The 71,509-nt window shown below is 48.7% G+C and overlaps 1 protein-coding gene and 2 pseudogenes across 1 annotated transcript; 1 reads left to right on the top strand and 2 right to left on the bottom strand.

Annotated features, from left to right (window-relative positions):
* The first annotated feature begins 23,322 nt into the window (after nt 1–23,322).
* Nucleotides 23,323–36,682, top strand: LOC130609902 (cadherin-15-like; annotated as a pseudogene).
* A 414-nt stretch (nt 36,683–37,096) lies between these two features.
* On the bottom strand, nt 37,097–38,756 carry LOC130609903 (putative solute carrier family 22 member 31; annotated as a pseudogene).
* Nucleotides 38,757–41,762: 3,006 nt separating this feature from the next.
* LOC130609901 (ankyrin repeat domain-containing protein 11-like) lies at nt 41,763–61,490 on the bottom strand. Its single transcript, XM_057429335.1, has 6 exons — nt 61,294–61,490; nt 45,800–52,506; nt 44,429–44,527; nt 44,179–44,322; nt 42,917–43,009; nt 41,763–42,090 (listed from the first exon to the last, which is right to left on the bottom strand). Exons 1-6 carry the CDS (start codon nt 61,349–61,351, stop codon nt 41,905–41,907), a joined length of 7,287 nt encoding a protein of 2,428 aa, XP_057285318.1. The 5' UTR covers nt 61,352–61,490; the 3' UTR covers nt 41,763–41,904.
* Nucleotides 61,491–71,509: the final 10,019 nt, after the last annotated feature.

The raw sequence follows: 71,509 nt of genomic DNA, 5'->3' as shown, positions 1-71,509 counted from the left end.
CAGGCTAGCCAGAAGCATTCCCTTGCAGGATAAATAATGCAAAACAAGTGACTAAACCATTATTTAACGAGATAATACCTCTTTTTGTAGTACCAGAGGCTATTTCTTCCGACTGAAGCTCGCACTTTCGTGCAGAATTGTTACAAGTTTTCTCCGAATCACCCGCTTCCTCTTAGGAGGCAGGTGAGCATGTCCTCACCTCCCTCATCAACCCACCACACCGGTCTTGGATGCATTATGAGGTCTGGGCAAAGCCTGAAGCTCCCATGCTTTCTCCAGGTCAGGGAGGCTGAGCTGCTGGATGCTGTGTTAGAGCAAGGCTTTGATGTATTGCATCACCCTCCAGGCCACCGAAATCTTAAAGGGGTTTGTGGTCTCGTGAGGGAGAAGTAGCGTGCCTGGAATCGCTGGTGACAGGCTAGCTTCAGCAGCAGTTGGGTGGTAAGAATGGCAGGGCATCCCTGCTCCACAGCTTGACCCTGGGGTGCAGAGTGGGATGTGGGGCCATTCTTCAGGCTTCATTGTATTATTTTTGATGCTCTGGTATTTTTAAAACAAACAGAAAAAAGTTACTACTCTGTGAGAGCTTCTAAAAGAGGTCCATCACTTCCATAAACCTCACACATATAAATTATTGTCTTGTATTAGTCACTTAAAAGGATAGGTTGCTTAGTTATTTTGATCACAGTAATCACTTATTTACAAGGTAGGGAAAAATGACAAGCACTTCCAAGCTGTGGCAGAGGAGGTAGGGCTGCAGAAGCATTTCCTTCCTCCCCACAAATGCAAATGCTTTTTAATTTCCTAGTTGCATCAGTGGTGGTGCCCAGCCCATGCACACCCCAGGATCTTCTTTCCTGCTCTGGCAGCAGTGGTGTGATGGAAGCTGAGCTGCTGGGAGCCCAAGGTGGCGGAAGCTGTAGGAGTGGGGGTGGCTGAAGGGAACTGGTTCTTCATGGAACAAGGACTGCAGAGGAGTTGGGCTGTGGCTGGGTAGGAGGGTGGAACATGGAGTGGGGACCCAGGGATAGAAACGTAAGTAGGGAAGAGTAAAAGGAAAATGGTATGAGATCTGCAGGGGACACCCCTCACACTGCCCTCCTTCCTGCTCTGCTTCACCTCATTCAGACAAATTGCTCTTCTGCAGATGTGCTGCCTCACACTTCTGGGGTGCAGGAGTTGCGAGGTCCCTTTTATGGTTCCTCCTGAGAAAAGGTGCTGTGATCCACAGCCTTTGGGACTCACGCAGGAAAGAGGCTCAGATGATTATTTTTCGGAGGGTAGGGGGAAGAAGGGGTCTGGTAGAAGTTAAATGCATTGCCCTGAAACGTGTTGCAACCTGAGGAAGGTGTTTGTTTTTTTTTCTTAAAAGCTTGTCTGTCTTCCTCCCAGTTCTATCATCCCAATAACAAGGTATTACCTCCCCTCACAGCTTCACCTTCCAGCTTTCACCCTGTGTTTTCCACATGCTTCTGCTTAGGAATCTGCCGTGCCTCCCCTGCTTCCCATCAAAAGATATGGTGCTCGGAGCCTACCTCCATAAAAGCCCCTAATTCCATTAAAGTCCATTACAAGCTCCTCTCCTGCAGTTCCCAGAGGAGTGTGGGGCAGCATCTATCAGAGACCACAAGAAAAAAAAATGGCCACTTTGAACAAATCCCAGGGCCCCTTGACAAGCAGAGATTCCCAGCTGTTTACAAACCGTCCTCGCTTCCTCCTAAGAGAGAGGTAAAATGGAAGCAGGGTAAATACGCATTTTAGAATCACCCAGATTTAGTCCTTCAAAGGATTTATTACAACCTTTTATTTTCATGTGTGGAAAGTGGAATCTTATCTAGTATGCCGTCTGGTCCAGCAGGGACCTTCAGGGCACGCTGTGCCTGGGTGTTAAAAATTGATCGAATGCATTAAAGCAGTTGAAATGGAAAGGAGGGTATCTGGGCAATTAACAATCTGATGCTTTCAGCAGCTGCTTGCAACATGGATCCAGTGTATCAGCAACAGGTGCCACTGAAATTTGCTGGAGAAAGGAAACAAGTACACTAGCCATGCTGCTGCCACCAAAATCCCAATATCAAAGCGAGCTAGCAGCCACTTAGCTTGGTGTATGTGGGATTTTAGTAGGGATCAGATGCAAGGGGTTGTAGGAGATAAATGCCTTGAATTTTAATTTATGCTGTTTGCAAGAAGCAGAAGCTGCTGGTGCCAGGGTGGTTTGTGTCCCCTCTGCTATGCTGGGGAGCTGTGCCAGTGACATTCAGAGTACAGCAAGCAAAATCATATTAAGATAACATCACAGCCTTTCTGGTTTACTGTTTGCAAGACAGCCATAAGATCATTAAATTGCAGAACAGGGAGGTTCCTGCTGCCAAGGAACTCTGCTCAAGATAAGATGTGGGTTGAATTGCCACCAAAATTTGAGTTGATATGACAAGAAATTTGGAGCCGATTCAAGGCTTGATTCACACAAAACATTGCAGCATGCAGGTAAACACTGGGCAGGATTGGTTCCCGGGGCAGTTCGGCTGCTCCAAGCCAGGGCCTAGTGTGGGTTGCGCAGGCTGACACCATGCAGTGCCTGTGCAAGGCTGGGCTGGGGCTGAAGACATTTGTAGTACCCAAATTTACACCCATTCTTGTGTACAGTACCAACAAGGAGAGGACAAAATCTGGCAGGTTCTGTAGATGAAGGTCAGGCAACTGTTCACAGGTCCTCCCTGTCCTTACCTCCATCACCCCCTCCCCAGCCCTTTTGGGGGAGGTGGAAGCAGCCTGGCAGCTAAAGGGACTGACTTTGGAGGCTTACAGTAGTAATAAAAACACCTGTAATGTGAGGGCAGTTTTGCTAGTCGGTTGTCTCTAGCTGAGATGGGGCAGATGGGATCTGGTGGGTTTGCAGGGAGGTGAGTGAGGTGGAATTTCCCTTAAGAGCAGAGGTGTTGCTGTCTGGGTTACCCAATGGTCAAAATTGGAACTGAGAGCACCTGGGGCACTGGGTTACTCAGGAAAGTTGCTTGTTTTGTGATGCCATGGCTGGACAAGCAGGAAAAGGAGTGAGAAGAAAGAGCTGCATCGTTAAAACTACATGCAGCCTCTGTAACAGCACTGCAACCTTGCTTTGATGGTTCCTCTGTGTCACCCACCATGTCCCTGCCACACAGCCTTTGTGCCTCCTGCCCTTTGGCTGCTGCAGGTACTGAGGCTCCAGACCTGGAGCTCAGGTTTCTCTGTGCTGTCCTGATTGTGGATAGTCTGATCTTCAGGCTCCCTCTTTCAGATCCCCTGGGGAGAATTCCTCACCTTGCCATTGCTCAGCAAAACTGCCATCCGCAATAACAACCTTTTTCTCCTGCAGCGTCTTCCAGGCAGTGGAAGTGATGCACTCCCAGGACTCTGGGTGCTCAGCCCAGCCTGTGGCACACGGAGGCATTTAGGCAATTCTGCAGAAGCACCTGAAGGCAGGACATCAGGAAGAAATTACTTAAAAATTGTGCCTTAAAAAGCAGCTAAGCATTTTCCAATTGAGGAGCTTTGTTTCCATCAAAGGCTGCACAGAGACACAAAGCCTGCCCTGCTGGGATTCTGCCTGGCACTCCAGTTCTGCTATTACCACTTTCCCTCATTCAGTGTTTCTGGCACTGCTGACTTTTGGGCCATGTTGCACCAGAGCAAGTACAAAGTGGCTCAGAGTTCCCGTTACCGGAATGTTCTCTGCAAAAGGATGGAGCAATGTGTAAAAACATCTCACTGTGACCTGCCATCCCAGCAGTGGCTTTGCACATCTTTCCTGCAAAAGGACTTTAGGTTAGCACAGTTCCACAAGCAGTGTGACATTTGTGCCTCTCTGGTGCCTCATCTCTTAGCCTGCCTGCATTCTTATGATTACAAAGTGCTGTATGTGCAGGGGAGATGAGATACCATAACATATCCAGAGCCATTTGGTTTTGTAATACCACTTTAGGCAGGTCGTGTATTAGTGGATCTGTCGATTGTTCCTGCAAAAAGGATGCAGAACACCATAATCAGGGATCCAAAGTCTGCACCATTCTGTCATTCCCAGGAATGTCTGGAGCTCCTTGACGGTTGACAGCTGTGGAGTCTGGCAAACGGCTTCTTTTCTGGCAGTTCCAAGTTCTCTCTGTCCTCCTGTTATTTCATATCCTAGGTAGGAAACTCAGGTTTGGATTAGTTGGGCCTTTTGTCTGGATACCCAATAACCATTCAGTCCCAGAAAATTTAATAATTCCACTGTCCACTGGATACATTCTTCCTTTGTTTCTGTAGCATTTAACAGGTCATCCACATATTGTAACAGAGTCCCCGTCTGAGCAGGTGGCTTTCATGATTCTAGTTCTCGTGCTAACTGAATTCCAAAAATTGCTGGACTGGTTTTAAACCCCTGTGGTAATACTGTCCAAGTTAATTGAGTTTTTCTTCCTGTGTCAGGATTTTCCCATTCGAAAGCAAATAATTTTGGCTTTCTTTGGCCAATGGTAAGCAAAAGAAAGCGTCCTTTAAATCCAGGACGGCAAACCATTTCTGATTATTATTCAGTTTAGTCAATAAGTCATATGAATTAGCTACTACTGGACAAATATCCTCTGCAATTTTGTTGATTACCCTGAGATCGCAAACCAATCTGCAACTTTTCCCATCATATTTCTTTACTGTCTTTACTGTCCAGATAGAAGTATTATATTCCAATTCACATTCAGTTAATAATCTATATTTTAAAATTTATCAATGATTTTTTGATTCCTTTTGATATTCTAATTTTAAGGGATACTCTTTTATTCTAATTGGGCAGGCCCCCCTATTTTATTTCCACTTTAACAGGCAAAGCATTTTTCGTCTTACCTGGAACTTCAGATGCCCATACTCCCAGATAAACCTGATTAAGGATTTCTTCTATTTCAGGGAGGTCCTCCTTTTGCTTGTCTGTTGAATTAAAGATAAACTCAAAACTGCAATTAATTGATTGTTTTTAACTCTAAATTCCATTTTGCCCCCCCCCCCCCCCCCCCCCCCCCCGCGCTTTTCCTTTGCGGCCAGTAGCTACCACATCTGTAAAGAATTCTTTTCTCTCCTATTTAACACCAAATATGTTGCTCCTGTATGCACTAAAATTCCACTTTATTTCCTCTAGTCCCTCGTTTTAACTTAACCAGTGGATCTGCTAGGGTAGATTACCCAGGTCCCTGTCAGTCTAGTTCCAATTCAGTCACCGGAGCCACCCCATGGCACTGCCCCCCCGCCCCCCAGGGCGGTCTCACTTCCAACGCCCAAACTCCCCATAGCACGCACACCTATCCGGTTCCACAGAAGAGCCCACTCCCCCACCTCCGCCTGACATCCCGCCCCCCACGCTCAAACACAGGAGCTGCACGAGCTCCCCCACTTTTCCCCTTGGTTTTCCTTTTTTTTTTTTTTTCTCACAGCTGCTCACCCTGCCCGCAGGGGCTGCAGATGCCTGCCTCTGCAACAGCACTTCTGGTTTAACCCCTTCTTAACTCTGAATGTGAATATGCTGCTTGTTGCCAGTGACAGCAATCTCCTCCTCCTTATCTATATCTGATAGGACAGATGCAGAGGGTGATCCTCTCGGAGGTACCTGTGATACATGATTTTCCAACCTATCTTCCTGATTACTGTTTTTTTAACTTTAAACATCTTTCCCCAATATCACAGGCTGAACATCTCCAGCTTAACTTTCAGTTTTTCCCTGTCCTTTTCCAAAGAAAAATTAAGGGATCTGGCAGAGCTATATTAATTTTGCATTCAGTCTGTCACTCCACATGATTTCTTAAAGTGAAAAACATCTGCATACATTACCTCATCCCATTTTCCTTGCCCCCACAAAACAACATTAATTGTAACAATGTATTATAGTTCAGAGTTCCATCTTTAGGCCATTTTTCCTGATCTTCCAAAGTATACAAAGGCCACCATCGGTTACAATATTTTACCAATGTTTTCTTATTTACCGAGCCTCCAGGAGACCCTCCAAGTTCTTTCCAGTGTGCCAAAATGCACCCGTAATAGCAGAATATTTGTTGTGTTTCCATAGAAGACCTGCTTGTGCAGGTTTTCAGGGTCCCGTGTTGTCACTACAGCTGTTGCCTTCCAGTGGGCCTGAAAGGAGCCGTGTGTCCCCAAGAACAAATCACATGGTGTTTCCTGCCACCTCCTCAGGAAATAAAGAAGTGTTAGACTGACAGTTTTGGAAGGCGAGGTTTTCTATCAACAGAGCAGACAGCAGCATATCACAGTCACAGGAGCGTGTCAGCCCCTGCCTCATAGTGGCTGCCCTCCTGGCTGCATCATCTGGCTGTGGAGGGCAGGAGAAGGAGAATGGTCCTTATCCCTGAGGACACTGCAAATCTCATATGCCTAGGGTAAGTGGTAGTGGTGCCTTCATCACCAGACCAGGATCTGATCTCTCAGCTGCTGTGGGACAGTGAGCTGTGCTTCCCTTCCCTGGAATTCTTTCCTGGGAGAGAACCTGACCCTGGCAGAGGCTGGTGGGTGTTTTGGTGGGAGCAGGGTGCAGAGAACTCTTGTGAAGCTGGTCTTCATCAGGCCATCCAGGGATCAGAAAGGACCATACCTTTCCCAAGAGCATTTCCTGACCCTTTTCTAAGAGTATTTCCTGCATGTTTGCATGAGACCTCTGTCAGCAGCTGGAAGGCATCAGCCTGTCTGGACTGTGGTTCCGGGATGGAAGTTCTTGTTTTCATATAATACAGATGTATATTTTCAGTGCTTTTGGATGTCAACGGCACTTAGGTGAGCCCTTCACCTGAGAAAAAAGATCCTGTAGGTGGGCAGGCTGTGTTTGAGGTTGGGAAAGGCTGAAAGGACATGTGGTGTGGGTTCTGCTTGTCCCCACCGCACTGCTTAGCAAGGTGGTGGAGCCAATGTGGCTGCAGGGACAACTGCTCACTGCTGCTCCCCGGGATGCATTCACTGTGTGCTTGTAGTAGGTGACACCGGGTCTGGAGGCACAAGAAGGGGAGCTGCTCGTGTAAGGACCTTCCATCTTCTGCAAGTACTGGAACAGACCCAGAGAAACAGCAGTTGCCTTCACACCTGATGTCTGGTTCAAAACAAGTACCACAGTGTCTCCTCTGTGGTGTCTGGCAAATCCCGCCTCCCACACTCAAACACAGGAGCTGCACGAGCTCCCCCACTTTCCCCCTTGGTTTTCCTTTTTTTTTTTTTCTCACAGCTGCTCACCCTGCCCACTCACACTCTGAAGACACTTGCTGGGATTTTTCCTCATACAGTTTGGCTTTCAATCCATTAGTAGTTTCTGACAAATGACATTCCCTTGAAAGGCTCCCTTACAGTCCCAGCTCACCCCCAGCAGGCTGTGCCCCCCATCTCCAAACCCCCCAGCAGCCAGGGAACCCCAGGGGTTGATCCATAGCTGCTGCTTCCTCCTCCCTTTGCTGCTGTTTGCCAGACACCACAGAGTGTCTGGCCGCAAAGGAAAAGCGCGGGGGGGGGGGAAGGCATTCTTTCTGAAACCTTTAAAGTACAAATTGGGAAAAGAAATAGGAATGCATAAATTTTTATGCATGCCAAACTCTCCAAAATCTTTATTAGGGCGAGAAGCAACATTTAAAGAAGGCAAAATGGAATTTAGAGTTAAAAACAATCAATTAATTGCAGTTTTGAGTTTATCTTTAATTCAACAGACAAGCAAAAAGGAGGACCTCCCTGAAATAGAAGAAATCCTTAATCAGGTTTATCTGGGAGTATGGGCATCTGAAGTTCCAGGTAAGACGAAAAATGCTTTGCCTGTTAAAGTGGAAATAAAATAGGGGGGCCTGCCCAATTAGAATAAAAGAGTATCCCTTAAAATTAGAATATCAAAAGGAATCAAAAAATCATTGATAAATTTTAAAATATAGATTATTAACTGAATGTGAATTGGAATATAATACTTCTATCTGGACAGTAAAGACAGTAAAGAAATATGATGGGAAAAGTTGCAGATTGGTTTGCGATCTCAGGGTAATCAACAAAATTGCAGAGGATATTTGTCCAGTAGTAGCTAATTCATATGACTTATTGACTAAACTGAATAATAATCAGAAATGGTTTGCCGTCCTGGATTTAAAGGACGCTTTCTTTTGCTTACCATTGGCCAAAGAAAGCCAAAATTATTTGCTTTCGAATGGGAAAATCCTGACACAGGAAGAAAAACTCAATTAACTTGGACAGTATTACCACAGGGGTTTAAAACCAGTCCAGCAATTTTTGGAATTCAGTTAGCACGAGAACTAGAATCATGAAAGCCACCTGCTCAGACGGGGACTCTGTTACAATATGTGGATGACCTGTTAAATGCTACAGAAACAAAGGAAGAATGTATCCAGTGGACAGTGGAATTATTAAATTTTCTGGGACTGAATGGTTATTGGGTATCCAGACAAAAGGCCCAACTAATCCAAACCTGAGTTTCCTACCTAGGATATGAAATAACAGGAGGACAGAGAGAACTTGGAACTGCCAGAAAAGAAGCCGTTTGCCAGACTCCACAGCTGTCAACCGTCAAGGAGCTCCAGACATTCCTGGGAATGACAGAATGGTGCAGACTTTGGATCCCTGATTATGGTGTTCTGCATCCTTTTTGCAGGAACAATCGACAGATCCACTAATACACGACCTGCCTAAAGTGGTATTACAAAACCAAATGGCTCTGGATATGTTATGGTATCTCATCTCCCCTGCACATACAGCACTTTGTAATCATAAGAATGCAGGCAGGCTAAGAGATGAGGCACCAGAGAGGCACAAATGTCACACTGCTTGTGGAACTGTGCTAACCTAAAGTCCTTTTGCAGGAAAGATGTGCAAAGCCACTGCTGGGATGGCAGGTCACAGTGAGATGTTTTTACACATTGCTCCATCCTTTTGCAGAGAACATTCCGGTAACGGGAACTCTGAGCCACTTTGTACTTGCTCTGGTGCAACATGGCCCAAAAGTCAGCAGTGCCAGAAACACTGAATGAGGGAAAGTGGTAATAGCAGAACTGGAGTGCCAGGCAGAATCCCAGCAGGGCAGGCTTTGTGTCTCTGTGCAGCCTTTGATGGAAACAAAGCTCCTCAATTGGAAAATGCTTAGCTGCTTTTTAAGGCACAATTTTTAAGTAATTTCTTCCTGATGTCCTGCCTTCAGGTGCTTCTGCAGAATTGCCTAAATGCCTCCGTGTGCCACAGGCTGGGCTGAGCACCCAGAGTCCTGGGAGTGCATCACTTCCACTGCCTGGAAGACGCTGCAGGAGAAAAAGGTTGTTATTGCGGATGGCAGTTTTGCTGAGCAATGGCAAGGTGAGGAATTCTCCCCAGGGGATCTGAAAGAGGGAGCCTGAAGATCAGACTATCCACAATCAGGACAGCACAGAGAAACCTGAGCTCCAGGTCTGGAGCCTCAGTACCTGCAGCAGCCAAAGGGCAGGAGGCACAAAGGCTGTGTGGCAGGGACATGGTGGGTGACACAGAGGAACCATCAAAGCAAGGTTGCAGTGCTGTTACAGAGGCTGCATGTAGTTTTAACGATGCAGCTCTTTCTTCTCACTCCTTTTCCTGCTTGTCCAGCCATGGCATCACAAAACAAGCAACTTTCCTGAGTAACCCAGTGCCCCAGGTGCTCTCAGTTCCAATTTTGACCATTGGGTAACCCAGACAGCAACACCTCTGCTCTTAAGGGAAATTCCACCTCACTCACCTCCCTGCAAACCCACCAGATCCCATCTGCCCCATCTCAGCTAGAGACAACCGACTAGCAAAACTGCCCTCACATTACAGGTGTTTTTATTACTACTGTAAGCCTCCAAAGTCAGTCCCTTTAGCTGCCAGGCTGCTTCCACCTCCCCCAAAAGGGCTGGGGAGGGGGTGATGGAGGTAAGGACAGGGAGGACCTGTGAACAGTTGCCTGACCTTCATCTACAGAACCTGCCAGATTTTGTCCTCTCCTTGTTGGTACTGTACACAAGAATGGGTGTAAATTTGGGTACTACAAATGTCTTCAGCCCCAGCCCAGCCTTGCACAGGCACTGCATGGTGTCAGCCTGCGCAACCCACACGAGGCCCTGGCTTGGAGCAGCCGAACTGCCCCGGGAACCAATCCTGCCCAGTGTTTACCTGCATGCTGCAATGTTTTGTGTGAATCAAGCCTTGAATCGGCTCCAAATTTCTTGTCATATCAACTCAAATTTTGGTGGCAATTCAACCCACATCTTATCTTGAGCAGAGTTCCTTGGCAGCAGGAACCTCCCTGTTCTGCAATTTAATGATCTTATGGCTGTCTTGCAAACAGTAAACCAGAAAGGCTGTGATGTTATCTTAATATGATTTTGCTTGCTGTACTCTGAATGTCACTGGCACAGCTCCCCAGCATAGCAGAGGGGACACAAACCACCCTGGCACCAGCAGCTTCTGCTTCTTGCAAACAGCATAAATTAAAATTCAAGGCATTTATCTCCTACAACCCCTTGCATCTGATCCCTACTAAAATCCCACATACACCAAGCTAAGTGGCTGCTAGCTCGCTTTGATATTGGGATTTTGGTGGCAGCAGCATGGCTAGTGTACTTGTTTCCTTTCTCCAGCAAATTTCAGTGGCACCTGTTGCTGATACACTGGATCCATGTTGCAAGCAGCTGCTGAAAGCATCAGATTGTTAATTGCCCAGATACCCTCCTTTCCATTTCAACTGCTTTAATGCATTCGATCAATTTTTAACACCCAGGCACAGCGTGCCCCTGAAGGTCCCTGCTGGACCAGACGGCATACTAGATAAGATTCCACTTTCCACACATGAAAATAAAAGGTTGTAATAAATCCTTTGAAGGACTAAATCTGGGTGATTCTAAAATGCGTATTTACCCTGCTTCCATTTTACCTCTCTCTTAGGAGGAAGCGAGGACGGTTTGTAAACAGCTGGGAATCTCTGCTTGTCAAGGGGCCCTGGGATTTGTTCAAAGTGGCCATTTTTTTTTCTTGTGGTCTCTGATAGATGCTGCCCCACACTCCTCTGGGAACTGCAGGAGAGGAGCTTGTAATGGACTTTAATGGAATTAGGGGCTTTTATGGAGGTAGGCTCCGAGCACCATATCTTTTGATGGGAAGCAGGGGAGGCACGGCAGATTCCTAAGCAGAAGCATGTGGAAAACACAGGGTGAAAGCTGGAAGGTGAAGCTGTGAGGGGAGGTAATACCTTGTTATTGGGATGATAGAACTGGGAGGAAGACAGACAAGCTTTTAAGAAAAAAAAACAAACACCTTCCTCAGGTTGCAACACGTTTCAGGGCAATGCATTTAACTTCTACCAGACCCCTTCTTCCCCCTACCCTCCGAAAAATAATCATCTGAGCCTCTTTCCTGCGTGAGTCCCAAAGGCTGTGGATCACAGCACCTTTTCTCAGGAGGAACCATAAAAGGGACCTCGCAACTCCTGCACCCCAGAAGTGTGAGGCAGCACATCTGCAGAAGAGCAATTTGTCTGAATGAGGTGAAGCAGAGCAGGAAGGAGGGCAGTGTGAGGGGTGTCCCCTGCAGATCTCATACCATTTTCCTTTTACTCTTCCCTACTTACGTTTCTATCCCTGGGTCCCCACTCCATGTTCCACCCTCCTACCCAGCCACAGCCCAACTCCTCTGCAGTCCTTGTTCCATGAAGAACCAGTTCCCTTCAGCCACCCCCACTCCTACAGCTTCCGCCACCTTGGGCTCCCAGCAGCTCAGCTTCCATCACACCACTGCTGCCAGAGCAGGAAAGAAGATCCTGGGGTGTGCATGGGCTGGGCACCACCACTGATGCAACTAGGAAATTAAAAAGCATTTGCATTTGTGGGGAGGAAGGAAATGCTTCTGCAGCCCTACCTCCTCTGCCACAGCTTGGAAGTGCTTGTCATTTTTCCCTACCTTGTAAATAAGTGATTACTGTGATCAAAATAACTAAGCAACCTATCCTTTTAAGTGACTAATACAAGACAATAATTTATATGTGTGAGGTTTATGGAAGTGATGGACCTCTTTTAGAAGCTCTCACAGAGTAGTAACTTTTTTCTGTTTGTTTTAAAAATACCAGAGCATCAAAAATAATACAATGAAGCCTGAAGAATGGCCCCACATCCCACTCTGCACCCCAGGGTCAAGCTGTGGAGCAGGGATGCCCTGCCATTCTTACCACCCAACTGCTGCTGAAGCTAGCCTGTCACCAGCGATTCCAGGCACGCTACTTCTCCCTCACGAGACCACAAACCCCTTTAAGATTTCGGTGGCCTGGAGGGTGATGCAATACATCAAAGCCTTGCTCTAACACAGCATCCAGCAGCTCAGCCTCCCTGACCTGGAGAAAGCATGGGAGCTTCAGGCTTTGCCCAGACCTCATAATGCATCCAAGACCGGTGTGGTGGGTTGATGAGGGAGGTGAGGACATGCTCACCTGCCTCCTAAGAGGAAGCGGGTGATTCGGAGAAAACTTGTAACAATTCTGCACGAAAGTGCGAGCTTCAGTCGGAAGAAATAGCCTCTGGTACTACAAAAAGAGGTATTATCTCGTTAAATAATGGTTTAGTCACTTGTTTTGCATTATTTATCCTGCAAGGGAATGCTTCTGGCTAGCCTGAAAAAGTATCTGTTAACACCAACAAATATCAATAACCTCCTTTTCTCGGTAGTTCAGAAAAATCTATTTGCCACTGCTGTCCCAGATAACTTCCTCTCCCAATTGTCCCAATTTGATTTCTATGTTCAGTTTTAGGATTATTCTTGAGACAGAGCTGACATTGTCACTAATTGAACTATGGCATATAGATTCGTTCCTACAATTTGCTTGTCTAAGTATTTATACAAGGAGTTACTACCCCAATGAGTTTTATTATGTTCCTCCTGAACTAACTTCCAGAGTTGGTTATAGGGAGTTAGTATTTGCCCATCAGGTATCTGAACCCAACCCTTTGTTTTCCTGTCCTTTCAGATCTTCAATCAACTTTTTATCCTCTTTTGAATATCTAGGTTTAGATTTCCCAATTGTTATTTTGCCATCAGGGATTAAGGACATGATTTTAGATTGTTCAGCTGCTCGTTTGGCTTCAAAATTGGCCAAATTATTTCCAATTTCCTGATCAGAGTCACCATGTTGATGCCCTCGACAATACATAATAGCTACTTTCTCAGGTAGTGTCCTGGGTTCAGCAGTAGCTGTCATTTTTCTCCTTCTTGGTAGCTGGTGCAGAGCTGTGTTTTGACTTTTGGCCTGGGAACAGAGCTGATAACACTGATGTTTTGGTCTGGCCAAGGACTTTGTGAGCCTCATGCTCTGCCAGGGAGGAGGGGTAAGCCGGGAGGAAGCAGAGACAGGACACCTGACCTAAACTGAACAAAGAAGTATTCCATACCACAGCATGTCATGCCCAGGATGCAACTGAGAGTTACCCGGAAGGGCTGGTAGACTGCGGGGTTGGAGGAGGTATCGGTCGGTGCTTGGTCGGGCTGGGGGGGGGGGGGCAAGTTATTGGTCGGCTGGTGGTGAGGTGTTGTATTCTCTTCCCTTGCTATTTCCTTTATCATTATTATTATTGGTGGCAGCAGTAGTGATTTGTGTTATACCTTAGTTACTAAACTGTTCTTATCTCAACCCGTGGGAGTTGCATTCTTTTGATTCTCCTCTCTGTCCCTCCGGGAGTAGGGGGAGGGAAAGAAGGGGAGGAGTGAGTGAACGAGCTGTCTGGCTGGGTTTAAACCTCGACAGGTAGCTGAACAGCTTCCAGTAGTCGCACAATTTCTGTGGCATGTTTAGTCTGTTTCCCTTGTGTGTTCAAAAGTGTGTTCTTTCCAGATGGCACCATGTGCATGGACCACACCAAATGCGTATTTAGAATCAGTCCAAATATTTATCCTTTTGTCTTTAGCCAATTACAGGGCTCTCGCTCAGCATCTTCCAGAGGTTTTTCTTTCAAGTCTGGTCGGCTCAAATATACAGTCTCTACAGTGGCCAAGCAGTCGTGTGTTAGTAGTTCTGTTGGTTGTTCCTGCAAAAAGGATGCTGGATTCACAACATTAGTGACTACAATTTCCATATCATCGTGTTCCACAAGGGTGGCCTGGTATTTTAAAAAACGTGAAGGAGATAACCAGTGGGCTCCTTTCTGCTCCAGCACTGCTGATACAACATGGGACACCAGCACAGTAATCTTTTGTCCCAAGGTGAATTTGCGAGCCTCTTCAGTATTCATGACAACTACCACCACAGCTCTTAGGCATCTTGGCCATCCTTTGCTCGCTTCATGCAGCTGTTTTGGAAAATATGCCACTACCCTTTTATGGGGTTCTAGTTTCTGAGCGAGGCCCCCCCAAAGCTATTCCCTGTTCTTGATAGGAATATAGCCAAAAGGATTTAGTCACATCCGGAAGTCACAGAGCTGCAGCTCTCATTAGCTCTGTTTTTAAATTTCTAAAAGCCCCCCTCTGCTGAATCAGTCCATTCTAAAGAGGATTTCCTTTCAGCAGTTCATATAGTGGTCTTACCAGAACACCATAATCATGCATCCAAAGTCAGCATCATCCAGTCATTCCCAGGAATGTCTGGAGCTCCTTGATGGTCGACGGTCATGAAGTTTGACAAACAGCTTCTTTTCTAGCGGTTCCAAGTTCTCTCTGTCCTCCTGTTATTTCATATCCTAGGTAGGAAACTCAGGTTTGAATTTGTTGGGCCTTTTGTCTGGATCCCCGATAACCATTCAGTCCCAGAAAATTCAATAATCCCACCATTCACTGGACACATTCTTCCTTTGTTTCTGTGGCAGTTAATAGGTCATCCACATATTGTAACAGAGTCCCCGACTGAGTGGGTGGTTTCCATGATTCTAGTCCCAGTGCTAACTGATTTTTAAAAAATCGTTGGACTGGTTTTAAACCGTTGAGGTAATACCGTCCAGGTTATTTGGGTTTTCCTTCCTGTGTCAAGATTTTCCCATTCAAAAGCAAATAAATTCTCGTTTTCTTTGGCCAATGGTAAGCAAAAGAAAGCGTCCTTTAAATCCAAGAGGGCAAACCAATTCTGATTATTATTCAATTTAGTCAATAAGGTATACGTATTAGCTATTACTGGACAAATATACTCTGCAAATTTGTTGATTGCTCTGAGATCTTGGACCAATCCGCAACTTTATTTCTTAGATGGCAGGATAGGAGTATTATATTCCAATTCACATTCCATTAATAATCTATATTTTAAAATTTATCAATGATTTTTTTTAATTCCCTTTGATCCTCCAATTTTAAGGGATATTGCTTTATTCTAATTGGGCAGGCCCCCCTTTTTTATTTCTACTTTAACAGGCAAAGCATTTTTCGCCTTACCTGGAACTTCAGAAGCCCATACTCCCAGATATACCTGATTAAGGATTCCTTCTATTTCAGGGAGGTCCTCCTGTTTGCTTTACTGTAGAATTAAAGATAAACTCAAAAAAGTTTTTTTAATTCTAAATTCCATTTTGCCTTCTTTAAATGTTGCTTCTCACCCTAATAAAGATTTTGGAGAATTTGGCATGCATAAAAATTTATGCATTCCTATTTGTTTTCCCAATTTGTACTTTAAGGGTTTCAGAAAGATTGCCTCTTCTTTTTTTTCTTTTTTTTTTCCCCTTTTTTTATCTTTTTTTTTTTTTTGCTTGCTGGCCAGTAGCTCCCACATCTGTAACAAATTCTTTTCCCTCTGATTTAACGCTGAATAAGTTGCTCCTGTATCCACTAAAAATTCCGTTGCCCCTGTATCCACTAAATTTCCACTTTATTTCCTCTAGTGATACAAGGGGTGCACAAAATTACAAAATGGAATATATAAACCTTTAGAATATGTTTTAAGTAATGTCAAATTTGATGGCTTTGTAACAGTAGCAATGGAAAATTACTGAGGTGCATGATGCACAGAAAAAAAAAAAAAGTTGAGTACAACTAGAGAATATACTGAGAATTCTTGTACAAGATAAACCATTGTAGTTGACGTAGTTTTAGGCCCTATGACCTTAGTACAAAATGAATGTAAGAAAAACAGTCTAGAAGAACAGGATGCACGGATAAGAAATATCTGAGAATGGCAGGTGTCCAGGATGGGCTGCAGTTAAACTAACTGATAAGTAGAAGGACAGGAGGATTGTTGTGTCTGTGGTGTTAACGAACTAATTAAGCTGGTATAAGCATCTACTGTGCGTGCTTCAACAGCTGCCAGAAGTGATGAAGATTGTTGGAAGAAGGAAACGACCCTCAGAGACCACCACTACTATTTTGTAAGCATGCGGGGAACTTTCTGGAAAATAATGTAATCCATACGTAGCCTCATGAATATGTGTATATGCCCAGGGACTATATAAGGAAGGCTTGTGTAGCAATACAGGGTCACACGTTAGGAGGAGCTATCCCCTGTGCCTCCTGGCGCCACAATAAAGAATACCTCTTGTCCTTGTCCTCTTGAAAACTTTGTTGGCAAGTTTGTTCCTGGAGTTTTCTCCAAATCACTCGTCCCTAGTTTTAATTTAACCAGTGGATCTGCTAGGGTAGATTCCCCAGTCTAGTTCCAATTCAGTCACTGGAGCCACCCCATGGCACTTCCCCCAGGGCAGTCTCACTTCCAACATCCAAACTCCCCACAGCACCCACACCGATTGGGTCCCACAGGAGAAGAATCCACTTCCCCACCTCTGCCCAACATCCCCCCACCTCTGCCTCCCCAGCACTCATACATGCTCAAACACAGGAGCTGCGCAAGCTCCCCTCCTTTCTCCCTTGGTTTTCCTTAACTTCAAAAATCTTTCGCCAGTATCACAGTCTGAACAACATCTCTCCAGCTTAGCTTTCAGTTTTTTCCTGTCCTTTTACAAAGCCAAATTAAGGGATCTGGAGGAGCTATATTAATTTTGCATTCTGTCTGTCACTCCGGGTGGTTTCTTAAAGTGAAAAACATATCTGCATACAATACTTCATCCCATTTTCCTTGCCACCTCAAAACCAACGTTAACTGTAAAAATGTATCATAGTTCAAAGTTCCATTTTTAGGCCATTTTTCCTGATCTTCCAAAGTATACAAAGGCCACCATTGGTTACAATATTTTATCAACGTTTTCTCATTTACCGAGCCCCCAGGAAACCCTCCCAGTTCTTTCCAATGTGCCAAAATGCACCCTTAAAGGACTCTTTTTCATGATCTCTTCACTCTGTCGATTTCCCATTATCAGTCTCACGTTCACACACACACACACACACGGGATCCCACAGACACACTCCACACAGTTGCAACACTTGAGAGAGAGACTAAAAATCTGTCAAACAAACAATTGATAACACAGTTATACCAGCCTGTCAGCAGTACCAAAATCACATGACCAAAATCATCACTATAACAAGCCACGACATAAGTCAAATACCAATAAAATCCAAAACTGTTTCTACAAGACCCCCACTGCATCTTGTAGGACTCAAACCACAAGATGCCCCCTGCTTCTTGAGGGTGTATACCAAACAGATGCTACCAGCTAGGTATACGCCTTTACCTACGAGATTTCCTATCTTGATTTATGGAAGGCTTCCAAACCTTGTGTACGCTTACCAAAATAATTTAGTCTTTATGTAATATGCCCCCTGCACCTTACAGACTATACAAAAGAAAATAATACCTTTTATGAAGATGGTCCTTGTCTGCTCCCACAGTAATCCAAATGAGTCGAGAGCTCCCCTCCGGGAAAAGTTCCCGATGGCCCTAGGGAGCCCTGTCCTCAGCGGGTCTTGCAGCTGAGCAAAGAGTGTCCCATCTGGGGTGTCAAATTGGTTTGGAGAAAACTCCAGGAACAAACTCGCCAACAAAGTTTGCAAGTTGACAAGCAGGTATTCTTTATTGCAGCACCAGGAGACACAGGGGATAGCTCCTCCTAACGTGTATCCCCCTATTGTCACACAAGCTGTCCTTATACAGTCTCTGGGCATACATACATATTCATGAGGCTACACATGAATTACATCATTTTCCAGAAAGTTTCCCACATGCATACAAAAACGTTATGGTGGTCTCTGAGGGTCGTTTCCTTCTCCCAACAATCTTCATTACTTCTGGCAGTCTTTGAAGCACCAGCTTAATTAACATTACAGACATAGCAATCATCCTGGCCTTCTACTTATCAGTTAGTTTAACTGCTTCCATCCTGGACATCTGCTGGTCCAGGATACTCCCCAGTAGATGTTTGCACCAGCTTAATGTGTTCATTAACACCACAAACATATCAATCATCCTGCCCTTCTACTTATCAGTTAGTTTAACTGTGCCCATCCTGAACATAGAATCATAGAATCATAGATTAATTAGGGTTGGAAAGGACCTTAAGATCATCTAGTTCCAACCCCCCTGACGTGGGCAGGGACACCTTACCCTAAATCATATCACCCAAGGCCTCGTCCAACCTGGTCTTGAACACTGCCAGGGATGGAGCATTCACAGCCTCCCTGGGCAACCTATTCCAGTGCCTCACCACCCTAACAGGAAAGAATTTCCTCCTTATATCCAATCTAAACTTCCTCTGTTTAAGTTTTAACCCGTTACCCCTTGTCCTATCACTACAGTGTCTAATGAAGAGTCCCTGTCCAGCATCCCTATAGGCCCCCTTCAGATACTGGAAGGCTGCTATGAGGTCTCCACGCAGCCTTCTCTTCTCCAGGCTGAACAGCCCCAGCTTCCTCAGCCTATCTTCATACAGGAGGTACTCCAGTCCCCTGATCATCCTCATGGCCCTACCCATCTATCTATCTATATAGATTCCTTCCTACAATTTGTTTGTCTAAGTATTTATACAAGGAGTTACTACCCTAATGAGTTTTATCATGTTCCTCCTGAACTAGCTTCCAGAGTTGATTATAGGGAGTTACAATTCTCCCATCAGGTATCTGAACCACACCCTCTTTGTTTTCCTGTCCTTTGAGAAATTCAATCAGTTTTCTGTCCTCCTTTGAATATCTAGGTTTAGATTTCTCAAGTGTTAGTTTGCCATCAGGGATTAATGGAATGATTTTAGATTGTTCAGCTTATCGTTTGGCTTCAGAATCGGCCTAATTATTTCCAGTTTCCTGATGAAAGTCTCCTTGTTGATGCCCTCGACAGTACATAATAGCTACTTCCTCAGGTAGCTGAACAGCTTCCAGTAGTCGTAGAATTTCTGTTGCATGTTTAATCTGTTTTAGGTCCTTAGGACCTTAGTACAAAAAGTGTAAGAAAAGCAGAATAGAAAAACAGGACTTGGGGATGGGTAGTATCTGGGACTAGCAGATGTCCAGAAGTTATGATTGATAAGCGAATAGACTCCACAGCTAGTTAAAGTTGTAAAGTAGGTATGCTTTACTCAGCACTGAGGCACATGGGGGATGGCTCCTCCAAAAGCATGCGCACCTCAGCGTCGTTTCCCCTTTACATTTACCCTCTAAAGTTATACATATGCATGAGGTTGTATAACACGCCTATACATATTCATGTCCTATCCTCGCGTCGTATTATAATGAGCTAAAAGGTCCTTTACGCTTGCGCAGTGCCTCCTGGTGGTCGTGGGTGAGGGTCTCAAGATGAAGTAAACGAGTCTTCCTCGAGCCTGAACTTTTCAACCCTAGTCCTTACGCATGCTCCCTGGAGGCTTGGTTATTGTCCAAACTGCAGAGCCAATTTCAGCCGGCCTGGACGTCCAAAGGACGTGAACCAAGTCACGGTCCCTACCTCTTAACAATAGCTATGTCCTTATATCTTGTTCTAGCACACACGGCGAGTGCGATAAGCATGAATGAGCAGTAACATTGTTAGGGAAGTGGCTTAACAGTAACCCCCCTGTACATTGGTTAACCCTTTGCATCATGAAGATTCTTGGGAGAAGTAAACAACCCTCAAAGACCACCATCACATTTTTGTATTCATGCGGGAAACTTTCAGGAAAATTATGTAATTCACGTGTAGCCTCATGAATATGTATGTATGCCCAGGGACTATATAAGGATGGCTTAAGTAGCAATTCGGGGATGCATGTTAGGAGGAGCTAACCCCCGTGTCTCCCAGTTCCACAATAAAGAATACCTGCTTGTCAACTTGAAACTTTGTTGGCGAGTTTGTTCCTGGAGTTTTCTCCAAATCAATTTATAATTAAAATTTCCCTGCTAAATTGAATGGTTTTGTAAAAGCATTATCGTTCCTCTGGGCTCCATGTCCTGCAGCATTCTGCAAAAGGGTAGCAGGAGGAAATTTTGACACAGAACAATTTTCCTCCTGCTGGAAAAAGGCAGATTTCTGCTCCTCGGGGACACAGCAGAGAGAGAATAAAAATAAAACCCAACCAAAACAAAACCCAAGCCCCAGCTGTAATCTACAAGGCCACATTTCACATCTCTTTTTGCAATGTTAAATTTTATAAAAGAGATGTGGATAACACAATCAAATTACTTTTATTTTTGGAGGGTTATAAATTTAAAAGTAAGGCTGGTGCACAATGGAGCTGGAACACTGAAACTTAGTTTCAAAAAACCCAACCTGCTACTTACTTACAGCAAATGTTGCTCCACTGAAAAAAAAAAAAAAAAAAAGAGCGTGGATATTTTTAGGCAGTTCTGAGTTTTGAAAGTTACCAGAATGATTAACTCCAGATGGTCCCAAAAGAACCACAGAAAAGAAAACCCACCAAGTTTGGGAAAGGTCAGTCCTCCCCACAGTTGTTCCACAGACCCAGAAATTCTTGATCTATATTAACACCATAAATTAGATGGGTAACTCTATTCCAGTGATGCGAGGAACAGTAACGGACTAAGGAAAGGGTTAAGAGTTTTCTTCAAACTATGTATTGATTGTCTTAACTTAGTAGAGGGAACAGGTATGTTCTTGTTAGTCTTGTAGTTAAACTATAACCCTAAATAGAACAGGCAACTGAAACACATTTAAAATCAGGGACCCTTTTCCCTCAAGAAGATGAATGTCTGACAGGAACCTGTTTCAACTAGTCTCTAAAAGACTTGAGGTTGCCAGCTGGGGAAACTGTGCCAAGGGTGAAAAGTGCACAGCGAGGAAGACTGCTTACTTCATCCAGAAGACCCTGGCCCAAGACCACCAGATGGCAGTGCACAGGCGCAGAGGGGAGGGCAATGGTATTAATGAGTTCTTGGAACTAATTGTAATAATCTCCTCCTATGCTTGTGAAATCTGATGAATACGTATGTTTGTGTGTAATAAATATCCAGCTTGTTGAGCTCTCGGTGTGCGAGTTAGAAGGAGCAATCCCCCTTGCACCCGGCGCCGCAATAAACATAGCTGCTTTATAACTCTTTGTGAGTTATGAAAATCACCAGAAACTCCAACAACTCTCCATGCTGCTGTTCATACCCTCTTGTTTGCAGGCTTCAGAAGATAATAAACGAGCCAAGATGTCAGCATATCTTCCCACTCCCTCAGGTCTCTGTGAGAGACTGATCTGAAATCAGACTCCACTGTTCATTGTCTCAAAGAATGGTATGAGAAGCTGAGATGGAATTCCACCAATCCATTGTCTCAGAGATGGGTAGGAGGAGTTAAGACTCCAATGTCCATTGCCTCAGAGAAGGGTGTGAGGAGCTGGAATGGGACTCCACCGTCCATTGCCTGGGGGATACTGTCCTGGGTTCAGCAGTAGGAGTCATTTTTCTCCTTCTTAGTAGCTGGTGCAGCGCTGTGGTTTTGACTTTCGGCCTGGGAACAGAGCTGATAACACCAATGTTTTTAGTTACTGCTCAAATGTTTAGTTTGACCAAGGACTTTCTGAGCCTCATGCTCTGCCAGGGAGGAGGGAAAGCCGGGAGGAAGCAGAGACAGGACACCTGACCCAAACTGACCAAAGAAGTATTCCATACCACCGCACGTCATGCCCAGGATGTAACTGGGAGTTACCCGGAAGGGCACTCACTGCTCGGTCGGGCTCATTTCGGCAGGTGGTATCATATTCTCTTCCCTTGTTATTTCCCTTATCATTATTATTATTGGTGGTAGCAGTAGTGATTTGTGTTATACCTTAGTTGTTATCTCAACCCATGGGAGTTACATTCTTTCGATTCTCCTCCGGGAGGGGGGGAGGGGGGGAAGGGAAGAAAAGGGGGGGAGTGAGAGAGTGACTGCGACAGATGCGCGGGAAAGAGCTGAGGTCAGACTCTTCCACCCATTACCTCGAGGACTGGTGTGAGGAATTGCTGCCCATTATCCCAAGAATTGCTGCAGACATGCACAGTTAAAGAGGTGGCTGCAAGACCAGGGAAACTGGTCTACCAGGAACGTGTAATATGTGACATGAAGAACAGAGGTACTTCCCCCAACTCATTATAAAAGGGGAAAAAGGTAATCATGAAAGGGGGCCATTCCATGAGGATGACTCCAGAAGGACACCTCCGTGAGGACACTCTCTAACAATGATTACTATGGACCCTGAGGGACATCCCCCATGAGACATCGCCATGAGGGCAACTTCATCAGGACACCTCCAAGGGTACCTTCAAGGGGACAGGTCCAGAAGGACACCTTTGGGAGGACACCCACCTCCGACAACTACTATGGACTCTTGTGGGACACTCTGCTCGGATACCGACTATGAACCCTGAAGGACTCCCACCACCTCCGACAATGATGACAGATCCCAGGACACCACTGGATCCACAGTGGTGACTCTCTCTCTCTCTGCACCCTGAATTCTTGTTTAATTTTCATCCTTTTATCCAATCTGTCCTATTGCTATTCCCTTTATTACAATAATTTCCCTTATTTATAGAAATTGTCTTTTGTCAATAAACCAACTGATCGATTACGGTACTTGACCTCTTTTGCATCTTAATTTCACTCTTGGGATCAAGAACAAAACAGGATCTGACACTTGGGTTTTCTCCAATCAGGCCTTGACGGTCTCTTCATTAGAGAAAGGCTCCTGACATGCCCTCACAATGCCTGTTCTGATTTGGTGCTCGGGGGCAGGCAGAGAACCAGTCAAGGATTCAATTAGTGGCCCACCTTCAGTTTGTTTTTCATAAGCCTCACTTGAAAATCAAGGTCAGCAAGGCTGTGATGTGCTGTGACTACAAATGTTCATGCTGCCCAAGAATCTCTAATTGCTTCCTTGTGCTAAGCACAAGGCAGCTGGTGCCTCCTCCCTTTGTCTGGAAGCACTCTGGGGCAGACTCCCTTTATCTTCTGGCCTCTGTGCTTCAGCATCTCCCCACCATGTCTAGGGCCCTTTGGCAAACATCTCCAAGACATACTACAGCAGCAACAGCCTCTGCGACCCAATGGAGGTCCAACAAGCATATCATGGGAGGAGGGAGGTTGAAAACATGCAGGTTGAACCCGCAGCTCAGAAGGACTCAGGTGTGAAGTTGCAAAAATCAAGTAGAAACAAGGACTGTGCTGGCAGGAGAGTAGCTTTCACCCATGCCTCACAACAGCAAACATGAACACCCTGGTCTCCCAGGTTCTCCTGGCACAGGCAAGGATACAGAAAAAGGTTGAACACCAAGACCAGCCATGATGGGACCAGAGAGGAATCCACTCACTCCTTGTCCCTCATACTGGGAGAACTAAGACTGCCAGCCTGGTGAAGGGGACAAAGGATACACTTTTCACACCTAGTCGTTACGCATGCTCCCTGGAGGCTTGGTTATTGTCCAAACCGCAGAGCCAATTTCAGCCGGCCTGGGCGCCCAAAGGACGTGAACCAAGTCACGGTTCTGATGAAATCCATCCATGTGTCCTGAAGGAGCTGGCAAATGAAGTTGATGAGCCACTGTCCATCATATTTGAAAAAGCATGGCAGTCAGGTGAAGTTCCCGATGACTGGAAAAAGGGAAATATAACCCCCATTTTCAAGAAGGGGAAAATGGATGACCCAGGGAATTACAGACCAGTCAGTCTCACCTCTGGGCCTGGCAAAATCTTGGAGCAGATTCTCCTGGAAGGCATGCTAAGGCACATGAAAAACAACAAGGTGCTTGGTGACAGCCAGCATGGCTTCACTAAGGGAAAGTCCTGCCTGACCCATTTGGTGGCCTTCTATGATGGGCTACAGAACTGATGGACAGGGGTAGAGCAGTTGATGTCATCTACCTGGACTTGTGTAAAGCATTTGACACTGTCCCACACAACATCCTTGTCTCTAAATTGGAGAGACATCAATTCGATGGATGGACCACTCCGTGGGTAAAGAACTGCCTGGATGGCCGCACACAAAGAGTTGTGGTCAATGGCTCAATGTCTGGCTGGAGACCAGTAACGAATGGTATCCCTCGGCGATTGGTGTTGGTACAGGTCTTGTTCAACATCTTCGTCGCTGACATGGACAGTGGGATTGAGTGCGCCCTCAGCAAGTTTGCCGATGACACCAAGCTGTGTGGATCGGTTGATATGCTGGAGGGAAGGAATGCCATCCAGAGGGACCTCGACACACTTTTGAGGGGGGCTGATGCCAACCTTATGAAGTTTAACCATAACAAGTGCAAGGTCCTACACTTGGGTCAGAGCAATCCCAGGCACAGCTACAGGTTGGGCAGAGAAGAGATTCAGAGAAGCCCTGCGGAGAAGGACTTGGGGGTGTAAGGGTGGTGAGTCACTGGAATGGGTTGCCCAAGGAAGTGGTGAATGCTCCATCACCAGAGGTGTTCAAGGCCAGGTTGGTCAGAGGCTTGGGTGACATGGTTTAGTGTGAGGTGTCCCTGTCCATGGCAGGGGGTTGGAACTAGATGATCTTAAGGTCTTTTCCAACACTAACTATTCTATGATTCTAAGTTCCACGGTGTCATCAGCAGGCAGCAATCCAAGGCTGCACACTCTCTCTCCTGCTCTGAAAGACTGTTACAGGAGATGGAGCCTGACATCATGGACCAGATGGACTCAGCAGCTTTATAGGGATTGGTCCATGCACTAAGGAATGATATCTCTTTCTTTGTGCATGTGTGGATTTATATATATATATATATATATATATATATATGAGGCAAGAGTGATGGTATATTGGAAAATGTGGGATCTGAGCATGACGTGAATGGTATGGAATAAGGGGTGGATACTCTCCTGGGTTCAGCAGTAGCAGTTATTTTTCTCCTTCTTAGTAGCTGGTGCAGTGCTGTGGTTTTGACATTCATCCTGGGAACAGCGCTGATAACGCCAATGTTTTTCGTTGTTGCTAAGTAATGTTTACTCCTATCGAGAACTTTCTGAGTCTCATGCTCTGCCAGGGAGGAGTGGAAGCCGGGAGGGAGCAGAAACAGGACGCCTGACCCAAACTAACCAAAGAGGTATTCCATACCACAGCACGTCATGCCCAGTATGGGAGCAGTTACCCGGAAGGGCTAGATCGCTTCTCAGGTCGGGCTGGGTATCGGTCGGCAGGTGGTGAGTGGTTGTATTCTCTTCCCTTGTTATTTCCCTTAGCATCATTATTATTGGTGGTAGCTGTAGTGGTTTTGTGTTATACCTAAGTTACTGGACTGTTCTTACCTCAACCCGTGGGAGTTACATTCTTTCGATTCTCCACCCCATCCCTCCGGGAGCGGGGGAAAGAAGAAGGGGGGGGGGAGTGAGCGAACGTTTGCGTGGCTCTGAGTTCCCGGCTGGGCTTAAACCACGGCTGTTGGGGTACCATATGTCTGCCAGAGAGTTATGAAATCTAACCATAAAAGGAGACAAATAAATACTAGGAAGGGGCGTACAAAATCGAGTAGGGGGTGATATAACCAGAGGTGGGACAGTTAGCGTGTAGGTTATATGCGTCAGATAGGCTGCAGACCTTTGAGTACCCAACCAATGGGAAAACAAGGGAGGGAACATGGAGGTGGGATAGGAGACAGAAATCAAAGTTCTGCTTTTGCTGGGTGTGCCTACTTGCTAGGACATCCATTTTTGTAAAACCGCTATTAAATATCTGCTTCACTGCTGTGTCTATCCTGAACTTTTACAATAAGTTTTTTGTCTAGAGACCATTTCTCACAGCATCTTCCTCCAGGAACTGCTCTTCCCCTGTCAGCAGTGCTTAACCCCTCTTCTACTCCGATCCTGACCCTCAAAATTGCACAGGTTTCTCATGCTGAGTCTCCTGCTCTCTCTGCAGATGTAGCTGTGATTGGGCCTCCAGACACGGTCTGGGGCCAGCCAGTCAGCACTGTTGTGCAACTGCGCAAGGGTGAGATGCTCTCTGTGAAGGACCTGAAGGACTGAGCCAGGTAAGATGCCATGGGGCAGTGCATGTGAGAAGCATAGCATGAGGAGAGCAGGCTCAAAGCCTGCAGCATCTTCAACAGGGACACATCAATGGAGGGGTGAAAGGGTGGCCAGCAGTGCTGTAGTGCCTCAGGCTCTGGGGGTGGAAGACCACAGTTCCAACCAGGAAGTCACTAAGCATGCAAGATAAGGGAAGTAAATAGGCCTCTCACCCCAAAAGTGCCTTGATAAACAACATGCATGGTGCAGTCAAGTGGCTCTTACCCTGCAGCCCTGAGCCTGAGCCCAGCCACCAACAGACAGCACAGAGCAAGCACTGGGGCAGAAGAAGCTTCATGTTTTCTCAGTTTTTCTCCAATGCTGCTGCAACCAACTCCCTCCTTGCCTTCCTACCTGCTGGAAGCCAGGCCAGCCCCAGCAAACACCAGAGACCTCTCCCATGGGGTTTGGAGATGGGGGAAGACAGCAAAGCTCACAGACCCTGCCTGGAGTCATCACACTGCTAATGAGCATGACACAAAGCAGCCACCTGCAAGGTTTCAGCATGAAAACCTTCACCTCCTCATTCACATTAGTCAGAGAGCAGCCAGTGCTGAGGTCTCAGACATCACCCATGGGAGCGTAAGCAGGCAGGATCCAGGAAGCAGAATCACTGTGTTTATCACTAATATTCCATTAGCAAAATATTTAATAGCAGATCCTCTTCCTGGTGACTCCCTCCTTCAGGCTGCAGATATTATTGGTGATATTTTGCAAGTGGCAGGAGCACTTGTTTCATCAAGGGCTGTGCAACAGCCTATTAAAGATTTCCCTGGATTTGCAAAAATCACAGTTGGGGGACTGCAAGGAAGATGATAGCTGGCCGCTGCTGCTCTGATTAAACAGTTACATAGTGGGGGAAGAGAAGCAAACAAAGGAAGAAGGAAGGAGATATAAATACATATGAGAATGTGATATACTGAGTTGACTAAGTAACTGGATGTGATCAATGAGAAGCAGTTTATACAGTAATGAAAGCAGCCTGGGTAACAAAATGGAGAAACTTGAATTACTTGGGCAGGACACTGAAGAGATGAGAGGAACATGCTGAAACAGAAATCATAACTGGAATATACACGACTGCAGCACTGTGAGGGCTTTGGAAGAGTTTCTGGAAGAAGCAGAGGCAAATGGAAAATAGGAAAAAATGCAGTGTGAGTTTACCAAAGGTGGATTGTGCCAGAAAACCTGAGGACTGATGTTCCAGATAGAAGAAAAGCAGCAAATCTAGTTCAGGCTCCCTTCAACATACCTACTCTGCCTGCCTGGGAGATGTCTATTGACAGGAGAGATCATGGGGCTAAGGGCAATATTCCTGAGGTGAGCAAAGACCCAGGCAGAGGTGACAAAGCCCAAAGCATCTGTCGTGGTTTAAACCCAGTCAGGTAACTCGTTCACTCACCCCCCCCCTTCTTTCCCTCCCCCTACTCCCAGAGGGACAGAGAGGAGAATCGAAAAGAATGCAACTCCCACGGGTTGAGATAAAAACAGTTTAGTAACTAAGGTATAACACAGATCACTACTGCTACCACCAATGATAATAATGATAAAGGAAATAACAAGGGAAGAGAATACAACACCTCAGCACCAGCTGACCGATAACTCGCCCCCCAGCCCGACCTAGCTCCGACCGATACCTCCTCCAACCCTGCAGTCTCCCAGCCCTTCCAGCTAACTCCCAGTTACATCCTGGGCATGACGTGCTGTGGTATGGAATACCTCTTTGGTCAGTTTCGGTCAGCTGTCCTGTCTCTGCTTCCTCCCGGCTTCCCCTCCTCCCTGGCAGAGCATGAGGCTCACAAAGTCCTTGGCCAAACCAAAACATCGCTATCAGTTCTGTTCCCAGGCCGAAAGTCAAAACACTGCACCGCACCTGCTACCTAGAAGGAGAAACATGACTGCTACTGCTGAACCCAGGACAGCATCCCACAAGCCAGCCATCCCATGGTAGCCAGCCAGCCTCGTCAACTAATCTTCAGCTCTCTGTCAACTTGAATTTCACCCTAAGTTCCAAGTAACAGTTTGACCCTGAATCAGTGACTTGCTGTCCTGATGAAGGCAACCTGTGAGGCTTCAGCACTACACAGCATGTCCTGCACCCACAGCAGCAAGCTGCTGATGGGAGATGGAACTGGTATGTTGGAGGTAAGGTTCACCATCAAGAGACCTGTGGGAGGCAGCAGTATATGAGGTTGGGATGCAGCACAGACAAGAAAACAGATGAAAAAATGTACCATTGGGAGGAGGTGTTCTGGAAGTGTAGGAGCATTGAGGACAAATAACAAACTGTTTTAAGCTGAAGTCTGATCAGGATAGAAAAGGAAGAAACCAGGGTGGCTGCCTGAGACGAACAGAGACAGGATTCCCTGGGCCAGGCAGTCATATCCCCACCAGCATCCATACTGTCTATTTCCAGGAATGCCAGCCATGCCTGGCACGTGCCTACCTCTAGCCTCAGGAGCTACACATGGTACATTTGCACCAGCTGTTTCAAAATACATGGGTGGATGAAACAGAGGCGACAACCACACACAAGAGGTACATATGCAACATCACCTCCATGAAGGATCTGGCCCAGAGAGGTGGACCCAAGTCCACAGCACCCACCCTCACCAATGGCACAGCACCCATGGGCAGCAGCAAGGAAGCACCCAGGAAACCTCCAAGACAAACCTGGCAGCTCAGTAGTGATCAAGCACCTCCCCACTGGTTCACTGGATGAATGTGAGCAAAGTGGAGCCATTCCTGGTCCCCTCCACAGGGGCATCAACAGCCAAGGCCTCTGGTCATAACAAAGGGTGACAGTGGCAGCTGCCCCCGATGCCCACAGCCCTGTGAGGGTGCTGGCAACCAGCAGTGAGCTGCTAGCAGATGGCAAAGACACAGGGAGCACAGGGAGGAGGGACCAGGAGACGCTGGTGGCTTTCAGAAGGGATGGCCACAGCCAATTCGGTTCCCATCCAGGACAACAGCTTGCATATGGATAAACAACAAGCTAATTGCAACCTTTGGAAGGGGGGAGAAAAGCCCATGGCTGCAACGTCCTCCTGCTGCCAGCTCCTGTAACCCATACATCCCACACAGCTCCCTTTGTCAGTCTCAGCATGAGAAGATTACTTGCCATAAAAGCCCTGGCTAGAGCACTTCACTATATACAGCTGTGAAAACATTAATCTATTGATAGACCCCTATTGTCAGGGACTGGGGGTTCGCTTTTGTGTGAGTGAGCAATTTGGAAAAAGAAAAGAAGAAAAAAAAAATCCAATAAAAATGACAACCAAAAAAATCTACCAACCAACCAACAAACAAAGAAGGAGAGATACAATACCCAACAGCTTGCAGGGTTTCCAGGCATCTGCCAGTTGGGAAGCTAAGCGTATGAAATATGCACTGCACTGAACAAACTGAAATGTTCTGATTAGTAGAAATCTCCAGGATCTCGGCAACAAAGTTTTGACAAGCAGGTATTCTTTACTGCGGCTCCGGGAGACATGGGGGATCACTCCTCCAAGCATGTCTCCTCCAAGCATCAACCAGGCTGTGATTAAATTGTCCTCAAACATACATATTCTTTAGATTACATACGTTACATCATACTTTTAGAGAATGCTTCCTGTATGCACACAAAAATGTGGTAGTGGGCTTTCAGACCCCTAGTGGTTATTTCTTCATCATTTTGTTTTAGGATCTTTGTCATATCAGTCATCTCAGTAACCACCAGGCGTTTCTGGCAAAGCTTATCTTAGTAATTTCCTTTTCTTTATAGTTGCTAAGGAAGCCTAACATCCTTGAGGTTACTCATTTACAACCCTATTCTTCAATCAACCCCATTCTTCAATCCCCCCTTTTCTTGTCCTATTGCAAATTCTTTTGCAACTGAGTTATTTTATTCTTATTTAAAGTTTCCTGAAGTATTTCCCTGCTTCTACTTGTTGCTTAATTTTTTTTCTCTTCCATTCATCATTGTTCATCATGGATTGTGTGCAACACCAAAAGGAGCATTGGACTGTGTCCTGGGTTCAGCAGTAGCAGTCATTTTTCTCCTTCACGGTAGCTGGTGCAGTGCTGTGTTTTGACTTCCAGCCTGGGAACAGTGCTGGTGATACCGATGTTTTCGGTTGTTGCTAAGTGATGTTTACCCTGACCAAGGACTTTGTGAGGCTCATGCTCTGCCAGGGAGGAGGGGAAGCCGTTCACAACCCCCCTTCTTTCCCCGCTCCCTGCAGGATGGTAAGGAGAATCAAAACAATGCTGTGACCTGGCTGTGCCAAGTTTTCTCCTTGGGGGCCAGGACGGTGGTCCCCCCACTTTGGAGCTGCCATCTGTGCTAGACCCCATAACTCCCACCTCCACTCCCCCACCACTGTTCATCCCTATAGATAGGACCTGTTAATTAGAAGCCTCATTAAAGGTATGGTGCCCCAGAGCCCAGGCTGGGAGCCAAGATGGACAAAGATGGGTTTTGGTGACCTGGTGCCACTGAATGAACCTGTAGACCTGCTCCATCCCCTCACCACTGGATGCAGCCATGGGACACTAACACAGCCTGAACCTCAGGGATGGATGGAGGTTCCAAGGCCATGGGTTGTTCTCACCCTGCCCTGCATCTGTCAGGGGCACGAAAGGGTGCTGCATACATCCCCCTGTGGCTCCAGCATTTGGCACCTTGCTGCTTGGCTCTGCGCTCCCGGCTGCTCAGGTCTTACCATCACTGAGTCTGGCAGTGACAAGGCACTGCCCAGACCCCCATGGCAGGTCCCCCATCACAACCCCTCACCTTCACCATAGCCCCGAGCTCCCGTGGCCTCCCGGGTAAGGGGAGGTGTCTCTCCTAGGAGGGGCCGTCTCTCCTAGGGAGGGCAGAGGGAGAGCTGGAGGCTATGGGGCAGCTCCTGTCACAACCTCAGAACAAACCCCTTGTCCTGCCCAGCCCTGGCAGGCAGCTCCCCAGGGACCTCCAGCTCAGCCACCCCCAGCCCTGCTCCCCTGCCCCGGGCACAGCTCACACAGGGGACTTGGGGCACCCTGGTGCACCTTGGCACCCAGTGGTATAGCCAAGATAGGTGCAGATGCAGGTGGGTGCAGACATGGGGTAAGGCCTGATGCTGCTCAGGTCTGCTCCATCCCTGGGAGAGGACAGCACATGTCCCAAGGGCCAGGACGAAGATGCACCCTGACAGTGATGCATGAAGCTGGGGGGTGTGTGGGTGTGGGTATGTGTGTGTAAGCTGCATGCCCATCTCCCTGCCCCCCTCCCAGCCCCCATCTCCCTGGCCCCAACCCTGATCCCCACAGCTCCAGACCCCCATGACACCCCCTAATTCCCTGATCCCCCCAGTCCCTCACAGCCCCTACACCCATGCGAGCCCCCACATCTCCCTGACCCCCACTGCAGCCCCCCATAGCTCCTGCTCCCCCAGTCTCTGTTCCTAATCTTCTCCCTCACAGCCCCCAGCTCCACTTCAGCATCCCAAGTTCCCTGTCTCCCCCAGTGCCCCAGATCTGTGCCCCAGCCATGCCACCCCTGCAGCCAATCCCTGACCCTTCCACCCTTGCATGTCACAGCCCAGCCACAGCATGGGGCCATACCCAGGGCACCACCGGTGTTGCTTGTGGGATGCCCCTCACCATCACATCATGATGTCAGGGGACTACTGACACGAAGCTCCCAGGGGAGCTGAGTGACATCTTCTTCTCCATAACCAACCCCATCAGGGGGCCCCAGCCCTGTGCACCCCAGCCCTGTGCACCCCAGCACTATGCAAGTCCCTGCTCACTACCCCAGCATTGCAGCCCACTCGGGAGGTTTCGGGGTCACCAGCAGCACCGTGTCCCCCTGCAGGGTTCCAGCACAGCACAGCCCAGCTGAGTGCTGCAGTCCCAGGCAGCCCCCAGGCCTGGCAGCAGCATGAGAATCCATGGTGAGTGAGGAAGGCCTGGGTGGTCCCCCCCATCAGCATCTCAGAGAACCGCAAGCTCATCCCCCACTTCCAGGTGCAGGTAGGCAGGGAGCCCACCACCTTCTCTTCCAGGCACTGGGGTAGGGGACACCCTGGGCAAGGGGATTGCATGGGGGCACCCAAGGAGTGGAGACTCAGGGCAGAGGGATCCCAGGCGGAGGACAGACTCCCCAGCCCCAGGACCGCCAGCCCTGCTTTCCCCAGATCAAGTCAGACAAGCAACAACCCGGGGGGGGGGGGGGGGGGGGGGGAATCTACAGCATCAAGGGGCCTGGGGTGGACAAAGGAGCCCCTGGGCATCTTCTCCACTGACAAGTTGAAGGTGTTCCTCAACGCCATGCTGGACCAGGAGAACAACTGCTTCTGGGTAAGGATGCTGCCCGCCCACTCGCAGACCCCTCTCCAGCCCCTGAGTCAGACCCAACCCACCCACTCTGTGCCCACAGCTGAAAGCCTTTGCACTGGACCCGAGTGGCGTGATGCTGGAGGACCCCACCGACCTGGAGATCATTGTGGTGGACCAGAACAACTACCGGCCACTCTTCCAGCAGGATGTCTTCACGGGGTGCATGGTGGAGGGAGCTGAGCCAGGTGGGTCCAGCCAGGGGGTGCCAAGGCAGGGAGGGCTGAGCCAGCCCCAATGCTGGCACCTACTGGGGTGCTCCTGTGCCCACAGGGACCTGCATGATGACGGCGGATGCCACTGGTGCTGATGACCCTGACATGGACAACACGGTGCTTTGGTACTCCATCCTGAAGCAGAATGCTAGGGGCATGTTCAGCATCAATGCCACCACTGGTGAGATCTGCACTGTATGGCCCGGCCCTGTAGTGGGCACAGGGTCACAGGCAGCACTGGGGCGGCGCCGTGACTGGGGACTGGGAGCTGCTGGAACCACAACTCCAGCCATGAGGAGACCCAGGCATGGGGACGCGGTGGGTGGCCTCTGGGGGACCTTTGGGCTCCCAGGGTGGCTGGAGGGGCTCAGCACCAGCCCCCCTCTTTTCCTGCAGACCATTAGGGTGTACAACCTGATGCTGCAGGCAGCTGATATGTCTGGGGATGGGCTCACCACCACTGCCATGGCTGTCATCTACCTAGAGGACATAAACAACAACCCTCCTGAGTTCACCAAAAAGAGGTAGTGGCTGGGGTGGGGTAACCTGCAGGGGGCAGCAGCATCCCAAGGGGTCAGACACCATCCCCACACCGCTCTCCCCCAGTTCTCCATGAAGGTGGAGGAGCAGGCAGTTGGTGTGGATGTGGGCAAAATTTTTGTGCATGCTCGCCCAACTAGCTGGCCAAATTCACCATCCTGGAGGGCAACCCTAAGGGTGCCTTCACCACCCGCACTGCCCCCTATACCAGCAATGGTGCGTTCTTCATAACCAAGGTGGGTGCAGGACAGCTGTGTGGGTCGGGGAGGGAGGTACCATGGCCCCTCTTGGCAGCTGCTGGATCACAAGGTGCAGGACTGCTTCAAGCTGACAGTGTTGGTGCAGAACAAGTGGCCACTGGAGCCCACGGCCCCCACCAGGCCCTCCGCACTGGCCACTGTGTGGGTGTGGGACGTCAGTGAGGTGCCTGTCTTTCATAAGAACACCTTGGCAGGTCAGCATGCTGGAGGGGACCCCCCCAGGAACCCCCGTCACCATCTATACCACCAGTAACCCTGACACACGCCAGCTCCAGACCCTCATGTGAGCCCCAAGCCATGGGTTTTGGCACCCGGTCCCCTTGTATCACCTCCCGCACCCAATGCATTTGGGCATTTGCGGGTGTTTTGGGGGGGTGACATCATGCACCCCCCCTGCACCCACAGCTAGACACTGCTCTATGACCCAGCAGACTGGCTGCAGCTTTACCCCCACACTGGCACTATCGGCACCAAGCAGGAGCTGCTGCACCACTCGACCTTCCTGCAGGGTGGTTGGTATATCACTCTGGTCCTTGCCTGTGATGAAGGTGAGCAGCCCCCTCCCGCCCTGTCCCCCGCTCTGTCCATTGCCTCCTGACACCTGGGGTCTGTGTCCCCAGTTGAGCCCCTGGTCTCCGCCACTGGCACCCTCTCCATCAAGATCCTGGAAGTGAATGACCACACTCCAGTGATGCAGCTGCCAGCTGTGCTGCTCTGCAGGTGGCCAGGCCATAGTGGGATCCTGCTCCTGGGGCCATGGACGATGACTGGTCTCCCCACGGTGCTTCCTTCCACTTTCAGCTCAGCCCTCAGCACCTGCAGCTTGCCCACAACTGGAACATCACCTGCTTCAGTGGTGAGGGCTGGCCGGGGATGGAGGCCTGCTGCATAGGGCAGCTGGGGACCCCCGCTTAGCCCCACACCTCACCTGCAGTGACCCATGAAGTGCTGGCTGTGCTGGCAGAGCTGCCTGAAGGGTTCTACTCACTCCCCCTGCTGCTGCGGGACTTGGGGACACCCCCCCCCACACACACACACCCTACACACACACCCCCCCGCAGGAGCAGCAGCAGTTGTTGAACATCTCCATGTGCAACTGTGGCCAGGAGGGCACCTGTGAGGAGAGTGTCCTGGCTGCCATCACTACAGGGGTCAGCATCACCCTTGGGGCCCTTCTGATCATCCTTAGCAGCAGCATTCTCCTCCTTGGTGAGCGAGACACCCCCCTACCCCTCCAACCTTCCCCCACCCGGCACCCCAGCCCTGTGCTTTACCATGCAGTGCTGGCCCTGGCCACCCATCCTGAACCCCACCATCATGCTCCATCACCTCATCCCCCACTCATCACCCCATCCTGGTCCTGGCCACTCCAGCTTCTCCCTACCCACATCCTTTATCACCCCATCCTGGTCCAGAACAACCCAACCTATCCCTACCCACATCTCCCATCACCCCATCCTAGTCCAGAACACCCCATACTACTCATTGCCACCCAGAAACCCCTTCCAAGACACCCGAACCATTTCCCTCATTGCCTATCCCACCCCATCATCCCCCAAATCCCTACCTGCAACCCTATCCCAATCTCCCAGTCCCGCCAGCACCCCCATAGCCCCATGTCCCACCATCCCCAGCCCCCCCAGCCCGTGTATCCCCGGCACCCACTGGCACTGTGCCCGCAGTGCTGGTGGGGCTGGGGGCCGTGTGGTTGCACAGGCACCAGCAGGCTCTGTGCAAGGGGCTGCTGCAGTGATCACAGGACAACATGCACGACAATATCCTCACCTATGATGAGCAGGGTGGGGGTGAGGAGGATCAGGTGAGCAGGACCCAAGGAGAAGTCCCAGGGTGGGGGGTGTCCATCCCAGCTGCACACCCCTGACCTCCTCCATCTCCACAGGATGCCTACAACATCAACCAGCTCTGGCACCCTGAGCTCTTCTTGCCCTGGGTCAAGCCACCTGCAGGTGTGCAGGGACTCCCCACTCAGCTCTGCCACCCCCCTGGCCCCCTGAAAGCTGCCCAGCAGCCCCTCTGACATTGAGGACTTCATCAATGAGGTGGGGATGGGGCCCAGCACCCCAACTTGCCCCGTGTCCCCCATCCCCAGCAGGGCTGATGGTGCCTCCCTGTCCCCACAGGGGCTGGAGGCAGCCAACAGCGACCCCAGCATGCCCCCCTACAACACGGCCCTCATCTATGTGAGATATATAGGAATGATTCGTGTCAGCAACTTAGGAGTCCTTGTCATCATTGTACTTTGAGTGGAATCGAAAATCCTTGAAATCATTGTATCATGTGTAGAATGTATAAGAATGATTAGATTTTCCTGTCAATACAATGAAGAAAGAGAAGAAACAAAGGAATAATCCTTCTTAATCAAACGATTTGTTACTTTAAGGGGTACTTTGTTTAACTGCTTGAATGCCTTAAGGGGGTTAGGTAATCAAGAGATACATCCTGTCACAGGATGAGGTGAAACTTGTGTATTGAATAAGTAACTATATAAGAAATAAATTCCTTTAGGGGGGCTAAGATGGTGGTTAAGCTTGTGATAGAAATCCCCTGTTAATGCATTACCAAGGAATTCAATAACTTTTTAAGAAGTTTCTTCACCCGAAGATAAGACCCCAGCAACAGGAGGAGAACAATGAAAAGGAACCACGTCGATATTCGGGTGAAGGAGATGACAGGATTGGCTGAAACCCAAGACTGAGGAGTATAAGAGACTGTACCCCAGAAATCTCGGTGTGAGTCTTGGGTGGAACGGAGACTCCCCGGCGCACCCAGCGCTGCTTGCTTATTGCCTCTTGATATTAATCAATTGTAATAAAAAAATTAATTAAATCAGATCATGGTCAAGGTGAAATTTTTATAACATCTATGACTATGAGGGCTCAGGCTCCAGCCACAGCCCCCTCAGCTCCATTGTCTCCAGCCTGGTGGATGAGGACCAGGACTACCACTACATGAGTGAATGGGGGACATGCTTCTGGCACCTGGCCAACCTCTATGGATAGCAGTGTGATTGGGAGGGCTAGGGAGGGAGGTTGCCCTACTGACCTCAGGGTGGCTGAGACGGGGAACCAGCAGTGTGGGGGGCTTGCACATTTATGGACACAGGATGCCCAGCTGCAGCATCTTTGCATATGGACATGCACAAGATGCAGGGGCTTTGCACACACATGTCCACCAAGATAGACCTTATCATGGGGGTCTGCATGCCTGCACACACCATGGACCCCATGCCCAGCAAACCCCAGGAAAGCAGAGGCTGGGGACACAGGCAGCCCTGTTGGAGGGAATGCCCCAGGGACAAGCTCCATAGAGCTGGGGAACCCGGGTCACCCCCATAAAAAAGATCCCAGAGAAGAGGGCCGGTGGCAGGGGCACCATGTGGGACCCCGAACTCACCAGCTGCCCATAGAAACAAGGCACTTCTTTTATTGGCAGCCTGCAAGCCACTGCCGAAAGCACCCTGGGGGCATCACCCCCACCCCAGGACTCCCAGCACAGCTCCTCCTAGGGGAGGATCTGGCCCCACTGTGGGGTGTGTGTGCTGCTCCCCCTATCCCTGCCATTGCACATGTCCTGGTGCACCCCATCGTCCCCACAAGCACCCACCGATGGGGGTCACAGCACCATGCTCAGCCCCCCCAGCAGTGGAGAAACCCTGGTGTGGGGTGGGGGGCACGGCTATATCTCGTGGGGGGTGGCCAGGGAGCCCAGCATCCTCTCGGTGGAGGCGGTGAGGTGGGTGTAGTCATGGGGGATGCCACAGGGGATGAGCAGGGGCATGTGGTCCTTGTGGGACAGCCAGTGGAAGGGGGGGGGACCAGCACTGGCTCTTGCTATCCTGCAGGGATTGGGGCAGGCTGCAGCCCTGGGTTTCTGGCAGCAGTATGATGCTAAGGATGCCAAAGAAGGTGAAGACAACATGGTGCGAGAAGCTGTTGGGGATGGCAGTGATGGGGGCCAATGCCTTGCTCATGAAACTGGCTCCCACGACCAGGCCCAGCCCAGCACCCTTGCAGAGGAAATGCGCTCAGAGGGGACCCAGGAAACACTGCCTAGGTCATCCCAGGGTAGCGTGGGGAGGGTGGTTGCTCCCCACTTACCTGACCACAGTGAGGAAGTCCTTGCTGGCAAAGAAGATGCTGAACATGGTGATGGCATGGGATGCGGTGATGCCAACCACGGACGAGGTCAGGATGATGAGGTCCAGCAGGTCTGGGTGAGGGGGAAAAGCACCATCAGGGGTCAAATCTTGCACAAAACCACCCCAAGCATTGTGTTCCTAACCCCAGCCAGGAGAGCAGGGATACCCAGTCCATCCTCACACTGGATGAGGGCCAGCAGCAGGAGGGAGGAGATGCCTGTGAAGATGGTGCAGAGCAGAAGGATAGCATGGTGCTCAAAGCGCTCAGCTGTCAAGAAGAAGAGTCAGGCAGTCTCCTTGGTGCCCACCAGTACTAAGTAGCAGGAAAAGAAGTAGGTTGGGGGGGGGGGGGGGGGGCAGGCTGCAGGTGAAGCAGTGGTGGATGCCAGAGCTGATGAACCTGTGGGACAGCAGGATCAGGGGGCTGTGGCAGGACCATCCCCCCCAGCACCCCCTTTCCTGCTCACATTGTGAAGCCGAGGATGACACTTTTCTTCCAGATGACCCTGGTGCTGAAGATCTTGCAGAGGGCATGGTACCAGGGCTGCGGAGGCCCCCTCAGACAGGGTTTCCAGCTTTTCACGGACAGGGGGACCCAAGTTAGAACTGTCACCATCCCACCACCACAGCTTTAGGGAGGGGGCCTGGTGCCTGTGTTTCCCTCAGCAGCCCCCACCATGCACCCAGGTGGAGGCTTTCCTGTGGCAGGAGCTGTCGTCAGAGCTGGAGCCATTGCCTTTGGCCCGTACTTTCAGGGTCTCTCTGGCCCTCTCCAGCTGCTGTGTAGCCAGCAGACAGCGTGGTGACTCTAGCAGCAGTGCTGGGCCACTGGGACACGAGTGTTTGTGTTACAGGGCCCCCCAAGGGCCTGACACCCCTCCGGTACTGATCTCCCCTTCCTGGCTTCAAAGGGATGCTGCCCAGAAACCAAGTTCAAACCTGATCAAACATTTAACCGGGAGGAGGCCGGTGGCGGGCAGGGAGTAGTGCCAGCCGCATGTGCAGGGCCCGGTGCCGTTGGGCCGGCCGGTGACGCGGTACTGGTAGAGGTGGCAGGGTTTCCAGCCGCCGCAGAGGCGCGGGACGGAGACGCAGAGCAGGGCGGCCCCCGCCAGGCGGCGCAGCGGCGACAAGAGTGCATCATCGGGGCAGCAGTGGTGTTGGGGGGGCGGTGCCCAGCGCCCAGCCCCGCCCCAGCGCCAAGCACGGCGTCCACTCCCCTGCCGCCCGCCGGTCCCGCGACCGACACCCCCCGACGGCATCTCTCTCCGCGACCGACAGACTGAGATTGGGATCGGGCTCCGGTTTCGCCGCCAGGTAGGGGCGGAATCGGGGCCGCCCGAACACCGCGGGGACAGCCCCGCCCGGCCCCAGCCCCGCCCACCTTGGACCGACACACCCCCGTCCCCGGGGCTCTGCCTTTCGCCAGTCAGCCCTGTAAGCTTCGGGTTCACCCCACACCGGTTCAACCCCCAAGACCAGTCCAGCCCCCAGCTCGGTTCGCCCCCGTCCAAGCCCGGTTCGCCACTCAACCCCCCATCCTGGTCCAGTTCGTCCCCGTAACCCGCTTTGCCCCCTCCCAGATGGATTTATCTCCTCCCAGACAACCTGATTCACCCTCCCAAGCCCGATTTGCCCCCCCCCCCTCCTCCCCAAGCCCGGTTCACTCCCCCCCAACTTCATGGTGCTCCAGGCCCAGGCACCCCCTTGGTTGGTGCTGGGGGTCCTGGGGTGCAGCCGGGGATGCCAGGGCTTGGCTTTGAGCACCCACAGATGCACACAGGTCCCCTTAAACCTCAAAGGTGTCTATAAGGTTGTTCCAGAAATGAGTCCGATTTTCTGACTCAGCTCTCGCTGGGGTGCCATGTTGCCAGTGCAGCAGCCCAGATGGGTTTACCTCCATGTTGCCAGTTGCTCTGCTTCCATTGCTGCAACCACCCCCACAGGGCATTTGCCATCATCCACGAGTCAATATAGAGATAAAGTACTGGCCAATTTTCTCGTTCAGCAATATCCAGCTGGGGTCTGCACCCCCTGGGAAAGGAACTGGTCAGGGCCCCCCTTGCACCCAGCGTCAACAAAACAGCCGAGTTGCAAACAAGCTTTTTGGTTTTCCCTCTTCTATTTTAAATTTATTTACAGTCACATCTCTGAAGGACAACAGTGTTGTCCTGGTGCTCCACATCTGCAAAATTACATCTGCATTTCTTTTGGCCTTGCTCCATGGGAAGTTGTACAGCCAAAGGGGTGATAAGGCTATATGGTGGCACAGGGCCCTAGGATAAGGGGTAATGGGTTTAAACTTAAACAGGGAAGATTTAGGTTGGATATAAGGAAGAAATTCTTCCCTGTGAGGGTGGTGAGGCCCTGGCACAGGTTGCCCAGAGAAGCTGTGGCTGCGCCACCCCGGTAGTGTTCAAGGCCAGGTTGGACAGGGCTTGGAGCAACCTAGTCTAGTGGAAGGTGTCCCTGCCCGTGGCAGGAGGTTGGAACTAGATGAGATTTAAGGTCCTTTCCAACCCAAATCTATTCTATAACTCTATGCCAGAGGTGCAGAGCTGGTGGGGATGGCACTGCATGGCACGCAGTGCTCCCAGCTGTGCTGCCCGACACCAGCCCCACATGGGTGAATTGAGCCACAGGGCAGCAGTGATCCGTGCAACCTATTTCTGAGGGTCATTATTAAAAAGAAGAGCAGGAGGTGGTGGGAGTGTAGCAGTGGCTGGAGCAGCACCCTGAGAGCCTAGCAAGGTGCCTGTACCAGGGCACAAGGGCAGCAGCACCACAGAAGGAAGCACCTGGAGCTGCAAGCCCTGCTGCAGGCTCCTGGGCTCCCGTTTGCCCTGGCTGCTGGGAAGCCACCTCCCTTCCTGGGGAAGGAGGAGAAAACCGATGTGGTGTTAAAAATCAGGTGAGCATCCAGAGATCCCTGCAGCATGGCCCATGGGTTGGACCACCCCTGCATACCTGAGCATATCAGATGGGCTTCCAAGGAACACTGCACACCATCCTGGACCGTATTTTCTCCTTGAGAGGGAAAGTGCTGCCTAGGGTGAACTATACATACAAAGATAATTTTAATTAATTTATTTATTTCTTTACACATAACTGAAAGTGATGTTACAGTACATAAGTTATTTACAACTGTGCAGTAATGTGTTGCAAAATAAATTATCTAGAAGGCAGCAAAAGTACACTGTTAATGTATATAAAAACTGTACAGCATTTATGGGATACAATTTTTCTTTATATGAGTATTGGCTCTGTAGTGTTTTCAAGTTATGTTCTCAGAAAGAGAAACGAAATGCCCAAGATTAAAGGAAAAAAAAACAAACAACCACATGGATTTTACTCCATTAAAAACACAGTTGGCAAAGTCCTTTCTCTGCGTCACCATTTGCCTGCTCGGCCATGCCTCTCCAGCAGCTCCTCTGCTCTTCCCAAATGCTGGTGAGCAGCTACTGCGGGCACCAGATCTGTCCACACCTTCAGAGCCACAGCTGCCCAACTCAGACACTGTCTTTTTGTTTCTACTTTTTCTTTTTAGACATACCCAGGATGGAATGAGAAACTCAAACATCCCCCACCCTCCCCCCATGGTTTCCTGCTGCAGCTTCTCCGAGCAGAGATCCACCACCGGTGGAAAACAGAGAGCTGGAAATCACGGTGTTCACAAGTTCATGAATCATGTGGTTGCTGGCACTGCTCAGCAGCTTCTGCAACATGCAAATGGTGTCCTTGGCCTCCACGTTTAAACCACGACATCCCTCCATGCCTTTGTCAGTCAGCCGGTGGGTACCCGCTGCCCATGCAGCCTGGCTGCCTCCCTGCCATGGCAGCTGGTTGGAAAGGAGATGCACCCTGGCCCACTGCTTGGCAGAGCTACCATCAGTTCAGAAGTGAGGGACATGTTGTGAAGAAAGTGCAATTATTTTTCTTACTGTTTTCTGCTGATAGCTGCTTCCTCCTCCTCTGACCAGGGATTCATCAGCAAGCAGTAAGGGTGAATGTGAGCTCGACCGCCTGACCTCAGAGGGCTCCTGTCCATGCCAGTGTTCAGCGATGTCTCCTGGCTTTGAACTGTCATGCCGGCAAGAGCACAAAATCATCGTTCACGTCGACCATTGGCACATAGAACGAGGGCACCTCGTTCACACAGAGGGATTTGTGCCCCGTGGGGTCCAGCTCCTGCACCTTCAGCTGCCACTCCATCCTTTGCACTGCATTCAAGGCAGCAGCTTCATGTTGCTGACGCATGAGCAGGCATGTCTGGATCGGGGGAAAAAAAAGAACAAGCAAAGATGAGGGGTGGGCAGGAGAGGGCAGGAAAGGCTCCTGCTGCACTTTCCACCTGGCAAAGACAGAGAACATGAAGCCATTGTGGTGGGCAGAGCAGCAAAGGATGCCACACACATTCTCACAAGAAGGAAACCTGGACTTGGGATGTCTGCTGAGCCTAATTCCAGCAGGAGCAGGGGTGAAGCCAAAAGGGCCTTGTGGGGCAGCCTTTAGAGGCTCATAAGCACTCAAGAGCACTGACTTCACTGGCAGCAGCCTTGGCAGACATTCCCCACTGGCCCCAACAGCAGCCCTTGGTTGCCCAAGAGCAGGGTCCTGCTCCCTTCATGGGAGCTGCCACCTCCCTCCATCTCATCAGCTGGAAGCACAACCATCTCTGCTCCCTCCCATGCCACCCAGAGCTCTGCAGAGAACTCTGCAAATCACTTCACAAACTTCTGCCACCCTGAAGTTCACTATATTTCAAGGCCAGGTTGGACAGGGCCGTGAGCAACCTGGTCTAGTGGAAGGTGTCCCTATCCATGGCAAGGGATTTGAACTGGAGGAGCTTTAAGGTCCCTCCAACCTAAACCATTCTATGATTTTATGATTCTGCATCGTGCAACACTGCCCAGACCACCTCAGGACACCTGCTCCCAGCAGGCATTTGGAAACCACAAAGGCAGCTTCCAGGCTACAGCAACAGCCAGGACCCCTCCTGGGGAATCCCTCCTGGCAGGAGGCAGAGCAGCAGGACCTGATGTTGGCTATGCACTAAAGCGGCAGCTGGGAGCACCGGGACTCCTGCACCTCTCACCTTCATTCGATCGTACTTGTCATCCACGTCCTGCAGCCAGGAAATGAACTGTCGTGCGTTGAAACGGTCTCTGACTGATTTGTTTTCATCTCCCTAAGCAAAAGACAGCACAAGGGAATCACACAGGAGATTTTTGGTTTTGTTACTTTAAGCAGTTACAGGTCTAACAGGCCATATTCCAGCCCCTCTTAGAACACACATCAGAAACAAGAAAGGTGCCTGCAGGGAGGAGAACAGAGCATGCTGATCCCAGCTGCTTGTGCAGCCCTCTGCCAAGACTTCAGCCTTGGGCAGCAATGCACACATTCATGCACACATGCATTCCCCATCTCTGCTTGTTTTGCAGAGAATCTCTCTGTGCCAGTCCCTCAGAGCATTCACATCTCTCTTGGCTGCTTCAACTCGTGCCCAAGATTGTCATGTCTTTGCTATAGAAGCACAGACACTTGGCTGGGAAATGCTGGGGGATAAATCAAGGCTCTGGGATAAATACACCAGGTCACTAATGAATTCCAGGATCCTGTTCCTGCACAGGCTCCCTCCTGCAATGCAGCAGTGTGCTTCCCTGAGCAGCCAGGCTGGCAGCAGCTGCAGGGCTGAAGAGAGTGCTGGCAGGATGGCACAGGACCAACTGCAACCACATGGCCACCGGCTGCAGAAACCAGACATGATTCCCCCCTTCTCTGGCACAGAATGATGGGAAATTGAAAGAAGAAATGACCATTTCTTATAGGCTGTTAGATGGAGCCTGGCTCTTTCAAAGCCAGTATTCAGACACAAATCAATTTAATGGTTCTCTCCCCTTCCTTCAACAGGAAAAGATATCCTGGAGTGTCCTACAAGATATCCCAGAGTGTAGTAAAAGAAACCTTTCAAGGGTGTAGATGATCCTGATCAAGAAGGGCAGACAGTCCTGAGACTCACTGATAAACATGAGTCATTTCTGCTTCTAACAAGACAACATGCTCCCTGTATCCCCATGTTCCTGGATGTTTCCTTCCCTGGAATGCATGTAGGGTATCCCAGAACATGCGACACCAGAAACTGAGTCAGATTAGGCAACCTGCAGGGTCAGATAGGAGCTGCAGGGCTCCTGCAGCATGTCCTGCATCTGTGTGCCATGGTGGGTGACAGGGACCTGAGCAGGGAGAGCATCAGGAACTCCTGCCTACATCCCTCCCTCTATCCAGAAAAGCACATCCCCCTCAGGGTCTCACATAGCACCTCTGAGACACTCCTTCACCATTGAGACAGGCACTGACCTGATTTTCTAGAGGCATGTTATAGACCTCGGAGTCCAGCAGCATGGTGCAGGCACTGAAAGGCACAGCCTGGTTGGCAATAGTCCTTGCTGCCCGACAATGGACTCTCAGAATCTCCTGCTCACAGGAGACGATGAGCTTCTCCTGAGGAAGAGCAAATGAACCAGTGAGCATGGCAGCCTCAGTCTCCCCAGCAGAGGAAATCCAGGACCTCTTCCCCAGCAGGAGTTTCCTAGGTGTGCTCCCTTACCCGCTCTATGCTGTGCTGGAGCCGCAGCTTTCCCCGCACAGCTTCTTGCTGCTTGAAGAGCTCCTTCAGAGGCTCAGCAAGCGACGGTGGTGGCGCGATCTGCGGGCACACGGCAACAGGGGGTTAGAGCCAGCACTGCTGCTGGGTGTCCTTCCTGGGGAGGCTGCCTGTACCCCCTGCCACACAGCACCCTGCTTGCAGCACATTGGCCAAGGGAGCTGGTGCCACCCCGCAGGGTAATGTACTGAACTTGCCGGAGAAGCAACTCTGCCTTTTTCCTCAGCAGGCAGTTGGCGAAGGACAACATCCTGCCCATGCCCAGACTACAGTGAGCAGTGAGACAAGGCAAGAGGTGTCCAGTGTTGAGAAATGAGCTCAGCCTGCAGAACCAGAGCTTACACTACCCCACATGCTGCAAGGGCAGTTTGTAAAGGGGCCTGAGTGTGTCTGACAAAGGGGATGACACTACTGGAGAAAAACTGCCAGGAGCAGCCCAGTCTGCGCACTGGTGGGAAGGGTACCTGTGTCCTGATCTGTCCTGCACTCTCCTGGGGAGCAAGGTGCTCCACAAGCACAGCCCAATTGCAGAACAGAGGAGCAGGGGGCTCTGGGTTAGTCTAGGAAGGAACAAGAAGATGTGAGCACAGGCTGCAACCACTGCGGTGCTGGGGCAGACTAAGCATGTATTAACTCATGGAAATAGTAACTCCTGCATGGAGTATGCTGCACAGAAATATCCACAGACTGGGACATTCCACCTGCCTGCAGCATGGAACGAAGCCTGACACAGCTGGTCATATCGACCCTCTTCTTCCAAGTCTGGATCCCAGATTAACTGCCTGCAGCACTGAGTTTATTGATGCACTTCTATTAGCAAGTCCATTTATGCAGCACAGAAGTGAAATGCAGATCCCATTGCCAAGGAGTGAGTGCTTCTGGCAAGTCAAATATCAGAGCTTGGAAAAACAAAGGCAGGAGTTAAGAGCCATCTTTTTCCTACTGTCCTCTAGGTTCATCATCTAATTATTATGCTGCTCGGAAAAGCAGTTTTGCCTTACAGACTCAAATCCAATGGCTTCATATAAACCTGCCCTAAAACCTGAACAAACCTCAGGTTCCTAAGCACAGGCCAAGGTCTCCTCTGCAAAAGTACAGCATCTCAGAGGATGCATTTATCATGCAGCCATCCACTTACTGAGGCTTAGATTTGTCTTCATGGGCATGTTCTAAAAGTAGGTTAAAGCCATGGCTGGGGCACTGTCAGCACTGCAAGGGTGCTGGCGGTGCATAGGGAACAGTCTGGCTGTGCTTGCAGCAACAAAGGAGGGGACAGTCCCTACTGCTGTGGTTTAAAGAGAGAAGGTGACTCACCACTGGAATATGGAGCTTGCTTAGAGGCTTGCCATCCAACAGATAGGAGCCCGTATAGGTGACATACTCAGCGTAGCACTGTGGAGCTTGGGGAGTAATATAACAGAGGATTTTCCGCTTCTCTTCAATCTTTTTCCTGATCTGGAGGTACTCAAAGTAGGGGTTGGACCTGTCACTGTGATAAGGTTCAATGTCATCCAGTTTTATAGCATCTACAATAGCTGCCAGTGTTTGCTGTATCATCTCCCTCGTCTGCTGGGTGGATGTGTTGATCTGCTGCTGCAGCTGCTGGTGGTTGGAGCGCTGGAAGCGGCGTTTGCGCGGGTGCTGAGCCTGGGAATCATCCTCCTCTGTAATGCGGCCCTTGGCACGTGTGGCAGGTGCAGAAACAGGAGGAAATTCCTTCTCAGAAGCAGCAGTGTTCTGCTTGTTTTGGTTGGCAAGCATCTGAGCCCGGTTCCTCGTAATCCGCTGAGGAATCTCTTCCATTTTGAGTAGTTTAGAAGCTTCTGCTACTGGTTTTTGTACTAGTTCAACAATTTCTGCTTGAGCATTGCCTGGAGGTGCATTTGCCTGGGAGGAAGGGACTTCACTCCCACTGTGTGCTGCAGCACCCTCCTGTGGAGCACTGCCCTCAACAGTGGCCACAGGTGGGGGATAGGTCTGGGAGCTGTTCTCTGCCACCCCACTAGAAGAAGACAGGTCTTCATGTATGGCCTCAACCTCTTTGCTCTCTGCCTGAGCAGAATCAGATGGCATCTGCTGGAAAATCTGTGCTTCTGAGTCCTCCACTCCTTTTTCTTCAGCTACATTCAGTGATTCTGAGGTGGCTTCTTGTGCAGCGACTTCTGATTTCTGCTCCTCTGCTTGCAGCTCTGTCTCCATGGGCAGGACAGCAGTTGCCTGGCTGGCCAGTGGCTCCTCCAGCTCACCGGATACTACTACGGATGTGCTCGCTTTGATGGCCCCAGCGCTTGCTTCTGAAGCTGTTGCTGGACTTTCTTCTACCACTTCTGCCTCGGTCATCTCTGCAACATCCTTAGATTGGAATGGCAGCTCTGGTAATGAGAAGGGGCCGAGGTCCAAGTCATCTTCTGTATTTGTGAAGGGATCAGGCCACGTTACCGCCTCCTCTGTATTTGCAAGTACAGCATTATTGTTTTCCAAATAGTTGCTTTCTGGTGCACTAACAACTTCTGCCTGAGGTTCTGCTGGCATACAAGGGGGCTCTGGAGCTATCTCAGGTGCTTCTTCTGGAAGAGGCTTGCAGTTATTGAAGAACATGTCTAACCTAGTAGGGGACATGTATGGAGCTTGCTCTTCACCATTTGCTATTTCTCCTGGAACAGCTTCTTCAGCATCTTCCTTGACTTCATCGAGCCCTGGTTCAGACACTGACAGTGGATAAGATATGGGAGAAACAGAGTAGGAAGCATCTGTGGGAATGAAGGCTACTGGTGTAGTATGAATTTGCTCTAGGGAACAGAGCGGAGGTTTAGGGGACTCAGAGAACCTCTGAGGAGATTTCATCAGAAGCTCTGAGCCCATGGACCAGTTGACTGAGTGCTCTGTTGGGTTACCCATCAGGCTGGAAGGAATGGCGGTGTCAGCATTCCTGGAAGGAGGGTTATCCCAGTCTATATTGTTTTGTTCTGACATATCTGAACTAAAATGGTTTTCTTCAATTGGTGGTAAATAGGTAGATTCTGGTGGTATAATGGAAGCTGTAGCTTGCTGCTCTTCCATGGTATCCAAGGGCATGCCAAGGTCAGGGGGAAGAGAACTTTCTACCGAAGGAGCCAATTTGTCTCTGTGGGAAGGGGAGGATTTTGCTTGTAAACCACAAAAGACATTTTCAGCCGACTGAGCAACTCCGCTGACAGCTCCTGGCACACAGTGCAGAGCTCCCACTTTGGGTGATGAAGCCCCATAATCTGGTGAGTAATACCCAGGAGATAAACACTGTAACTTCTCAGCAGGGACAGAAGGAAGTGGAACTTTCTCCTCCATTAAATGCTGCACCAGAGAGTCATAATTTGATGCTGCTGGAACACTTTGCTGTCTGAAAAATTTATCTCCGACACTGAATTCTTCTTCAGGTGCCCTTCTGATATCAACTGAGATGGAACGATAAAGGTTTGTGGAGGGTATGGTCCGAGCTGGGGTCTGACTTGGGTTCTCAAGGAGCCCACTGGAAACACTGGCATATCTGTCGAAGAAGGATGGAGAATAGGCATTCATGGACAGGGTGGATATGGGCAGCGAGTGCTGCGAGTCCACGCATTCCAACATCAGGTCCGTGTAGTCTTCGTTGCTGCACGAAGGAGTCCTGGGTGTCTGTATCACCTCCTCATAGCTTGGACAAGAGACGACGGATGCCAGGGTTGGGACTCCTGTAGGCCGGTTCTGATCTGGCCTGGGAGATGCTGGGAGGATCTCCTTCAGCTGAGGACCTGTTATCCAGTCCTTAGAGTCTGTCCCAACAGCAGGTTGGGCCTTGTTTTCTGGTGACAGTATAGGAGTCAGCGGACCCAACTCTTTAAGTTTCTTATCCTTGGGCTGAGTATCCAGTGTTAATGGCTTCTTCATTGCCAGATCCATACTCCTCTTGCGCACATCTTCTGAGCTTTTAAGTTTGTCCTTTAATTTGGGGTCTCCAGATCTGTGCCTCATTTTCTCCATTTGCTTCATTCTCTCTTTGTGTCTTTTGTGGCGCTCCTCAATCTCCAGGTCTTTCTGGCTCAGCATCCTCTCAAAGCTGGTCATCATCAAATCGCCATCTCCCAGAAGTTTCTCCTTTGGCCTGGCATCTTTCTTGCTGCTGTCTTTGGAAAGGGTTATTTTTTCATTCCCATTGCTTATTTTTATTGACTCTGATTTGTCTTTCTCTTGGTTCTCCTTGAGCTTCTCCTTCAGTTTGGTTTCGCTGAATTTGAGGTTGTCCTCCTTTGATTTATCTTTAAAGGTGGTAACTTGAGGACCGTCCTTGTCTTTAAGCATTGACTTTGGCTCATCTTTGTGATGTTTGAAGAAAGCATCTGCATGTTTGTCTCTATGTTTTTCCTTTTCCTCCTTCCATTTTTCCTTGTGTTTATCTCGCTTCTTCTTCTCTTTAGCTGTGCTGATGGTGCTGGAGACATAACTCTTGTCTTTTTCCACCTTCTTTGACAGCTCTCTTTCAGAATCATTTTTATCTTTCTTTTCAGAAATTAAGCAATCAATGCTTTTCTCTGGTTCCTCATCAGGCTCTGACTTCATGTTGTAGGAAGTGCTAAATGCCTCCCCATCCACGAAGAGATCTTTTTCATAATGAGTGGAATCCTTTCTGCTGATGGAATCTTTGACTTCTTCTGTTTTTTCCTTTTTCTCTGTCTTCTCCTTCTTTGCTTTTTCTTTCTCATGACTTTTCTTTGACGAAGATGAGGAATGTCTGTTTCTCTCCTTCTCCTTGAGTTTGTCCTGCAAGCAGGGTAAAGGGAGAGAGTCCTTAAACTTTTCTTCAGTGGCATCAGTAAGAGAGAGGTTAGAAGACTCAAAGAGGCTGGTCAGTCCCAGATCTTGTCCTCTATCTGTGAAACTGTCAGAAGAGATCTCGCTGATTTTGTCATTGGAGTCATCTCTATAGTTGTTCAGAGCCTCCTCCTCCAATTTCTCCAGCAGGCTCTTCTCCGATTCCCCTCCTTTTGAAGACTTTTTGTCTTTGGAATGCTCTTTATCCAGCTTCTCCTTATGCTTGCTTTTCACTTTATCATCATTGGCATGTTTCTTCTCAACCTTTTCTGAGAGCTTTTGCTTGTTTTTCTTCTCTTGAGTGGAATCCATGGATGTTCTGTCTCTCCTGTCCTTATACTTCTCAGTAGAGTCTTTATCTTTCTTCTCTTTGTGTTTTTCAAAGGAACTCTTCTCCTTCTTCTCTTTTCCCCCTTCTAATGTCCCTTTGTCCTTTTTCTTCTCCTTGGAGTCCTTATCTTTCTGCTTCTCTCCTGACTGTTGACGGTCAGAGGAGTATTTGCGGTGCTTCTCGGGGTACAGCTCCTTCTCAGCAGCTGCACCATCATCCTTCTCCTGCAGACTGTCTAGACGATGCATGTCACTCCCAGCAGAGTCACTGACTTTAAACCCACTCAAGCTGTAATCATCTGTTTCATCTTCGCTTTCATCTGTGAAGATGTCTGCAATGCTGTACCAGCTTTTCTCCTTGCCTTTCTTCTCATCCTTTTTCTCGGAGAAGTCCTCTCGATCCAAGGAGAAGTTTTTCTCTTTCTTCTCTTTAACCAGGTCAAAAGAACTCTTCCTTTCTTTGTCTTTGCTGTGCAGGTCTTTGTACTTCTCTTTAGTTTCTTTTTTCTCTTTGAAACTCTTGTCTAGTTCTTTGTCTTTCAGGATTTTCTCAGGAGCAACTTTTTCATTTTTCTCCTTGTCACCTTCTTTGAATTTTTCCTTGTATTTTTCTGACTTTACCTTTTCTTTTTTTTCTTTATCAGGAGCATCTTTCTTCTCCTTTTCCTTCAAGGAATGGTGTCTCTCCCAACTCTCCAGAGCTTTAACACGGAATTCAGGGTCAGACTTATCCTTGAAGAACGTTTCACAGCCATATTCTTTAAAGTCGTCTCGATAGGGTTCCTCCTGCTTTGTTTTGGTGTCTTTTTGATCTTTAGAGCCCTCAGATGAATCTTTTTTGTCTTTGGTGGTTTCACCTGTATCTTTTTCTTTCCTATCCTTGACACTCTCCGCAGAATCCTTCCTCTTCTTATCCTTCTCAGGCAAATAACTAGGAGCAACTTTGTGTCTGTCTGTTTGGTCCTTTTTTTTCTCGGAGCTTTTGTCCACATAGTCTCTCTCTTTCTTCTTTAAGAAAGTGTCCTTTTCATTACGTTTCTCGTTGTATTCCTTCTTATCTTTTGTTTTATTTTCCTTTTTCTTGTCTTTAATTTCCTCTTTTACAGGTTCTATGATTAGTTTTGCCATGGTGTCATTTTTAATCTCCCTGAAATCTGTTACTAGAGAATCCCAGCTATCTTCACCTTTGAAGTCGAAGGATGAATCAGAAGACAAGTCTGAAAACCACCTCTCTTGCTGATCATCTGAAAGGCTGAATTTGGTGTCCTCACTGACAGGAAATTGGGTTTTGTTATTAAACTCATCAAACCCAGACTCATCCCTGCAAATTTTTTCTTTTTTGCATTTTTCTTTCTCTTCTTTGAAGGATTTTTCTTTCTCTAGTTTAGAAACCTTCTCCTCCTTTAGCTCATTCTTCTTTTCAGATTTTGACTGCTTGTCCTTTGACTTTTTCTTTCTCTCCTCCTTGTGTGTTCTCAGCTTCTCCTCCTTGGGAGACTTTACAGGTTTCTCTTTTTCTGATTTACTTAATCCTTCTCTGACAGATTTGCTCATGTCTTTAACTTTTCTTAATGATTTCTCCTCTTTTGAGGATTTTCCAGTATCATCTTTAAACAATGATTCCTTCTCCTCCGCTTTACCTTTGGGGAGCTTTTCCTCCTTCTTATTGTGTTCTCGCTCATGCTTCAACATTTTAAATTTGTTTTCGACTGGATCTTCTGTCTCTACTATAAAGCCTTTCTCAGGCTTTTGTTTAGAGTCCTCAAACTCAAAAGAAAACTTTTTGATTATTTTAATGTCTTGGCTGATGGGACACTGACCCTTCTCCTTGGTTTTATGTTTATGTTTTGTTTTATGCTTTTTAACAACCTTCCCCTCCTTGTCCAGCTTTGGAATTGCTCCATCTACATTGCTATGGAATGAATTTTTTTTCTCAGAAACAGTGTTGTGTGTGGTGTTTTTCTTTTTGTGCTCTGTTTTCTTCCTGACTGGCTTTAGTGACTGTAAGCTCGAGTCCTCGGATGAGTAGTCTGACTCGCTCGTCAGTCTTGTCCTGGTGGAGTCTGATAAGGAACTGACATCTGACCAAGCTGGAGAAGATATGGTTTTCCAATTGTCCATCCTCCAGTGCTTGGAGTGCTGTTCTGTAAGATTAGCATTATGTTTCTGGGATGATAAACTCCCATGAGAAGAGGCTGATGAGGCAGACATAGAATTAAACAAGGAGGATTCCTTTAGCACAAGCATAGAGTCCTTTACACAGCTAGAGCTCTGAAGAGAGTCTCTATCATCCTCACTCTCCACGTTTTCAATCTCTGATGCAGAGGAACAAAACTTCTCATTTTTTTTGCCAAACCGAACCTCCTTGCTTTTTGTTTCCTTCTTCCGCTTCTTTTTTACTTTGCTTTTCTCCTTCTGTGGCTTTGTGCTGGTGGGCTCCCGAATATTGCTGCTGGGCAGTATTGAGCGGGTTGAAAGTCGCAGTTTCTCCGCTGTCCCCACAGCAACACTAGTCTCCTCCTCATCCGAGCTATCCGACAGGATGCGGTGGGCAGCTTTCTTTGGTGTAATTGTGTTATTTTTAGCATAGGTTTTCACTTCCATTTTGGGTATGGAAATGAAACTGTTTGCTTTACTCTCTTTTCTGTAATCTTTTTTCAGCAAATGTTTGTCATCAACTGGCGGGACCCGGTCCTGCTCATCGTCCTCATCAAATTCATACTCATCCTTCACTGGGGTGATGGTTTTGGGGGGTTCCTGGACCTTGGGCTTGTGCTTCAAACCCTTCTCAAACTCTGAGTCTGTGTTATTGCCATCAACAGAACTGGAGGGAGCGAAGGAAGGGGCATCCTCCTCTTCTGAGGTCTCTATAGACAGAGAAGAAGAACACATGAGGGCTGTGAGGGGCTTTGGGGAGGGAAAATCAGTCTGCTGCAGACATGATCCCTGGGAACAGCCCTGCTGCCTTCTACCTTACCGAGCCTTTACTAAGTGTCCTGGGTCCAGCAGAAGCAGTCATTTTTCTCCCTAGTAGCTGGTGCAGTGCTACATTTTTGACATTCAGCCTGGGAATAATGCTGATAACACCGATGTTTTTAGTTTTTGCTAAGTAATGTTTACTCTGACCAAGAACTTTCTGAGTCTCATGCTCTGCCAGGGAGGAGAGGAAGTCAAGAGGAAGCAGAGACGGGACACCTGACTCAAACCAGTCAAAGAGTTATTCCATATCACAGCACATCATGGCCAGTATAGAAACCAGGGGCAGTTACCCGGAAGGGCCAGATCACTGCTCAGGTTGGGCTGGATATCGGTTGGCAAGTGGTGAGTGGTTGCATTCTCTTCCCTTGTTATTTCCCTTATCATTAGTATTATTGGTGGTAGCAGTAGTGGTTTTGTGTTATACCTTAGTTACTGGATTGTTCTTATCTCAGCCGTGGGAGTTACATTCTTTTGACCCTCCTCCCCATCCCTCCTGGAGCGGGGGGAGGAAGAGGTGGGAGTGACCGAGAGGCTGCATGGTTCTGGATTGATGGCTGAGCTTAAACCACCACAGTTCTTTGTGGCACCCAACATGGGACACAAAAAGTTGAGATAACAACAGATCTGATCAGAGTGTGTCTAATCATATTTGTGATAAGCATTTATTGTTTTGGATTAATAGTCACTCGTCACAATGCTGATTTAATGGCTCTCAAAGTTGTTGCTCTTGATCTCAGAGTTTCAACATGTTGTACCTTACTTACAGCCAGTATTTGCTGTGTTATGTTCATCGGCTGGGGGGCTTGGGCTAAGGTTCTTGTTTCACTGTACTTTATAGTAATGACCTGTAATACAATAGACTCATTGATCATGAAACTGATCTGGCTTGCATTCCCAGTGTGGTCACCACCTCTATACTTTGGGAGGTATATAATAGAAGTGTTTAAGAATTACAAATCTTTTTTCCCCTCCTTGGGTGGTGAACCTATGAAGAAGACATTCCCTTACATTCCCAGCCCCCCCACCAGACTATTTACAGTGTCATTTGAGAGTTCTGAAGGTTTTGAATGGCCTTTGGGTACCCTTGGGACCTGCTTGCTGATTGTGACGGGGATCAGCATGTTGGCACACATAGAGTGTGTTTTACCCACAACAATTTTGTCTGATGTCGAAAGTTAAGCAGAGTCATGTTTGGGTCTTGTCTAGGGTTAGATGACGATACAGGGTGACCAAGAGGCTTTCCCCGAGGCTGGACAGCCATGAGTGGCCAGGTGTGTGAGATAGTATGGGCAAGTATCTAGGCCAGAGGGGCCCTCCAATGCTTTAGAACTTCACCACTGAACAAGTGCAAAATCAAGAAAAATTAGTAAAACACTTAAATGAGGTGTGTTGCCATCCTGGTCATACCAGAGAGGGACAAATCATGGAAAAGTACTTGGGCTGGGCCTATGCTTACAGAGCCCTGTTCAACACTGTCCAGCACTTTCAAAGGGAAAAAATGTCTCTGGATCTGATGGCAAAGCAACAGAAAACGCAGCTACTCTAACTCCAAATACAGCAGCTAAACCAACCCGAGCAACAAATACAGCAGCTACCCAAACCCTGGCAACAGACAGTGCAGCCACTCCAACCACAGTGATAATCACTGCAGCTAAACCAGAGGATCAATTTGTGCCAATATTGGTTGCACCTGTACGCAAGGGGAAAAGCAAAAAAGAGGCAAGAAAGATGAAGAAGGATGAAGAAACAGTGTATTCACCACCAAGGACAGCATCTGACCAGGAGTTTTTAGTATGTGAATCAGAGGAAGAAGAGGTGACGACTCGACCCCAGACCTCAACTAAGCTATGGAATATGCAAAAAGACTTTACCGGTCAACCAGGGGAGCACATCATCACCTGGTTGCTGGGACAATGCAGCCAATGGTCACAAACAAGAAGGTAGGGAAGCCAAGCAGCTGGGATCACTTGCTAGGGAAGGGGAATTGACAAAGCAATTGCAAAAGAGAATCAGTCCCTGTCCTGGGTTCAGCAGTAGCAGTCATGTATCTCCTCCTTGGTAGCTGGTGCAGTGCAGTGTTTTGACTTTCGGCTCGGGAACAGAGCTGATAGAGATGTTTTGGTTTGGCCAAGGACTTTGTGAGCCTCATGCTCTGCCAGGGAGGAGGGGAAGCTGTGAGGAAGCAGAGACAGGACACCTGACCCAAACTGACCAAAGAGCTATTCCATACCACAGCACGTCATGCCCAGGATGTAACTGGGAGTTAGCCGGAAGGGCTGGGAGACTGCAGGGTTGGAGGAGGTATCGGTTGGTGCTTGGTCGGGCTGAGGGGGGGCGAGTTATCGGTCTGCTGGTGCTGAGGTCTTGTATTCTCTTCCCTTGTTATTTCCTTTATCATTATTATCATTGGTGGTAGCAGTAGTGATTTGTGTTATACCTTAGTTACTAAACTGTTCTTATCTCAACCCGTGGGAGTTGCATTCTTTTCGATTCTCCTCTCCGTCCCTCCGGGAGCAGGGGGAGGGAAAGAAGGGGGGGAGTGAGTGAACGAGTTGCCTGACTGGGTTTAAACCACTACAGTCCCTCAGCCTTTGGAGGTGGCTCTTGGCAGCTGTGAAAGAAAGGTTTCCATACAAGGACGATGTTATGAGTTGTTCGGCCAAGTGGACTACTCTAGAGAAAAGCATCCAGTCTCTGAGGGAATCAGCCATTGTAGAGATGATCTATCACAGGCCGGATGCCAGTAATGCAGCCATAGATCAAGATAAAGTTGAATGTACATGACCCATGTGGCGGAAATTTACACGGAACGCACCATCATCATGTGACCATTCATTGGCAGCAATAACCTGGAATGATGTAGCACCACAAACAGTGGATGAAATTTGGCAACTCCAAGAGTTAGAAGACAATCTCACCCCTTCCATCATTTCAGCTGTGGAAAAACTGTCTCAGAAGTTGAAAAAATTCAGAGATGATATATCCGATCTATTGAGCTCCCCACGTGTATCAACCCATGTCTCAGCTATTAACAAAAGGCATCCTACTGCTTGAGAGAGAAGATATAAGAGGTATACGCCATGGGCCTCCCTATGGTTTTACCCGTAGGATCAAGGAGAAGACATGACGAAGTGGGATGGAAAACCTACCTCAGCTCTGGAGGAATGAGTGCGTGAATTGAAGAAGAGGACAAAGGTCAAGGATGATCATCCCATGAAAGATGCAGCTTCAGTCTCTGGCGAGTAGCTTCTCAGATGGAGTGGAAGAACTGATTTTACTCCAGCTGGTGTGATAAAGAAGACTAAACCCTGACTACAATATGTAAGTGACCAATGTTGTGATCACTAATAGAGGGGCCCTGCCTCCAGCCAGGTGGAGGAGAGAGACAAGTGGGTTTACTGGACTGTGTGGATCAGATGGCCTGGCACATCAGTCCCACAGAAGTATAAGGCTCTAGTAGATACTGGCTCACAGTGTACCCTGATGCCATCAAGCTGTCAAGGGGTGTAACCCACTTTTATTTCTCGAGTGACAGGAGGATCCCAAGAGTTGACTGTACTGGAGGTTGACATTAGACTGACTGGGAGGAAGAAGCAAAAGCACCCCATTGTGACTGGTCCAGAGGCTCCATACATCCTTGGCATAGACTACCTCAGGAGAGGGTACTTCAAAGACCCAAAAGGGTACCGGTGGGCTTTTGGTATTGCTGCTTTGGAGACTGAGGAAATTGAGCAGCTGTCCACCTTGCCTGGTCTCTCAGAAGATCCTTCTGTTGTGGGGTTGCTGAAGGTCGAAGAACAACAAGTGCCAAGCACATCGGCGGCAATATCGCACCAACTGAGACTCCCTGATTCCTATCCATAAGTTGATCCATAGATTGGAGAGCCAAGGAGCGATCAATAGGACCTGCACACCCTTTAATAGCCCCACATGGCCAGTGCGAAAGTCTAACAAAGAGTGGAGACTAACAGTAGACTACTGTGGCCTGAATGAAGTCACACCACCATTGAGTGCTGCCACACCAGACATGCTAGAACTTGCCAATGCATTTTTCTCAATTCCTTTGGCAGCAGAGTGCAGGCCACAGTTTGCTTTTACTTGGAGGGGTGTGCAATTCACTTGGAACCGACTGCCCCAGGGGTGGAAACACAGCCCTACCATCTGGCATGGACTGATCCAGACTGCACTGGAACAGGGGCAAGCTCCAGAACACCTGCAATACATTGATGACATTTTTGCGTGGGGTGATAGAGCAGAAACACTTTTTGAGAAAGACAGGAAAATAATCCAAATCCTGCTGAAAGCCGGTTTTGCCATAAAACGGAGTAAGGTCAAGGGACCAGCACAGAAGATTCAATTTTGGGGAATAAAATAGCAAGACGGACATAGACAGATCCCCACAGATGTGATCAACAAGATAACAGCAATGTCTCCACCAACTAATAACAAAGAAACACAAGCTTTCTTGGGTGTTTTAGGGTTCTGGAGAATGTACATCACAAATTACAGTTTGATTGTAAGCCCTCTCTATCATGTGACCCGGAAGGAGAATGGTTTCAAATGGGGCCCTGAGCAATAACAAGCCTTTGAGCAAATGAAACGAGAGATAGTTCATGCAGTGGCCCTTGGACCAGTCCGGACTGGGCCAGATGTAAAAAATGTACTCTGTACCGCATCCGGGGAGAATGGTCCTACCTGGAGCCTCTGGCAGAAAGCTCCAGGGGAGACTCGAGGTCGACCCCGCAGCTTTTGCAGTCAGGGATACAAAGGATCTCAGGCCAGCTACACCCCAACTGAGAAAGAGATACAGGCAGCCTATGAAGGGGTTTGAGCTGCTTTGGAAGTAATTGGCACTGAAGCACAGCTCCTCCTGGCACCCCGGTTGCCCGTGCTGGGATGGATGTTCAAAGACAGGGTCTCCTCTACACATCATGCAACTGATGCTACATGGAGTAAATGGGCTGCACTAATTACACAACGAGCTCCAATAGGAAATCCCAGTTGTCCAGGCTGTCGTGGTTTAAACCCAGTCAGGTAACTTGTTCACTCACTCCCAGTGAGTGGTGCCGAGCTGACAACAATCAAGGTCCGTGTCCGTCTCCCCCCCCCCCCTGCACCGGGGCTCTCCCCTTCCCCGCTCCCGGAGGAACGGGGAGGAGGATCGAGAGAGTGCAACTCCTACGGGTTGAGACAAGAACAGTCCAGCAACAAATCACCACCGCTACTATCAGCTAAAACAATGATAAGGGAAAATAACAAGGGAAGAGAATACGATACCACAGGCCAAGAAAAACGAGTTCCACCCGGAAGCCCCTGTCCTTCCGGGTAACTCCCAGTTACCCCCCATCCCGGGCATGACGTGCTGTGGTATGGAATACCTCCCCGGCTAGCCCGGGTCAGGCGCCCCGTCTCTGCTTCCTCACAGCTTCCCCTCCTCCCTGGCAGAGCATGAGCCTCACAGAGTCCTTGGTCAGGGTAAACATCACTTAGCATCACCAACGCTGTTCTCAAACTAGAAGTCAAAACACAGCACTGCACCAGTTAACACAAAGGAAAAAACATGACTGCTACTGCTGAACCCAGGACACAGGCATACTAGAAGTTATGGACTGGCCAGAGGGCAAAGACTTTGGAATGTCACCAGAGGAGGAGGTGATGTGTGTTGAAGAGGCCCCACCATATAATAAACTCTCAGAAAGTGAAAAGCAGTATGCCCTGTTTACTGATGGCTCTTGCCGTATTGTGGGAAAGCATCAGAGATGGAAGGCAGCTGTATGGAGTCCTCAACGACAAGTTGCAGAAACTGCTGAAGGAGAGGGTGAATCGAGTCAGTTTGCCGAGGTGAAAGCCATCCACCTGGCCCTGGACATTGCTGAACGAGAAAAGTGGCCAGTACTTTATCTCTATACTGACTCATGGATGGTGGCAAATACCCCGTGGGGGTGGTTACAGCAATGGAAGCAGAGCAACTGGGAACGCCGAGGTAAACTCATCTGGGCTGCTGCACTGTGGAAAGATATCGCTGTCCAGGTGCAGAACCTGGTGGTGAAGGTACGTCATGTAGATGCTCATTTTCCGAAGTTGGGCCACTGAGGAACACCAGAACAAACAACAAGTGGATAAAAATGCTAAGATTGAAGTGGCTCAGATGGAATTAGATTGGCAACATCAGGGTGAATTATTTTTGGCCCTGTGGGCACATGACACTGCAGGCCATCAGGGCAGAGATGCAACATATAGATGGGCTCCTGATCGAGGGGTGGACTTAACAACAGACACTATTGCCCAGGTTATTCACGACTGTGAAATATGTGCTGCCATTAAGCAAGCCAAGCAGTTAAAGCCTCTTTGGTATGGAGGACAATGGCTCAAGTACAAATATGGGAAGGCCTGGCAGATTGACTGTATCACACTCCCACCAACCCGCCAAGGCAAGCACCATGCGCTTACCATGGTGGAAGCAACCACCGGATGGCTGGAAACATATGCTGGGTCCCACGCCACTGCCCGGAACACTATCCTGGGCCTTGAGAAACAGATTTTTTGGCAACACGGTAGCCCAGAGAGAACTGAGTCAGACAGTGGGACCCATTTCCAGAACAGCCTTATAGACTCTTGGGCCAAAGAGCATGGCATTGAGTGGGTATATCACATCCCCTACCATGCACCAGCCTCTGGGAAAATCGAACGGTACAATGGGCTGTTAAAAACTACACTGAGAGCAATGGGTGGTGGGACTTTCTAACATTGGGACACACATTTACCAAAGGCCAGTCAGAACTTTTACATACTGCAGAAGGGGATAAAGTTCCTGTGGTGCACCTAAAGAATTTTCTAGGGAAGACAGCCTGGGTTAGTCCTGCTTCAGGTAAAGGCAAACCCACTCGTGGGATTGCTTTTGCTCAGGGACCTGGATATACTTGGTGGGTAATGCGGGAAGATGGGTAAGTCCCATGTGTACCTCAAGGTGATTTGATTTTAGGGGAAACCAGCCAATGAACCCAATTGTATGCCGTTGCCTGCTATGTAGCACTTTTATAGCCCACTAACCTGATGTCTTCAGGTCACCAGCAACTGGCCCTGACTTCCCTCTGACCATCATTCCAACAAAGAATGAACTTTGACAAAACCAGATGAGCTCAGCAATGACCAGACGAGTTCAGTGGTGTCATCAGCAGGCAACAATCCAACACTGCACACAGCCTGTCCTGCTCTGTAAGACTGTTACAAGAGATGGAGCCTGACATCATGGACCGGATGGACTAAGCAGCTTTATAGGGATTGGTCCATGGACTAAGGAATGATATCTCTCTGTGTGTGCGTATGTATATATATATATGACAAGAGTGATGGCATATTGAAAAATGTGGGATCTGAGCATAACGTGAATGGTATGGAATAACGGGTGGACACTGTCCTGGGCTCAGCAGTAGCAGTCATTTTTCTCCTTCTTTGTAGCTGGTGCAGTGCTGTGTTTTTGACTTTCAGCCTGTCATTCACTGATGATTTTAGTTGTTGCTATGTAATTTTTACTCTGACCAAGGACTTTCTGAGTCTCATGCTCTTCCAGGGAGGAGGGGAAGCCGGAAGGAAGCAGAGAAAGGACACCTTACCCAAACTAGCCAAAGAGGTATTCCACACCACAGAACATCATGTCCAGATATAGAAACTGGGGGCAGTTACCCGGAAGGTCTGGAACACTGCTCAGGTCGGGCTGGCTATCTGTCGGTGGGTGGTGAGCAGTTCTATTCTCTTCCCTTTTTATTTCCCTTATAATTATTATTATTGGTGGTTTTGTGTTATACCTTAGTTACTGGACTGTTCTTATCTCAGCCTGTGGGAGTTACATTTTTTTGATACTCCTCCCCATCCCTCCGGTATCAGAGGGAGGAAGGGGTGGGGGGAAGTGAGCAAGCGGCGACATGGTTCTGGGTTGCCAGCTGCACTTAAACCAGGACATTAAGTTTGCAGCTGAAAGTTTGAAATGCCAGGTTCGGAGATCTTTTAGAAACAAATAGCTATCCACTCTCAAACCTGTATTGGGTGTTCCTCAAAACAACAACCTGGGTGTATTAAGAGAAGAACTTTTTAACAGGGTTATGACTGCACAAACTGTAGGTCAAGACTTTCCATGAGACTGGAAACTCTAATTAGCAACAATTAAAACCTGCAGTGCTCCCCACCGGGCACAGCCACAATGGTGGCACTCATGGGACTGGCTCTAGCAGGGTGCTCTGATGAGGGACAGCCCAGGAGGACAGCCTGAAATATCAGCACTGGTATGGAGCGCCATGACCTCCAGCCAGGTAGGGATGGGGACACATGACCTGCACGCAAACCTCCTCCTCTCTACGCACAAGCTGGACTAGTACCTATGTTTTGAAGGTAAGTCATCCATTTACCTGGAATTGGCTTCCAATCCTACATATTTATTGCACCAGGCAAGTGGTTTCAATGTAGGTTTCCAGGGCAAACAGCTAGAGCTCCCGGAGCTAAAGTGCGTGGTTATGTTGTCTGAATTTGGGTTACAGCTACAGATGGACTCCTGACCGTGGCAGCAGTGTGCAGATATTCTGACAGGAGTCTAACTTCACCATCCTCTTAATGTCTCTGTATTAACAGACAGCTGCAGGCCAGAACCATCACTCCCATGTTCACATAAAGGTCAATCTCACCTGTCGAGCTCTCTTCACTAGAGAGGTACGTGGTCTTTCCCAGGAGCAGATTCACCATAGTGGGAGAATTGGCTACTTTTAAAGGTGTCTCACCCTTCCTGTTGCTTTGATGAGGATCCCCTCCATAATGTAACAACAATTTCACCACCTGAAAACAGAAATTGAGACTTGAAGATGCTCATGACATTTCAGTTTCACGTACTACTTTCATACAGAACTAAAAGGGGGATGTCCTCAAGCAGTCTGTCCTCAGGACATACCTTATGGTACTAAGTCTTCAATAAGGAGTCAAAAATCAGCAAGATGATCTGACTTGAGCAGGAAATAAGGGAAAAGAACAAGACACAAAGCCACACTCCCTCCTCAACTCCAGAAGAAGAATGTATTAGAATCATAGAATCATAGAATAGTTAGGGTTGAAAAGGACCTTAAGATCATCTAGTTCCAACCCCCCTGCCATGGGCAGGGACAACTCACACTAAATCATAGAATCATAGAATAGTTAGGGTTGGAAAGGACCTTAAGATCATCTAGTTCCAACCCCCCTTCCATGGGCAGGGACACCTTACGCTAAATCATATTACCCAAGGCCTCGTCCAACCTGGTCTTGAACACTGCCAGGGATGGAGCATTCACAACCTCCCTGGGCAACCCATTCCAGTGCCTCACCACCCTAACATCCTTGAGGTTACTCATTTACAACCCTATTCTTCAATCAACCCCATTCTTCAGTTCAGCACTGGAGAGCTGTAACCCTTTACTGTGCACTGGAGCCAGTCACGCAAGAATGAGATCCCGGGATGCCAGAAAGTTAAGGGGACAAAAGACAAGGAGAAAAAGCATCCAGGGCTGTGGGTAAGGATTACTGAACCTGCTTGTATGACCAGATGGACTCAACAGGCAGCTGCTTAAGGTAGGTTAAAAGTTTAGGAGCTGCTTTGGAGCGAAAGTACGGCCCGGCACAAGCAATCCAGGAGGTTCCTCGATTGTGTGGAAGACAACTTCCTTCTGCAAGTAATAGAGGAGCCAACAAGGAGAGGTGCCATGCTTGACCTCGTGCTCACCATCAGGGAAGGGCTGGTTGAAAATGTGACACTCCAGGGCAGCCTTGGTTGCAGCGATCATGAGATGCTCAAATTCTAGATCCTCAGGACAGTGAGAAGACTGTGCAGCAAGCTCACCACCCAGGACTTCAAGGGAGCAGACATGGGCCTCTTCAGGAACCTGCTTAGTAAGGTTCCATGAGATATAGCCCTAGAGGGCACGGGGGCCCAAGACTGTTGGTTGGTATTCAAGGATCACCTGCTACAAGCTCAGGAGTGTTGCATCCCAACCAGAAGAAAGTGCAGCAGGAGGGCCAGGAGACCTCCTTGTATGGATAAGGAGCTGCTGAGGAAACTTTGAAGGAAAAGAAGAGTCTTATAAAAGGTGGAAGCAAGGACAGGCAGCCTGGGAAGAATACAGGGATGTTGTCCAGGAAGCCAGGGATCAGGTTAGGAAAGCTAAGGCCCAGTTAGAATTAAACTTCTCTAGGAATATGAAAGATAATAGGAAGGGTTTCTATAGGAACGTAGCAAATAGAAGACAGACTAGGGACAACGTAGGCCCCCTCCAGAAACTATCGGGGGAACTGGCTACCCTGGATTTGGAGAAGGCTGAGGTCCTCAATGACTTTTTTGCCTTGATCTTCACTGGCAAATGCTCTGACCACACCACCCAAGTCTTGGAAGGCAGACACAGGGAATGTGAGAATGATGACCCTATTGACCCACTGTGGGAGAGGATCAGGTTTGAGACCATCTTAAGAACCTGATTGTACACAAGTCCATGGGAACTGATGAAATCCATCTGCGGGTCCTGAAGGAGCTGGCAAATGAAGTTGCTAAGCCACTGGCCATCATATTTGAGAAATCATGGCAGTCAGGTGAAGTTCCCGACGACTGGAAAAAGGGAAATATAACCCCCATTTTCAAGAAGGGGAAAATGGATGACCCGGGGAATTACAGACCAGTCAGTCTCACCTCTGGGCCTGGCAAAATCTTGGAGCAGATTCTCCTGGAAGGCATGCTAAGGCACATGAAAAACAAGGTGCTTGGTGACAGCCAGCATGGCTTCACTAAGGGGAAATCCTGCCTGACCAATTTGGTGGCCTTCTATGATGGGGCCACAGAACTGATGGACAGGGGTAGAGCAGTTGATATCATCTACCTGGACTTGTGTAAAGCATTCGACACTGTTCCACATGACATCCTTGTCTCTAAATTGGAGAGACATCAATTTGATGGATGGACCACTCTGTGGATAAAGAACTGGCTGGATGGCCACACGCAAAGAGTTGTGGTCAATGGCTCAACGTCCAGCTGGAGACCAGTAACATGTGGTGTCCCTCAGAGATCGGTGTTGGGACTGGTCTTGTTCAACATCTTTGTTGGTGACATGGACAGTGGTATTGATTACACCCTCAGCAAGTCTGCTGATGACACCAAGCTGTGTGGTTCGGTTGATACGCTGGAGGGAAGGAATTCCATCCAGAGGGACCTCGACATGTTTGTAAGGTGGGCTGATGCCAACCTCATGAAGTTTAACCATGACAAGTGCAAGGTCCTACACCTGGGTTGGAGCAATCCCATGCACAGCTACAGGTTGTGCAGAGAAGATATTCAGAGCAGCCCTGTGGAGAAGGACTTGGGGGTGTTGGTCAATGAGAAAATGAACATGAGCCAGCAGCGTGCACTTGCAGCCCAGAAAGCCAACCGTATCCTGTGCTGCATCAAAAGGAACATGACCAGCAGGTCAAAGGAGGTGATCCTGCCCCTCTACTCCGCTCTTGTGCAACCTCACTTGGAGTATTGTGTACAGTTCTGGTGTCCTCAACATAAAAAGGACATGGAACTGTTGGAACAAGTCCAGAGAAGTGCCACAAGGATGATCAGGGGACTGGAGCACTTCCTGTGTGAAGATAGGCTGTTCAGCCTGGACAAGAGAAGGCTGCGTGGAGACCTCACAGCAGCCTTCCAGTATGTGAATTGGTGCTATAGGGATGCTGGGGATGGACTCTTCATTAGGGACTGTAGTGACAGGACAAGGGGTAACAGGTTAAAATTTAAGCAGGGGTAGTTTAGATTGGATATAAGGAAGAAATTCTTTCCTGTTAGGGTGGTGAGGCATTGGAATGGGTTGCCCAGGGAGGTTGTGAATGCTCCATCCATGGCAGTGTTCGAGGCCAGGTTGGGCAGAGCCTTGGGTAGCATGGTTTAGTGTGAGGTGTCCCTGTCCATGGCAGGAGGGTTGGAACTAGATGATCTTAAGGTACTTTCCAAACCTAACTATTCTATGATTCTATGATTCTATGAATGTATGCTTCGGACATGAGCAGTAGGTGGGATGGCTCAGAGGAGGCAAAGCTTTGACATCCACTTCCACACCTCTGCTCCTCAGGGATGTATTGGAGGAGAAGTACTTCTCTAAGCACTCAAAGGACAGCATCTCTTCAGGGGACTGTGCTCCATGTCACCACACTCCTGCACAGGGAGGAGGTGGGGGACACCATGTCAGGGTGCAGGCACTGCGACTCTGACAGGGAATGCCAACTCCTTCCCCACCGCAGGTGGTTCTGTCCCACGCCAGGTTGCAAAGCATCCTCAGCTGGGAATAAACCTTGCAGCAACAGGATCTCATGAGACTGGGTCACCTTTTGGTGTTGGCAGTGATGGTGCAGCTTCAGGCAGGGCACAGCTGACAGCCTGATCGTGTGGGGCTCTGTGTCAGCTCAGGAAACCATCTCACAGCCCAAGGTGCAGCCACAATTACAGAAGCAGCACAAGAGCTAGCTAGAAAACCTGAGCAAACTGGATGCCATGGAGCACAAGGCTCATGAGAGCTGAAAGGAGATCGAAGGGCTGGAGCACATGAAGGAAAGGAATCCAGCACTCTAATCAAGGGATGGAAGAAAATGAAGGGAAGAACAGAGATGCAGCAAACTTTCAGCGAAGCAGATTACTGATTTTCAGGGTGTGCCAGAAACCAGCTTTGCAAATTACAGCAGTACCTTGCTGCAAGCTCAGGCAGTTACTGGATGGCAAAGCAAAAATGCTCCCCACCTCCCCACTCCCACCACCCACAGCCTTCCTCCACCACCACCATGACGCTGCCAAGTTCCTGTTTGCATCTCACTGTGGCAGGACATGCAAACATGTCTAAAGGGTGACGGTGTGAAAGGAAACAGAGCAATGTCCTATCAACTAATGGGAGAAAGAGTTCAGGGAAAGTCTTTTGTCTGCTTCTGTCAGGAGGGAGCAGAAGGCAGAAACCTCAGCCCAACATAAGCAGGGAAGGGGGTGACCTTGCGAGGCTCCGTACAGCAAATAATTTACTTGTCAAGGGCAGGTACTCCTTCTGCTCACATCCATGAGGGTTTCTGCACAGTGGAGCTGAGGTGTGAATGCCTCACAGATTGCCCTGATGATGAGCCTAATGCCCGACATGAAGATCATCTGCTTGCAGGAGCAAAGACGCTGGTGAGAAGAGACAGCTTGGAGCCCAGCTCCTACCAGGGTGCTCAGCATCCCACCAGATCTGCCCCACCATGCTTCCCCTCAGCCCTATGTGCTGCCAGGCATGGCCACCCCACAGCACAGCTGCCCCACAGCACTGCCCCATGTCTCCACCTTGGCCAGGACTGGCTCTGGCTTGGCAGTTTCATTATTATCTGTGCAACAGCACAGATGTGCACTGAACTTTCCATGTACGGAGAGAGGTCCCTGCCCTGAAAGTCGTGTAACTGAAGCAGACAGCAGGCACTGCCTGTGCCAGCCCTGCTGCCGGGAGGTGTTTATTTTCAACAATCTGTTACATGACATTTGGGACTTTTTCACAGTATCAATGCCAAACCAGAGAAATGCCCAGAACAGCAATGGGGCTGTGGATGCTCATATAAAACCCAGGCAGAGTGGGCACTGGGTGGGCTGCAGGCCTCACCACTGCTGTCCTCCCACTGGGACCCCTCTGCCTTTGCCAGGACCACACCACAGGCCTACTTACCTGCTATAAGCCTCAGAGCCCTCCTGCAAGGGATGTGAGGAAGAATTTTTTTATCCCTTCCCATAAGAGGCAAGGAAAAGGCCACACTAGGGTTGTCTGGTGGCACAGCCAATGACAAGGTAACACTGACAAGGTCTTCTCATCCTGGGGACAGCCCCACCACTAGGAGCTGATTTGAAACAAAGTCAGGCCTTTCTTTGACTGATGGAGCATTATGAGCATTTGGCCTGTCAGATCCTCCTTGTTTTAAATAAATTCCACGGATGTGCTCTTTTCTGACATAAATTATTAACTAAGCATGATGCACAGAGTGCGCCAGCAGCAGAATCTCAGGGCAGGAACTGTCAGCAGGTGAGGCTTTCTGCCTGCAACATCAGGTGTGAAGCAGTGAAATGACAGTCACTGGGAGAAGAGGTGTGCCACTATGGCTGCCACCTGCCCATGTGATGGAAAGTCACATTCCATACCCAGGTCAGATAAAAACCATACTCCTGGCATCTCCATGCATCCATCTGTGCCAAGACACACTAAGATCAGGGACCATTTTTCCCACCTCACCACAGCCCTTTTGACAATCCCAGGGACAGAGGCAGCAGATATGCTCTGCTTCTGGATCTCCTGGAGGTTCCCAGGCAGCTACAATATCCTAGCATGGCCTGAAGCAGATGGGACCATTCAGACTGAAGAAACTCCCAGTTAAGCTGGGACAAATGGTAAGGTGGATGAGATGGGGACAGCCTTTCCAAGAGAGACCAATTCCTCAGCCAACACCCAGAGACAAACTCTGCCACCATTGTCCCAGCATCAGAGCAACCAGGGGATGATGTGCTCCCCTGGTTGACGGGTAAAACCTTTTTGCATATTCCGTAGCTCAGTTGAGGTCTGGGATCAAGAAGTCACCTCTTCTTCTTCCTCTGATTCATGTGATAATGACTCCTGATCAGATGCTGTCCAAAGTAGTAAGTTCTTCATCTTTCTTCGCTGTACAGGTTGCTTTTTGTGACTCTGTTTTGCTTTTCCCCTTGCGTACAGAGGCAACCAATATTGGCATGCATTGGTCCTCTGGTTTAGCTGTAGTGATTATCACTCTGGTTGGAGTGGCTACAGTGTCTGTTGTGGTTGGTGCAGCCACTGTGCTTGGGGTTGGAGCAACACCAGAAGCTGCGCTGTCTGTTGCTGTCAGGGTTTGTGTAGCTGCTGTACTTGTCACTGGGGTTGGTGTAGTTGCTGTGCTTGGAGCTGGAGTAGCTGCATTGTCTGTTGAGGTCAGAGTTTGAGTAGCTGCTGTATTTGTCACTAGGGTCGGTGGAGCTGCTGTATTTGGAGTTTGAGTAGCTGCATTGTCTGTTGCTTTGCCATCAGATCCAGAGACATTTTTTTCCCTTAGAAGGTGCTGGATAGTGTTGAACAGGGCTCTGTAAGCATAGGACAAGCCCCAGCACATTGCCATGATTTGTCCCTCTCTGGTATGACCAGGATGACAACACACCTCATTTAAGTGTTTTACTAACTTTTCTGGATTTTGCACTTGTTCAATGGTGAAGTTCCAAAGCACTGGAGTGCCCCACTGGCCTAGATACTTGCCCATACTATCCCACACACCCTGCCACTCATGACTGTCCAGTCTTGGGGAAAATCCCTTGGTCCTCTTATATCGTCATCTAACCCTAGACAAGACCCAAGCCCAACTCTGCTTAACTTTGGAGATCAGACGAAATGGTCGCGGGTAAAACACACTCTATGCGTGCCAACATGCTGATCCCCATCACAATCAGCAGGCAGGTCTCGAGGGTACCCAGAGGCCATTCAAAACCTTCAGAACTCTCAAATGATGCTGTAAATAGTCTGGTGGGGGGGGCTGGGAATGCAAGGGAATATATCTTTCATAGGTTAACAACCAGAGGAACGGTTGTATTCTCTTCCCTTGTTATTTCCCTTATCATTATTATTATTGGTGGTAGCAGTAGTGATTTGTGTTATACCTTAGTTACTAAACTGTTCTTATCTCAGCCCGTGGGAGTTGCGTTCTTTCAATTCTCCTCCCCATCCCTCCGGGAGCGGGGGGAGGAAGAAGGGGCGGGGGGTAGTGAGTGAGCAGCTGCATGGTTCTGAGTTACTGGCTAGGCTTAAACCACGACACAAGGGAAGCCCCAGAACCTCTTTTCAGAGGGTCATGAAGCAGTAGAGGAGGATTGACTAATCAGTTAATCCTGGGGCTTGTGCTGGCTCATAGCAAGGGACAAGCTTTACCCTTCCAGCACACGACATCCTCTGACACTGTCAGGCTTAGAGAAGAACAGTCAATCTCCCCCTTCTGTTATCTCATGCGTCACCACCACCACATCAATTACCTGTGGACAGGGTATTGGCAGCCCATCATTTCATTTTATTTTGCTCACCTCATATCTCGGGGCTCCAAGTGTTTTTAAAAGAAGCCATGGATTCTGGAAACAAACACAGAACTGCATGCCAGGGCTGCTAGATTTTGCACCAAGTGCTCACTGGACACAAGGGAAGCACCAGTCTTCCAATGGAATATGTTCAGGAGATGTACCAATATTCCTTTTAAAGGGTAGAAACAAAATGCTTCTAACTACAAGAAAGCAAGAGTGGGAACAGCTTCCTATCATCAATAACAGCAGTGAAAGGACAGGGCAGGCTTACAGTCATGGGCTGCCTGACCAAGCAAACGAAGTGGGGGACCTTCTGTTCCCAAGAACTTTCCTGTCAGCCCAACATTCCTGATTTTCTTCCCCTCCCACTGCACAAAAGTGTATCTGGGCAGTTCCATGGACTGGCCAGTGGGATTTTGCCATCAGTAGATAAAAAAAAGAAAAAAAGGAATAAGGAGAAAATTACACTGGTAGCTACAAAACAAGCCCAGTGAGACACGGCTGTAGGATTTTCCCATGTATTCCTTCCAGTACACAAATGGCATGATGGTGAATGAGGACAGAGGAACACAGCAGCTACTCCGAGAGATAGTTACTCCATATATCAACCTTCTAAACTAGACTGAGATCTGCTGAGATGGACTGAAGCAAGAGATGCAAGCACAGAGGAGAAAAGGGAGACGCCCAATTCACAAACTAGACAGAAAACATCAAATCTACTAACAACTGAGCATCTTCTAGTGCAAAGAAAGAAGATGGCAACAACCATTTGTATGCTAAATCACAGAATCATAGAATAGTTAGGGTTGGAAAGCACCTTAATGTCATCTAGTTCCAACCCCCCTGCCATGGGCAGGGTCACCACACACTAAACCATGTCACCCGACACTGCCCAACCTGGCCTTGAACACTGACAGGGACGGAGCATTTCCGACTTCTTTGGGCAACCTGTTCCAGTGCTTCACCACCCTCACAGTAAAGAACTTCTTCCTTAGATATAACCTAAACTTCCCTTGTTTTAGTGTGAACCCATTATCCCTTGTCCTATCGCTACAGTCCCCGATGAAGTGTTTCTCTACATCATCCTTGTAAGCCCCCTTCCGATAATGGAAGGCTGCTATGAGGTCTCCACACAGCCTTCTCTTCTCCAGGCTAGAACAGTCAAAAATTTCTTAACAGTACTCCCAAAAGCAGACAGAAGAGATGCAGCCAAAAATGCCTAAAAGCTGAAAAGAAAGCGAATATCAGCATGGATTTTTCCATCAGACCACAAGCAAATAATAGACATCCCATGCTGCTGCCTCTATCGACAGCTACAGCAGCTCCTCTCTTCTATAAAATTATTGTATCATTTTCAGTTGTTATTGAATTTTTTTAAAACCTTTTCAAAACTAACAATACCCTTAATGCAAGGTTAAATCACCCCTTTATTTCCCTTTCGATCAGGGAGATGAGTTTGTTTTGCATCAATCACTGCCATATGGGAGGCACCACCAGCAAGGGAAAGGGCTACCTGCAATTTTTAGAGTGTCTGTGAGAGCAACAGGCAGCAACATGGCTACAGTCAAACCAGCTCCTTGCTTGGTGTCATGGTTTAAGTCCAGCGAGCAACCCAGAACCATGCAGCTGCTTGCTCACGCCCACCCCTTTCCTCCCCCCGCTCCCAGAGGGATGAGGAGGAGAATCGAAAGAATGTAACTCCCACTGGTTGAGATAAGAACAGTCCAGTAACTAAGGTACAACACAAATCACTACTGCTACCACCAATAATAATAATGATAAGGGAAATAAAAAAGGAAGAGAATACAACCACTCACCACCCACCAACCGATACACAGCTCAACCTGAGCAGTGATCTAGCTCTTTTGGGAAACTGCCCCCAGTTTATATACTGGGCATGACATGCTGTGGTATGGAATACCTCTTTGGCTAGTTTGGGTCAGGTGTCCTGTCTCTGCTTCCCCTCGACTTCCCCTCCTCCCTGGCAGAGCCTGAGACTGAGGAAGACCTTGGTCAGAGTAAACATGACTTAGCAACAACTAAAAACATCGGTGTTATCAGCGCTGCTCCCAGACTGAAAGTCAAAACCACAGCACTGCACCAGCTACTAAGAAGGAGAAAAATGACTGCTACTGCTGGATCCAGGACAGTATCTGCCGCAGAAAATATATGGACTCAGTCAGAGATCAATATGATCAGACAAAAAGCCGTTTATTACAAAGCCTTAACCCCTTAAATACTATTTCTTACGTGCACTTACAGTGATTTGGCATATTATGATTGGATACATATCTTGAAGATCCTTTGCAACTAGCATATAATTGGTTAAGCACAGGTGTGGGAACTTGACCTCAAAAGCTTGCCAACAGTCCACAGTTCTCATTAACTCGGTGAAATACAGCTGCTTCTTATCTTGCTTGTTTAGGCTTCCTTGGGCCTCTCATGGCCTTGCTGTATCTTTCAGGATTTTCAGAGTTTATGTACCAAATATTCATTCTCCCATGAGAACACTGTCTCCACAAGTATCCACCCCTTATTCCATGCCATTCACATCATGCTCAGATCCCACATTTTTCAATATACCATCACTCTTGTCTTTTATATATATATATACATACACACACACACAGATATTCCTTAGCGCATGGACCAATCCCTATAAAGCTGCTGAGTCCTTTCAGTCCATGATGTCAGGCTCCATCTCTTGTAACAGTCTTTCAGAGCTGGAGAGACAGTGTGCAGTGTTGGATTGTTGCCTGCTGATGAAACCACCGAACTCGTCT

This window comes from Pezoporus wallicus, unplaced genomic scaffold (genome assembly GCF_028554395.1).
Source record: "Pezoporus wallicus isolate ANWC-B61680 ecotype Strahan unplaced genomic scaffold, APGP_CSIRO_Pwel_v1 contig_8159, whole genome shotgun sequence".
NCBI classification, from domain to species: domain Eukaryota; kingdom Metazoa; phylum Chordata; class Aves; order Psittaciformes; family Psittacidae; genus Pezoporus; species Pezoporus wallicus.
The sequence above is the reverse complement of the archived record's forward strand: the minus strand, read 5'-3'. Positions and strand labels throughout refer to the sequence as shown.

What these genes read in the sequence shown, in the direction of transcription:
- LOC130609901 (XM_057429335.1), bottom strand. Translation starts at nt 61,351, where the DNA reads ATGGTGAATCTGCTCCTGGGAAAGACCACGTACCTCTCTAGTGAAGAG. An exon ending in GCAAGCTCCATATTCCAGTG is followed by an intron (nt 44,528 to 45,799) that starts GTGAGTCACCTT and finishes GTGTGCCCGCAG; the next exon opens with ATCGCGCCACCACCGTCGCT. An exon ending in ACATGCCTCTAGAAAATCAG is followed by an intron (nt 43,010 to 44,178) that starts GTCAGTGCCTGT and finishes TCTTTTGCTTAG; the next exon opens with GGAGATGAAAACAAATCAGT.